A 72,089-nucleotide genomic window follows, 5' to 3' on the forward strand; every position below is an offset into this window, starting at 1 on the left:
TCGCGCGGTTCCAGACTGAAGGGCCTAGAACCGCTCGGTCACCGCGGCCGTCTTAATTCCTCTCTGTCTTCGAGTTCTATAGTTTTGACTTGGGCACGTATGACCTCAGTTGTCCTTGAGCACTAAAACAAAACCAAAAGAAAACGTACGATCGTGGAGTTTTTGCTTTTGAGTGTTAGTGTTCCGGTTGCTATGGTTTTACTTATCCATTGTCATTTCTCATGTGAAGATTACTGTCGCTATTGGAGTTTACATATCGTCATTTTGTCATTAGGAAGTAGTGAGAGGAGCTGTGGACGCTAGGAAATGAACTGCCAAGAGGAGGCAACAGAACATTCATGATATATTCTTCTGTTTGTGTTCGATAGAGGGGTGACGGCAGCGGAGGCTGCGAGAATCATTTGCGCCCAGTATGGGGATTATGACTTTGGACAGAGCATAACAACAAAATAGGTTTCTTATTTTAAGGAGGATCATTTTAACCTTAGTGATCCTCCACATTCAGGGAGACTTTCGGAACTTCATGAAGATCGTTTAAACGCATTAATCCACAATGATTCACTTCAGTTTACTCGATAACTGGCAAATATGATGAAATGTTGATCATTCGAACATCGTGCTACGTTTGAATGGAATTGGGAAGGTTCAAAAAGCGAGTGTTAGTGTACCGCATGCTCTAAGCCAAAATCAGAATAACCAACAGGTGACCATATGAGCATCTACGCTATAGTTTCAACGGTTTGGGTTTCAACAACTCCGACCATTCCCATTGTCTACCGTTACTGGTGACGAGAACTGGTGTCATTTTGTTAACACAAGTAAAAGAAGGAAGTGGTTAAGCTCAAACAAAGAAGTACTTCTGCACACAGAGACATGGGCACGTACACTAAAGATAAAGGTTAGTAACCGGTTGAACAGGGACGGTGTAGTGTACTACGAATAGCTTCCACGAGGTGCCGCCATCACTGGGGACAGCTGCTGTTGGCAACTGAGACGTCTTGTTGACGCGGCCTAAGAACAAAGACAAGGAAAACTGCGTGAAGTGATGGTGATTCTCGATAACGGCTGCCCGCATTCTGCTAGACTGACAAAAGTGCTACACAGGAATTGGGTTGGTAAGTCGTTCTGCAACCACTTAATTCACCTGAACGTGCACCCTCAGTATTCGCCCTTTGGCTCGCTATCGAACAGCCTTAAGGATGTAATTTTCTGCTGGGTTCCAGGGCACATAGGAATTCCTGGAAATGAACTTGCAGACGGGGTTGCCAAGGAGGCTTGCTCCATCTCACCTGTTCGCCGTTCCGTCCCCCTGCAGGCAGTAACATCATTTCTGACTCGGAAGATCATGCGTTGGTGGGAGGCTCAGTGGCTGGAAGTGAGGGATAATAAGTTGCGAGCGGTGAAGGATTCTGTCCGACCGTGGCTTACCTCCTTCCGACAACGACGAGCTGAGGAAGTAGCCCTTACACGGCTTCGAATAGGACATTGTCCATTGACATTTTCTGTTACGTCGTGAGGAGCCACCAACGTCTCAGACACGTGGGACACAGCCATCGATACGACATATTTTAACTGAGTGTTTTTTATATGCGGGTTTGAGGGAAGATTTAAGTTTCCTACCAGACCTGCCCTCTATTTTAATAATGAGGCGAGTGTGGCTAGAGTTTTACGTTTTTGTGTGCTGTCTGGACTTCTTCCCAAAATATTGGGATTAAGATCTTAATGTGCTGTAAAGTGGTTTGGTCACCCATTATTTGTAAGTGGTCACCCAGCGACAGTTAATTATTTTTACCGGTTATGCACTGGTATTTTATTTTTAATTTTATCTACCTGTTTTGATGTGCTGTGTCCAATCTTGAAATTCGAGCATTTACAATTCTCGCACAGATCGGCTCTGAATTGATCCTTGTTTAAAAGCTCTTGGCTGCACTCGTCAACATTTATTTTGGGAACTGGCGCTGATAACCTCGTTGTTGTGCGCCCTAAAACACTAATCATCATCATTATCGAACAGCCTTCAAGAAATTTCCTTTCCGGATGAAAATGGGCTGCGAACTTGGCCCGACGATTTGTTCTCCTCAAACCCCCACGATCTCTACAGTCCCTGATTCGTAAAGGTACCCCGCTTTGGCAGAATTTTCGACATAGTGAAGGAGCATATATTATAGATGACTAAAGTCTCTGTTAAGGGTGTCTGGTGTGTTTATTACACTTATGGGAAAACATTATGAACCTATGGACTAGCCTATATTTTGGCATTAGATTCATGGTAAATATATTATCAACAAGACAAAGAAGTATTCGCGTTTCACTACCTTCAAAATAGTACAAAAGTCTTTATTCGACTAGGACAGCTGGGCCATAAGAGACAATGGAGCATTAGTTACTTAATAGACGACATTATTCCAGCCGAGATTGTATATTTCCATAAAACCGTGTTTATACAAATCTGCCGTGGGTAGGAGATCTACTATACTCAGCTTTTTATGGTTCATACTTACGTTGTGACACTGCGTGTGGTTGGCGTTAATTGTGTATGCTGAATATTTGGTTGAGAGATTGTGGTTGACAAGTTCCCGTAATGTGGGTGAACCGGGTTATTCGCACTGGACGCCGGACAGAGCAGCCGGACAGTGGAAGCGAAGATTGGAGCACGCCTGGTGCCGGGCGATACGTAATATCGAGCCAGCTACCTAAAAATTCCAAGCTAGTTGACACTCAGGAGCTGTGCGCTACTTAGTGAGTAAGATGGCGAGTTGATCGACTGAATGTGTCAAATGAAAGTCTGACGTATTCACAATAAAATCTAAAACTGCATCCAGACACGCTAATAAAATCCAATCTATCTCACTAAAATTATTACTATACTAATAAAATTATTAATAACAAAATTAATAGCTTTTGAAACCAAAATTGTTTATATAGTCCGTAACTAATGATACAGACAGGCAACGCAAGCAGATGAGATGGCGTTATAAAACTCTTGATGCCAGATATGGAATGAAGCAATCCCTACCATAGGCTAAAAAATTGGCATTTATGTGACTTGTCGTTATGATGAGCTTTTTTTTGTTGGATTGTTTGTTTCCTTTCTATTATGGCATCTGTGTACTTCATAACCTTTTCCATTAATTTACAGAGAAATAGTGAATAATTTATTAGGTTTGCTAGTTCTGCATACAATATTTGTAGTTGAGCATTCATTGCACATTTTTTGGAATACAGAGACCGGATTTTTTGCTTTATCCTACTATTTTGGCTTTTCGGTTTGTTTGTTCTACAGCAGATGATATGTTCTTTACATTTACGATTACTTTATAGATTATACACACTTTTTTGAATTTTCTATTGAGTACTGTCTTTTGAAGATTAGTGCTTGTGTTCTGGAGATTCTTGAAAAGGCTACGAAGATAATAACCGGCTTGGCGTAGAAATGATCATTGTATACATGTTGCAGTTCTTGCTATTGGGTTGCTTTCCAAGAAAAAAATGAAAGACACCGTTTTGTAACTTTGTTTTCACCCAGATATCCTTCAGGATATTCTGTGTTATCTTCACTGGCTATATTTGTTTACTTTCTGCACATGAAATGTATTCACGGTTGCGAATACGAACAACCATTAGCCGTGTAATGGAATGAGGAGGATGAAAATTATTTGCGGACTGGAAATCGAACCCGGGTTTCCCACATTACTCAAGCATACATCTACGAAGGTACACTGCATCGTTCGTTTAACGACACAGACAGTGCTATATCGTGTTTACCTTTTTGTGCAAAATTTTTGTTGAATTTTAACCTCGAATGAAACTTTTGCTAAAAGGTATTTACAGTTGTAAAATGAGCGATTATGGTCAAACATTTCACATTAGTATGTCTGAAGGCTCCCGTTTTATAGAAAATTTTGAATTGAGGTAGATGTATAAATTTGTTTACATACCACATATGAGAAAACTGATTGCTTATGCAGTTGGCTTTAGATCTACTACACAATCTGCAGGCAGCAAAAGATTTATTTTTCAATTTATTACGTATTTCCGACTGAGAATGGCTATACATCGGGTTAGAGAGTTACTCACAGTATTTTGAACTAGTTGTATTTCTTTTCCTTCGTTGGTGTCGAGATAATGTTTATTTGTAGCGCTGTTGTTACGAATGCACTTTCTAAAATTTGCTCGCCAATCACAGAGAGTTCACAAAAAGTACTGAAACATGTCTGGATGAAAACGAAGCTACAAAACGGTGTCGTGCATAAGGTGAAATACCTCACCGATTTTTCTTGGCAAGCACTGAAATAAGAGGAACCGTTACATTCAAAAGGTGTCCATGTGGATTTAAAGTTGTGTAAATATTATGTCCTTTTTCATGAATGGTGGTCATGATGAACCATACAGGTATAAGGCTGATTAAAGCAGCGATAATATGGTCCACGTCTCAGATACGAAGACAAGCCAGAGATGGGCGTTTTTTCTGTCGGTGTGGCTTGGGGTTGGTTAGGTGCTCTGAAAGTACTGTGCGACCACACAGCAAATCACTTAGAAATATTTCAGCGTTCTCTAGTTTGGGACTTCGAACATTTTGGAATGTTGAATGCTGATGGTTTTAGCGTAAAAACCTGGCTATCGGTGAATGTACACATTATAACTGCCCTAAATTTTGCTGCTGTTGAACACTTATATACTCCTGTTTAACACTGAGAATTTTCACCACAGGTTCTTACTGATTCTGTTGCTCGGCTCCATGTATTTAAACACATGATAAGTGTTTGTGAATTCTCCGCTGGCACGACGAATTTATCATCCTCTGATTATTTCATTCTATATTGTATTGAGTTAATAATCAATGTGCGGTCACCACCCGAACATAGATTTACGTGATGTTCTTAGAATAAACATTTATTCAAGACTGACCTAGCTATTGTGGGCCACATTATTATCCTACGGGAATATTCATTATTGTTCTCCCTTCAAAGATCATTCATTATCCGTTTTCTATTTACTTAATTATTTTAGTATTGTCTTTGCTAATCAAAGTGCTTCGGAAACGATTCTTGCTTCTATAAACGCATAATAACAACAGTTTATGACTGAATCACTGTTGACAAAATAAGCCATGTTAACAAATCTAATTAAGAAATCTAACCACAACGATGGTTAGATACCAACTAACTGACACACACTAGAAAGAATTGCATTTTTGTTCATGCCAATACAGCAGTGAATTTGCAGCTCATTATCGATAGTCTAATATGATGTACTCTCAAACGCCCTGGTTGTTATCTGAGTATCACAAGCCATTCACGTAGGAACAATATATACTAGGAGCAATTGGAAAGTAGTGACGAAATAAAAAATTTTATGCGAAAATATATATTCCCGCTGGAAGTAACGTCTTCCCTCGAGACTTTAGAAAGGACTGTGAGATTTCTTTTACTGCTTGCTCATTGTATCGATTGAATAACGTCACAGATAAGCTACATGCCGCTCTCACTCTCTCGTCAACCACTGATTCCCATTCATGTCCTTCGAGTCTTATAACTACTGGCGGTTTTCTGAAAAGTTGTAAGTAATCGCTCGATCCCTGGTGTTCTCTAATTTTCTCTTAAGTCTTTTTACTTAAATCCTAATGCATATCTGTGTGAAGCGATCCGCTCGCCGTATTACGAACAACATCACAAGACTCAGTTGAATTTTCGTGCCAATACACAAATTTATAGTTCAGAATAGTGCCTTAGAGGTAGAATAATTATTTCCTGCTATAACTTTCCTGTAACTGAATTTTTTAGCAGAAAGTAACAGTTTAGACACCCATTTTCAGTTCAGAAATTTAGTACTAGGAGCCAGCTGATCTTTTGAATTTAGGCTCTAATGAGAATTCTACACAGCATATTTTATTTTTTGTTTATTCTCTCGTTAATATTTTGATTATATTCCAACTTTAGTAGTACTACATTCTGTTCATTTTCTATGTTTGCACTACCTCAATTGCTCCTCAACGCTTTTTACACTATTGACAATTAAAATTCCTACACCAAGAAGAAATACCGATGATAAACGGGTATTCATTGGACAAATATGTTATACTAGAACTGACATGTGATTACATTTTCACGCAATTTGGGTGCATACATCCTGATAAATCAGTACCCAGAACAACCACCTCTGGCCGTAATAACTGCCATGATACTCTTGGGCATTGAGTCAAACATAGGCGTGTACAGGTACAGCTGCCCATGCAGCTTCAAGACGATACCACTGTTCACCAAGAGTAGTAACTGGTGTATTGTGACGAGCCAGTTTCTGGGCCACCACTGACCAGACGTTTTCAATTGGTGAGAGATCTGGAGAATGTGATCGCCAGGGCAGCAGTCGAACATTTTCTGTATCCAGAAAGGCCCGTAGAGGACCTGCAACATGCGGTCGTGCATTATCCTCCTGAAATGTAGGGTCTCGCAGGGATCGAATGAAGGGTAGAGACACGGCTCTGAAATGTAACTTCCACTGTCCAATGTGCCGTCAATGTGAACAAGAGGTGACCGAGACGTGTAACCAATGGCACCCCATACCATCACGCTGGGTCATACGCCAGTATGGCGATGACGAATACAAGCTTCCAATGTGCGTTCACCACGATGTCGCCAAACAAGGATGCGACCATCTTGATGCTGTAAACAGAACCTGGATTCATCCGAAGAAATGACCTTTTGCCATTCGTGCACCCAGGTTCGTCGTTGAGTACACCATCGCGGGTGCTCCCGTCTGTGATATAGTGTCAAGGGTAACCGCAGCCATGGTCTCCGAGCTGATTGTTCATGCTGCTGCAAACTTCGTCGAACTTTTCGTGCTCATGGTTGTTGTCTTGCATTCTGTTGACTCTGAGATCGAGACGTGGCTGCACGATCTGTTACAGCCATGCGGATAAGATGCCTGTCATCTCGACTGCTAGTGATACGAGGCCGTTGGGATCCAGCACGGCGTTCCGTATTACCCTCCTGAACCAACCGATTCCACATTATGCTAACAATCACTGGATCTCGACCAACACGAGCAGCAATGTAGCGACACGATAAGCCGCAATCGCGATAGGCTACAATCCGACCATTATCAAAGTCGGAAACGTGATGATACGCATTTCTCCTCCCTACACGAGGTATCACAACAACGTTTTCACCAGGCAAGGCTGGTCAACTGGCGATTATTCTGTTCAAGAATTAGAGAGGCAGGAGGTACGCTTAGTAAGGACCGGGAGGTACGGAAATATTCCCGTTAGATCATATCATAGTCAGGAACAGGTTCAGAAATTAGTTATTCGATTGTAAAGAACCCAGGAATAAATATAGACTCAGGGCACAGTTTAATAATGATGAAGAATAGGCTAAAGCTTAGATGACCAATCAGTAAGAAACCGAAGAGCAAAGAATTGAGATATGAAAGTAGCAAGAAATCAAGATATTTTGATAACGAATAGCTCTGTAGGCAGTTCAGTCGAATAGGAACGCACATCTCAAGGAGGTTCACAGAAGCTAGAAAGAGGAACACTGGTAACAGGAAGGTGGCTTCGAGGAATTAACGGTCAACAGAACGAATATTTCAGTTGTTTGCTGAAAGAAGGGCGCAGATATATTTGAAGGGAAATTGAGGAATACAGAAGTACAACACACTTATGAATGAAACACATAGACGAAATTCCTGCAGCAGATATGCGAAGAAATCGAAAAGAAATGATTGTCGAGATGACTGACCCAGCATACAGAAAAGTCAAAAACGTCTTTGGTGATATTCGAAACAGTGGCGGTAGCATTGATAATGAATTGCGTATTTCGTTGTTAAATGCAGAGGATAAAGCCGATAGGCGGAAGCAGTTCATCGAAGGCATCTACGAGGAGGAGGACTTGTATGAATATGTGATAGAAGAAGAAACAGGTGCCGACACGATATAGATGGGGTATATAGTATTAGAACCAGAATGTTGAAGAGCTTTATTCTACTTAAGATCAAAGAAGGCAGAAGGGATGGTCAATATCCCACTGCAATTCCTGAAATAATTGGTGAATCGGTAACAAAACGTCTCTTCACTTTTGTGTGTAGACTGCATAAGACTCGAGAAACACCATCAAAACTTCTGAAAAAAATATCATTCGCGCAGTTCCCAAGAATGCAACGGATGACAATTGCGAGAATTATAGTCCAATTAGCTTAACATGTCATTCATCCAAATTGCTGACAAGAATGTAAAACGAAATTGAGGATCTGTCAGATGACGCACAGTTTGGCTTTAGGAGAGTTAACGGCACTACAGAAGTAGTTCAGACGCTGCGGTTGATATTGGAAGCAGGGAAGAAGGAAAATCAACACACATTCATGGGATTGGTCGAGCTGTAAATAGTGTTTGACAGTGACAAACATTGCAAGATGTTCTAAATTCTAAGACAAGTGACGGTAAGCTATAGGGATAGACGGCTAATGTCCAATGTGCTCAAGAACCAAGAGGGAACAATAACGCTGGAAGACCAAAAACGATGTAAAAGGCGAATGACAGGGATGTAGCCGGTTCAGTCTACACATGGAATAAATACTGACGGGAATAATAGTAAGGTTCAAGAATGGGACTAAAATTCAAAGTGAAAGTATATCTATGGTAACATACGCTGATGACAGTGTTATCCTTAGTGAACGTGAAGAAGAATTAAAGGATCTATTAATTGAAATGAGGAAGCTAATACAGAGTACTTACAGAGACTAATGATATGAAAGGTGGACGTAATCGACAGTAGCAGAAATGAGAACAGAGTGAAACTTATCATTAGAATTGGGCATCACGACGTAGACGAAGGTGACGAATTCAGGCGTTTAGGCAGAAAATTAACCCGTGACGGACGGATCAAGGAGGACATAAAAAGCAGATTAGCACTGATGAAAAGGGTATTCTTGGCTAAAAGTGGGCTACTAGTATCAAATATAGGCCTTACTTTGAGAAATAAATTTATGAGTCTGTACGTTTGGAGCATTGCATTGTGTGAAGTGAAACAAGAACTTTGGAGAAACCGCAACGGAGGAGAATAGAAAAATATGAGATGAAGAGCGTTGAAACTTACGTGGAGTGATAAAGAATGAGGAGCCGGCCTTGGTGGCCGCACGGTTCTAGGCGTTTCAGTCTGGAACCGCGCGACCGCTACGGTCGCAGGTTCGAATCCTGCCTCGGGCATGGATGTGCGTGATGTCCTTAGGTTAGTTAGGTTTAAGTAGTTCTAAGTTCTAGGGGACTGATGACCTCAGATGTTAAGTCCCATAGTGCTCAGAGCCATTTGAATCATTTGATAAGGAACGAGGAGCTTCTCCGAAGAGAGGGGGAGGGAAGAAAAATATGGAAAACACTGCCAATATGGATAGGATTATAAGAGATACGTTTCGATATCGGGGAATAACTTCTATGGTACTTGATGGAGCTGTAGGGGGTTAGAACTGTAGAGGAGGACAGATACAGGGATACATCCAGCAAATAAGTGAGGACGTAGTTGTAAGCGCAACTATGATATGGAAAGACTGGCAGAGAAGAGGAGTTCGCGGCGGGTGGTATCAACCCAGTCAGAAGACTGAGGTTTCAAAATATAAAAAAATATTGCAGGTTATAATGCCCGGAATTAGAAACAGAAAGTAGGGTGAAACCATAGACCTCCTGGGTCAGGAGCTGTAGAGGTAGAGCGCTTCAGAGAGAAATTGCAGAATGTCGTTCGCAATTTTCCTGATCATGCCAGGGAAAAGGATTCGTTTGACTATATTGTGAATCTGTTGTCCGACATTTACATCACGACAATAGTTGCACAGCCAGTACGTGAAGGTGTCCTAAACCTCCTAGCAACAACTTAGAGAATCAGTGTCCGGACAGATTGAGAGAAAGTAGAAGTTAGAGAATTGTGCTTCCTGGACAGGAAAATAATCCACGACGGACGGAGGGCATAAGAATCAGACTAGTATTGACCGAAAGGGCATTCCTGGCCGAAAGTCTGCTGGTATCAAACGCAGGTCTTAAAGATAATGTACGTCTGGGCCACAGCATTGAATGTCAGTGAGACATGAACTGTGGGGAAACCGTAACAGAAGAGAATAGATGCTTTTGAGATGTGGTGATACAGAGGTATGATGAAAGTTCGGTGGACTGACTAGGTACGAAATGAGGAGGTTCTTCGCACCATCGGAGAGGAACGGAATACGCGAGAACCATTATCAAGGCGAAGAGACAGGATAACAGGATATCTACTAAGACATCAGACAATAACCCTTGTGGAACTAGAGGTAGCTGTAGAGGGTATAAACGGTAGAGGAAGACAGAGGTTGGGTTACATCCAGGAGACGTATAAATTCTTTTAATTATGGATTACCTAGAGTAGGAATTACTTCAGTAAGCATTTGTCAGTCGTATGGAAGATTTCGTAGAGATCTTTCATAAAAATATCGTAGACCATCGTTAACATTTGAGGTTGCTTCTCCCTAGTCCGAAACTACACTCAAAAATTGAAGTAGGCCCCAACTTGAATGTTTCTTTGACCACCACACCGCTTCAGTGGCTTATTCCTATCATAGATAGTATGCATTTGGCTTTCTCCAACTTCTGAACTGGCTCAGCAAGGAAGCTACGATAGTACAAGGAGTTACAGTTTCACTTGAACTCCAAACCATGGTACAGCGAGGCATTTCTCACGTTATGTAGCTGGCGGACGTGCAAAACGTGGTACGTTACCGAAGGAAGTGCAAGACTGACTCACGACTGAACCGTATTCCATTGGATTTAAGGTGTGAGAGTTATAATTTCTTATTTCGATTTTGGCCATCCCTCGTCTCCCCACAGTCCACTCTACTCCTGTCTTTACTTTCCATCTTCGGTTTGAGAGAAAATCACTTCCCTCGACTTTTACCTTTTGGGTCCTTGCTGGTCGGGGAGACCCATAGCATATTCAGAACAATCGAATCTTAGTCTTGCACAGCGCTATCGCGACACTTTAAATCTGTTGACAATTCAAGTGCTTAAAAACAAACTTATTCAATAAAACAGAACAGAACAACTATAAGTCTATAATCGTAATTTTTTGGGAATGGTTCCTAAGTTCCAAAACGGGCAGTATGAATCAATATTCCATAGCTGATGGCCGTTGTCACGGGCACGCAGTAACACAGACAACCTAATTGTTACTTTTAGAGATTTAACGTGCAAAGCTTTGAGGTAGTATTCGAGATAAAAGTGGCCTCCATCTGACAGAAAATAACCGCGTTCGCTTCAACAGACACACATACTTTTTTTCTTTGGACGTTATTTGCATTTAGTATACGGCGAGTGAGCACAGAGTGCGGACTAGATAGCCGACGAACGGCAGTGTAATCCGCAGTACACGAGCTGTGCTCTCGCCAAGGCAATGACTGAAACATTTACATCGGGGATTTACTGTTCACGGTGAACGCAGCTATCGGCGAATCAACTGTGCGCCGTGTGCCTCTCCACAATACGGCACTGCGGCGCCCTCTTTGAAAAGCAGACTGAATAGCTGCCGTGGGGAATGCATTGGAAGTGCGTATGAGGTATTTGACACAACACACTTCAGCGGGAGAGTCAGATTTAGTGCCGCCGAAACAGTGAAACCACACATTTGGGGGCGAAAACGGGAGGTAGCCATGAAACTGCCGCCATTAGTACAGCAGATCGGATTTTATAAATAAACCAGACGCTGCGATTGCCGGTGGCTAAAGTGACCTGTTTTCCAGTTGAGCCAGTACAACGACGTGAGTGCACTATTGTCTCCGGCGATGTCTGTTGTACGGGGATTTGCTACGGGCTCCGTATATCAGGACATCACAACTCTTCGAAACAGCGGAAAGATACATGCGCAGAACGGAAAATCCGTAATTTCTGTGTGAATGAGATTCTGAATTTCGAATTTAAGGATAAGGAGTAAAGCACCGAGGTGAGGAACGTATAAAACTGACATTACTGTTTTTACTCAAACACCATTAACATATTACCTGAGTTTTCGCAATTTTTCAAGGTATACCCGGAGAATGAGGAGAATGATGGACGTCCAGCCGCTCCTATGAGAAGACAGGAAGTTATGAGTGGTAGTCTGCAGTGTGAAAATACGCACAGTATGTCCTGAACAAAACGTGGTACGCTATTTTATTTTACTTTTGAATGTTGTCTGTTTAAAGTTAGCCAGCTACTCGCACCTGTACACATTCTCGCTACATGTTGTCAGGACAATAGTTGCCAAGCTCACAGAATTCAACGTTGGGTATTTAACTACCGAATTGACGGTTTTTAGGGTACAGATGGTGCGCTAGTCACATTTAAGAAGAAAAAAATGACGCTCTCTCAATGTTACGAGAGTGAATCAAATGAAAACTTTAAATATTTTCTAAATATTACTTATTGTGCAGAAGTGGTACAAAGCTGTATCACATTTCAACATAAGTTCCTCCACACTCAATGCAAGTCTTTCAGTGCTTACAAAGTGCGTAAATTTCTTTAGAAAAGAATTCTTTTGGTAGTCCACGCTAACACTAATGCACCGTGTGGCGTACCTCTTCATCAGAACGGATCTTCTTTCCTTTCATTTCGCCTTTGAGTGGTCCAAACATCTGGAAATCACTTGAGGCAAGGTCTGGTGAGTATGATGGATGAACAAGCCACTCAAATGCAGGTCTGTGATTGTTGCAACTGTTGTAACGGCAGTGTGGGGCCTTGCGTTGTCATGTTGCAAAAGGACACCTGCACACAGCAATCCACGTCGCTTTGATTTGATTGGAGGCCGCAGATGATTTTTTAAGAGATCTGTGTAGGATGTACTGGTGACAGTGGTCCCTCTAGGCACGTAATGCTCCAAAATGACGCCTTTTTCGTCCTAAAAAGGAGTCAGCATAACCTTCTCTGCTGATGCTTCTGTTCGAAACTTTTTGGTTTTGGTGATGAGGAATGGTGCCATTCCTTGCTCGCTATCTTCGTTTCCGGTTGGTGGAAGTGAACCCAGGTTTCGTCCCCAGTAACGATTCTTCCAAGGATGCCATCAACTTCTCGTTCAAAGCGCCGAAGAAGTTCTTCACAAGCATCAACGCGTCGTTCTCTCATTTCAGGAGTCAGCTGCCGTGGCATCAATCTTGCAGACACTTTTTGAAACTGGAGCCCATCATGCACTATGTGGTGTGCTGACCCATGACTAATCTGTAAACATGCTGCAATGTCATTCAGTGTCACTCGTCGGTTTTCCCTCACTATGGCTTCCACTGCTGCAACGTCCTGTGGAGTCACAAGTCGGTGTGCCTGACCTGGACGAGGAGCATCTTCCACTGAAGTCACATCATTTGCAACCGTCCTACTCCATTCGTAAACTTACTGCTGTGACAAACATGCATCACCCTACTGAATATTCATTCGTCGATGAAGTTCAATAAGTTTCACACCTTCACTACGCAAACGCCGAATAACAGAACGCTGTTGTTCCATGGTGCAAGACGCAAGTGGGGCGACCATATTTATAATGACACTGCGGCGGTATGTGTGCATCTGCACTATGCTGCCACCTACAGGGTATTCTGCACACTGTTTGTAGCACGCTTACCAACTTACAGGATAACGGCGCGAAATTTAGATTTGTTATCACAAATTTAACGATTACATTTGACTGACCCTCGTATCTATTGGCAAAATGTTTCACTGGCGATAAAATTAATGAAAACGAATTCTAGAGGCCATAACGCTGTTTTGGGATTTCGTTTATGCTCGTAACAGTCATTCTACGAGCGGATAGGAGCCGCTTTGCGTGTGTTGCTATTTGGAGCTTGTAGTTCTGGAGAGATAAACCACATTCAACAATGTTATCCTTGTGTTCGGTAACGTACCCGAAGTGCTTCCCATCGTTCGTAGAAAGTTTTATTGTTTTCAGCATGTCAGTTCACAGGGTAGCTTACACCTCAGAAGACTTCAGATAGAGAATCGAGAAACGGTTGGATAGCAGTTGTCTTTTTCCATAACGGTGGGTACATACCTTATTTACGTTTATACGATACCCAAGCAATTTTCACGAAAAGCAGCCAGCCTAACTGGGAATGATTCACAAAGGTTGTGTTAAGCAGTGGCAGATACATGTAGCCATACTGCTTTAAGTCCGTCTCACTGCTCATTGAAAATGCGTTCTATATGACTCTGAGCACTATGGCACTTAACATCTGAGGTCATCAGTCCCCTAGAACGTAGAACTACTTAAACCTAACTAACCTAAGCACATCACACACATCCTTGCCCGAGGCAGGATTTGAACCTGCGACCGTAGCAGTCCCGCGGCTCCGGACTGCTGCGCCTAGAACCGTACGGCCAACGCGGCCGGCTGCGTTCTATATAAGTCATGCTCTGAACATGACTAAAAAGCAAAAACAGAGGGACTGAGAGAGAGAGAGAGAGACAGTGATAGAGAGAGGGAGACAGAGAAGGAGATGCTGATTTCTGTCACTGTTCATTCTGAAAGTAACCGTACAATGCACATGTGAGACTTTAAATTATAATCTCTTTTTCTTTAGTTGATATGCAAAACTAGAAATCCAGATTTATCTCTTTCTAATAAGTCCCATTAATAAAGCGAAGGCTATCCTTTAATGCTCTTGCTTTCCTTTATATTTTGTAGTATCGTGGCTGATATGTATCACGCTCAGCGCCAATATCTTTATTTATACATAGAAAGAAAATAATATACTTAGAAGATTCTGACCCTATTCAGCTTCCCCGTTAGCCAGCAAACAATATAATGCCATTTACGTGAATGAGTGAAGTCTGTTATTTTGGACCTGTCCGAAAGAACAGGCACCATGCGGAATCCATGGCTGTGAAACCTATTATGTAAATTGAAAGTAGTTTTAAGATGCTTGTAGTTTACATCATGAGCATCTCTACAATCAGTTTTCAACCAAAATACGAATTTGGTGTTGGAAAACAGTAATATTACAAAAGGATACTTCACCCTGAGCGAGTTAAACTGGTTGTGTAGGCGGTAGAAGTAACGAGCGCTGCGCGCGTTTGGTTATCCCTGCAGCGCTTCAGTGATATCGCATTTTATTTCTTGAAAAATAGTTGGTAAAAGGATATTTCGATCTTGTTGTTTCAACAGAAAAGTTGCATACAATACTCAAGGGCTGAGTCAACCATTTTGTATGTGGCAAACCGAAGAATTAGCACGATTATAACTGGCGTACGTATGCAACGCCGGAAATGCATATCCTCCTATTTCCATCTATTGTACTATAATTTGTTTTCCTTATTTTTGTTACCTGAATATATGATATTTCTGTGTCTTTACATATTGTAATTGTTTTACTATTTGTATATATATATTTATGCATTTATGTCGATGTATAATTGGTTTGTTTCGTAAATATTGTTTGTATTTTTACGCTGGGTCTTGCCTAGGGAAAACTGCTATCGAACGATTACATCGATAGGTCGTGTGAAGAATCAAAGTGTGTAGGATCTTTGGTAGTGTTAACTCTGCCGCGTGGAGCGCGGGCAGAGCTGTCGGGGTCTGGCTGGAGTAGCGAGTGGAGCAGGTGTGTTGTGTGACGCTCCCGCGAGTTGCCGCGCTTTCGAGGTTTGGCAGCATGTAATTGCGCTCGACTCGCGATAATAGTTTCTGACATGGTGTCGCGGACGGGAAGCATTAGCTGGCGCACATCAAGAGCCCGTTTCGCCTGGTGACCGTGTCGAGAAGAAGGCGCGCCAACATCCAGCTTCTGCAACAGCGACGGCCGACAATGAGTGACTGTCGCCACCTCCTCGATCGACGGCTTCAAACCTTCAATCAACCAACAAGGAAGACTAAAAGCCCGTAAAGTTTCAGAACTGTATGGCAGACCTCAGCTTTTCAAATTGTTCCATTTGCCTCGCAAAGTTACAGCAACTTAGCATGAACCTTTGTTGCTCATTGTCTCAATTGCATTGCCAAGCAGGGTCCCTTCCTTTTCCGAAATGAACCCGAGTGTCGTTGAAATTCAAACGCCAGCATAATTCCATTTCACTGCTTTAATTTCAAAGTTCACTTTAAGTATTTATAGCTGGCTACAATAGTTAGATTACACAAGCACAAATTAAGAGTGCGAGTTTTGTTACCGTATTTTAGCTTACCTGTGACTGCAGCTCAGCTTGGTACGTACTAAATTTTACTAATGTTAATTGTTCAGAATCGTTTAATTCAAGTTCAAAGTTAAATCTCTTGTTTCTAAATTGCGTAGATTCAAGTAGCTTTAGAAATGATTGTTGAGGTAGTCCAAGACTAACTGTATTTCGATGTGCTTCAGAAAGAAAGCTCACTATTAACTTCAGTCACTAAATTAACTTTCGATTTTCCGGTTTCATTAATTCTTTTGCTAAATTAAGTGTAGCGAAATTTATTACTTGTGACAAACTTTCAGTTTTTACACTACACGTGTCAACCTTCAGTTGCCACGCTTCTAGTGCTAATTATATGTGTAATTACCTTTCTTTTTCAGTTACTATAGTAATTGTCCTTAGGACTGGCGACCGTAATTTCCCCCAAATCTCAAATATCTAATTACCGCTAGTTGATTGTTAACGTAACGGCCGCACATTTACTTTCTTTATTAACTTTATCCCAATTTCAAAATTAATTTCCACCAGTTTCATTTGCATTTTTCCTTTCATTTAGATGTAACCCTTTCCTCCCTCTTTACCGACAGGTTAACTTCGGTGACGATTGCTTTTCCAAAATTCCCATTACGTACACGCGGTTTCATTTTTCACTGTCATTAAGGTCGATAAGTGAGGGGGAGGTTACACGTACCTCACTCGTATTTACGGTTCTTCGATGCACGTCTACGAGTGGTACGGTATTTATTATGTAAATTGAAGGTGGAGTGGGGAGAAAGGGAAGGAGAGACAAGGCACTAGTGATACCAGCTGCATCGTGACTGCATGTGCAATCAGCGGGGCCGAGTGAAAATGTTTTCCAGACCGACACTCGAATCCGGCATCTCCTGCTTTCTAGGGAACTGCGGTAATAACGGCGCCTCGCGGAGACTATCTTCATTGTAAATGCGAGGACTGTCTCGGCCTGCTCCCCAGGTGACCCACACCCCCACCTTGCGTCACCTGTCGGCAGAATCGATCCATGTCCTCCATGCTCGATAATTTTGGATTCCCGCTGGAGGATTTGACGTTGACGGTGGGGGGGATGGATCATCGTCCACTGTCGCAGTGTCAGAAATCCATGAAGCACCATGAAGAGATTTCGAATTTAATCCAGGAAATCGATCCGTAGTAACTAGGCACTGCCACATGTCCTTCACTTTCCCTGAAAATATGGGATCCCTGCTGTGTAGCAACAAGTAGCCATGACCTTTGCTACGGAGGTTGGGGGACCGTCGTTCACAAGACCACAGTACCACGATAGGATCAATTTTCGATATACTGTACACTGAAAATGCATGGGCTTAGCTGCTACACACCTGGACACGTACATATGTGAATACGAAAATAAAACGATCTGAATTAAGCTGTCCATCCGCAGAAGCCTTGGAAGGCCCTACGGTACCGACCGGCCGCCGTGTCATCCTCACCCACAGGCGTCAACGGATGCGGGTATGGAGGGGGATGTGGTCAGCACACCGCTCTCCTGGCCGTATGTCACTTTACGAGGCCGGAGTCGCTACTTCTCAATCAAGTAGCTCCCCACATTGAAGGGCCGAGTGCACCCCGCTTGCCAACAGCGCTCAGCAGACCGGATAGTCACCCATCCAAGTGCTAGCCCAGACCGATAGCGCTTAACTTTGGTGATCTAACAGGAGCCGGTGTTACCACTGCGGCAAGGCCGTTGGCCGTCAATTAAGCTAATTTTCATAAAATACGCATCTGAAACAATGTATGATGATAATCGTAATTTGTTCACATAATGACAGATTTTTTAAGGTTGCTTGATTTTAGGAAGGGGACCAAACAGCGAGGTCATTGGTCCCATCGGCTAAGGGAGGACGGGGAAGGAAGTCGGCCGTGCCCTTTCAAAGGAACCATCCCGGCATTTGCCTGAAGAGATTTAGGGAAATCGCGGATAACTAAAATCAGGATGGCCAGACGCGGCTTTAACCGTCGCCCTCCCGAATGCGAGTCCAGGGTGCTAACCGTTGTGCCACCTCGCTCGGTCAGATTTTTAAGGGGACCAGTTTCAGTGTACTGTTCATAATCTCATGTCACAATGGTACAGATAATTATAGCGTAGATAGACGAATTTAGAAGAGTCTCTTGCCTTAATGGACGTTTTTGCTCGTTGTTTTCTGATAACTGCGGTGCTATCACATTTCCCGCACCCATTAAACACCATTGCTACCCGAGCGGTTCTAAGCGCTTCAGTCTGGAACCGCCCGACCGCTACGGTCGCAGGTTCCAATCTTGCCTCGAGCATGGATGTGGGTGATGTCCTTAGGTTAGTTGGGTTTAAGTAGTCCCATAGAGCTCAGAGCCATTTGAACCATTATTACACTCTGATTTTTCACTTTTCTGATTGCACCCGCAAAATACCATCACTGACGCCAAAGCGAAGTCATCTTTCGCCGCTGCTCACTGCTATACTCCACTTATTCCTTAAGTTTCTCGACGCCATCGATGACTTGAGAAAATAAGCGAGGTAAATGACACACTTTTTTCATACCAGAGTTCCCTGCAATCGGTTCCTAATTGTCCTAGCAGACACATCCGATTCTTGGGTACTCACATAACCGATGTAGAGATTGTTGTATGTATGAGTTCACGTCGCCATGGTGATACATTGACTGGACAGATTAATCGGCAAGAGAACAGTATTCTTTTGTCTAAGAGCTATTTTCAACGCGTATTTATCAGATACTAATTTTTAGCTTCTCCAAATTAGAGATAAGCATTACAAGACAAATGAACGTTGTTCGTGTGATATGTTTATAGATCTGCCAAAGATTAGTGACCAGAGTGGACTCTTTCACATGGATGCACATACAATATTGTAGTGTAATGACGCAAAGAAAATGATAGTTTTAGTCACTTGGACGGAAAACTGTACAGATAAGCTTTGAATCTATCAGTGGGGAAGTGGATTTGTTGGTCATGTAATGAGGACGGCGTGGCCAGGAACGGTAAGGGAAGTAGGTTTATGTGCTAAGGTTCGAATAACGTATTAATGCCCCAACAATGCACAGTTAAATGCCATAATTATTTTACTTGATATTGCTAAAAATAATGTTTGAAAAACGGGCTTTGGAGAAACGAAATAACGTTTTCAATACGAAGCTACCGATGTGTGTGAGGGAACTTCAGAATCTGTATGTGATGTAATATAGGCCTGGAGACTATCGGGCATGTGCAATTAAGGTGAAAAGCATTCGGGAAATGAGAATTACCTGCCGGGCAACAGGAAGATGCAATTTGCATATTACTTGTAGAAATCGAAAGCAAATGAAAATAAAATGAAGCTCTGCGGAACGCCTTGTAAGGTTTGAGGTTATGGATGGACAAGTGAAGGTGTCTGCTGAATCCCAAGAGACAAGACGAGATTGAGGCTCAACCCTAATGGAAGTTTAGACGAAGAGCATTGTGGACATGTATTGCTGAAGACCACCACACATGGATAATTTAGTGGGCCTCTACCCAGTCCTGAATTTTAAGTAGGTTTAAATGATAACAATGATGATAACGATGACAGGTAAAAATTATATTCATTGTAAGACACAAATATTTTTACCAAAATTTCTTTAGTCTCGTCGTATATACTGACTTTTTCTAAAGCGATTCATTTATTTCTCACATTTGTGGACATCCCGCCACAAAACATTTTATGCTGTCGGGTACTGCTATGTACTTGAAAGTCTGTACTTGATTAGAAGAATGATGGAATGTCCATCTGTTATAGATAAATAATTTACGTATATTCGAAGATATGTCACCCTAATTCCGTGTTATTGCTAATCGCTTCTGCACATCAGAATTAAAAATATTGCATCCTGGCTAGTACGAAATGCCCTTAATTTAGCACTTGTCATACGATAAATACAAATTTAGGTTCTTTAGGAGGACTTAAATAAAGGTATAATTTTGCTAGTGACTAAATTATGAAATATGTATTGTTTCCTCGGATAGAGTAGCTGTTTTACGTGTTAGTGAAATTTCACGCCATATGTTACAGAAAAAAGTAGCAAAGAACTACGTTAACTGTATTTGTGGAATTGGCTGGAGCTGGCCCTTATTTCACGAAGCTGGAAGCGTCATAAATTTGAATGCGCTTCCCGTATTTAATTGGCAAATGTATTTTATAGAGAACGGCGCATGGTGCTACGCCGTTTGTCATTTGTTCTCACGGTTGCGCTATCTCAATTTTTATCTCTGTTTTGGAAACAATTATTACGAATTCCTAGTGAACTGTATATATAAATTTAAAATAATTTACAAGCAAAGGCGTCAACCCTAATAGAGCAAAATGATTTCCGCAATCGAGGGCAAAAGAGAGAAGGTACAGATGGGAAGGGTCCAGTGGGAGCCTCTACGAAAAGGGCCGAAGCACCTGCTGTCGAGATAGAAAATAAGTTGATATCATTATGGAGCCAGTATTAAAATAAGGGTTTGACAGCATTGGAAAATTTGTAATGAAACAAGAAAGCAGTGACACGTTATGTCCCTTGTAATTTGTCAAGTTTTTGAGGCAAACGGCAAGAAAATGACGATTTAATAAGGTAGATGCTGAAGTCATGGCTTCAGACTTTCTGAAGTATATAACCGGCAATGTCGCGTTAACAGCAAGGGCAGGCCACTGTGGAAACTGCCACACAGTCAGCTTCACAGTTCACACGTCCAGATTTATGGCTAGAACAACGTACAGAACGACTGTATAGATAATAATGAATCCAAAAAGACGACAGTTTGACTTTAGGAAGAGTAATGCGTTTCCAGCGTCACACTTGATAATTGAAACAAGATGTAAGATAAATGAAGACAGCTAAATGTGATGCAAAATATTTGAAATCCACTTAAAAATGGGTACCCTGTACGGAAGTAAAGCAGGCACAAGGCAGGGCGGCATTCTGTTTCCACTATTCTTCAATGAAATGTTGAAGGGGCAATAGTGAAATTAATTTAGATTCACGAACGAAATTGAAACTCTTCCAGAAGTTCTAGTTCTGCAAGGTCTGCAGGAAAGCTTCTGTGATGTCTGGAAGGTGGGAGACGAGATACTGGCGGAACTGGGGTCGTGAGTCGTGCTTGGGTAGCTGAGACGGTACAGCACTTGCCCGCCGTAGACCATGTCCCGAGTTCGAGTCTCGGTCCGGCACACAGTTTTAATCTACCAGGGAGTTGCATTACACACTGCTTCAGCCCTATGCTGGAGATCGAAGTCACGTGGTGATGTGCCAGTCACGTTATAAAGAGATGTTTTCAGCTTTACAGAACGTGATGTTCAAGCAACACTCGAACATCCTCTGTATCGAGTGTGTCGGAACAGCAAAGAAAAAATGCAGTCTTGCTTGTCTTTCTAGAATATATTTTTTACAGTAGCCTAGAAGATAGGGGCATGTCCACCGGGCTTAACAAGTCAGGAATGTCTTATGTTCAGATCACCGGATAAACGCAGGCGTGATCGTGTTGTGTGCCCAATGGTCCTCAGAGCGACCACACACGTAAGTGTCCTTCCTGATGCTGTAAACAGAACTAGGACGTCTGAAAGCAACCACATGCTGACAATGGTGTGTCCAGGACCGTTTTTCGGCACAGCACATTCGGCACCCATTTCTCTGCTGTCTTGCAAACGGATGTCGCAACAATAGTCGCTACGCTAACAGTCTGTAAAGCTGAAAACGCAGTCACATCCTATTTGTGGACTGTGTATTGCAGCAATGAAATTCATTTCTAGAACCAAGGTCCGTACAGTCCTGCACGGCTAAGTGGACATAATGTCTGCCCTTACAGTTTCTATATCCACGAGCCATACGAAATTCTGCAAGTAGTTATGTATGGCCATCCTGAACAAAATGACTTCTTATTAAAATGACAGCAGTGGAATACCGATCAACGTGACTAGCTATATCGCCTAACGATAAACGGCAGTCTCGATAGGACGTGACCATGCCACTGTCGAATTACGACATGTAATTTTATGCTTATATTGATATAGTGTCTGTTCTTTCGGACATGTCCGAAAGAACAGCCACCATATCCATATGAGTATATAGTTCTGGCAATACGGGCCATGACCTTCTTCTTCTGGGCGGATGCACACATATTCCCCGAATTCTTACGGGACTTGATAATATTGTCTTCCACGAGTAATGAGCATGTTGTGGTGGGACAGTAAGAACGTAGTGTGTGGATGTACAAGGTGAGAATGTGGATCTCGCGGGAGGCGTGCGCGAGATACTCCCTGCAGTTGCGCCTTGCTCTGTGCTCTCGGTGGCTCGAATGGATACAGCGTCTACCATGTAAGCAAGAGATCCCGGGTTCGAGTCCCGGTGGGTACACACACTTTTCACCTGTGCTCGTTGATATATATCAACGCCCGTCAGCAGCTGAAGGTATTAATAAATTTCTAATTTCGTTCTAGACGGTTGCAGGTCATTAATGGTGTCTGTTCTTTCGGAACAGAACTGAATATGTTTGTTTTGAAACTGAGTGTGAAAGCATTTGCAGAAAACCAAGCAGTATACTTTCAATACAGTTAGTTGCCATTTCCTCTGTTACTGTATGTAAGTTTGGAATGATTACTTTATCAATATCATCGGCAAAACCAACTACTTCTGCTTATTATATATTAGACACACGATCGCTTACATAGGTAAGAAACAATAGTGGACGTAAGACTGGTCCTTGTAGAAACTATTACATGATATCTCCCCAGTCAAAGGAATCCCCCCTGCCCCACAGCATACATCAGTTAAATTGTTAAGTACAACTCCAGCATTCTATACGTTAGAAATGATTTTACCTATTGGTTGGCTATACGATCAGTAATCCAGCAAACAGACGTAAGTTCATGTTGAATATAGCGATACCTGAGCCAGGACAACGTTCCATGAAACTGGATAACATCACTGTTGGTTTACATGAGTATGAACGATCACGCACAGATAGCGCGTATGATTAAGAATCATTTCTTAAATATAGCAGGGAATATAAGAGGGAAAACAGTTCACGAAGAAAATCGAAGCAATATGCTGAAAAAGCAGCTCTTATTAAATTCAGCCATTGGGACGTTTTACCCACTTATCCTTCTCAACTGTAGAAACTTAATATATTCCGTCAAAAATAATATCTTTCTGGATTTTATTCTGTTTCCTTCAGACATCTGAAGACTTGTACATCTGCAACATACTTAAGTGCTGTCTTGTCTGAAATATCAGTTACTCGGGAAACTTATCCAGAGAGATCGAAAACAGCAAATGTTAAACATACCAGTGTAAGACAGGTGACAGGAGCGATGTGAGTGACTACAGACCCGTTTCATTACTGCAGTTGTTTTCCAAAACTTTCAGAAGATGCGCACACTGTAATGGTATCTTATCTGAGAAACAATAATACCTTTACAGAATCGTAGTTTAGCTACCAAAAGAGTTGCTGAACTGAGAATGCCGCTTACCAATCTCTCATATTTTAGGAGACCTGTCTAAGATATTTAACTGTGTGAATCTCAACATCCATCTAGATAAAATGATGTTTAATGGGATTGATAGTACAGCCAACCAATGAACAAAATCACACCTAAGGAAAAGAATGCAGAGAGTTGTATGCAGCAATTTAACTAATGTATGCTGGGTGGATTCATTTGACTAGGGAGAAATCACGTATGAGTTTCTACAAGGATCAGTCTTCCGTTGAATATTGTTTCTCATCTATGTAAACGATCACCTGTCTAATATATAATAAGCTGAAGCAGTTCGTTTTGTCAATGATACTCATAACGTAATCATTCCTAACTTATATATAGTAACAGAGAAAATGGATACTAACCGTACTGAAAGTATACTGAGAGGTTTTCTGCATTTGCTCTGTTATCAAACATCTCTAAGATGTTCTGGCTCACATGCGGTTCCTCTTCGTCGAAATGTCTTGGCTGAAACACGTCTATGGGCTGAACCGCACGTGTCGCATTACACGCGATAAATTAGACACTTGCTACCCTTTGCTTAAATTGTTTGCCTGATGGCAAGTTTGTGGAATACAAAGATAATGTAACATATAATAACAGTAATAATAATATCGGAAACTGAATTAACGACCCATAAATGATGTAGGCAACACAGCTGCGATTTGGTTAGAATAATGATTATTCAGAAAGAAAACTATTAGCGAAAGTGGTCGTGTTTAGAATTACTGTAACACTCGAGTGCATAGCCATTTGACACAATTCATTCATTCACAATCTCATCGCGAATTACAAGTTCGATACTCCATCTCGTTAACTATGCGAAATGTTAGAATTCACACCAGTCACAGCTCAGAGACTAAATCCCGCGATACGACACAAGGCGAAATTTTCGAAGTCTGTTTTACTTCCTAGCTGCCTAGAGACCGACTTCCGCTTTCACGTCTCAATCCGAAATGTACCCTTTGGTGTGTCCAGCCGAAGAGTAATCTTTGCTGTTTAGACCAGCACTTCCTCCGCCCGTCTCCAAGCGCGTTTCCCTCGCACCCAACATCTTCGCCCAACTGACTAGTTCAGTTCCCTTTCCCGAATCAGTCCAACTGATTGGCTACAGCTTATTCTACATTACTTTACATTTTAACAAATTTAAATAATCAAAGCTTGACCACTTTGGAGTTCTAAATGAAGTAACAATAATATCCATTACATAATAAACGTTAAATTCTTTTACATAAAACCAATACAATTTCCTTCTTAACTTTGAATGTCACAGCCAGTAGCCTTGCTCCAATTTGCTTTCTGATATATAAATAAAGAACAAAAGTAACTATTATGCACTAACCCTTACAACAAATATTCTGTTACCTAATGATTCAATAAGGTGTCATACTGTCATGGTTCAAAGTGTTCTGCGTGGAGGAAATGATGATCTAATGCTTAACTGAAAATGCTGATTACCTAAATTTGCTATATGTTATAAGTAAATAAAGTTACAGAGTTGATATTTGCAACGTTTCTCATTTTAGTGATGCGCTTCTATATGAATTGTCAGCGGTTAAGATCGACCATAGCGTTCAGATTTTAGCCATCATGTCTTTGTTACGAAACTTAATTTCACTTTAACAGTAAATCCTGAACTATTATTGGCATGATCAATATTCAAGTTTTGTTGGGATCACCATGAAAATTTATGGGTGATGGCAGATTACAAATACTGTGACTTCATTCTCTGCACCACTACAGGATTAAATAGTTTCCCTTCATGGTAGATCTTAAGTCCGCCACATTTAACACTGCTACTTCTCCTCGGCCACAAAAGCCTTCTACTGGGTTTCCCTATGACGTAGGTTCTCCTCTGTCTCACTCGCACACTACAGCGCATAGGCCTCAATAGACAATAAACACCTTTGTGTTTCGCATATCGTGGTGAATCTGCGGCCTTTATGGCATCCAGTCCTGGACGACTGGGTTCGTTTCACAATTCCTGAAGGCAGACTCTTTCAGACATGTACGTAATGAGTGCAAAATTCTCGTTAACTCACAGCTCTCTCTCTCTCTCTCTCTCTCTCTCTCTCTCTCTCTCTCTCTCCGTTTCGAAACAAACGCCATTCAGTTCTGCGGATTTAGAGCTACTACACCAAAGGCGAAGGTAACACATGGCGTTGAAATAATTACTAGGGTTGAAAGATCAAAAATCTAATGTGTCGTTATCGTTATGAATTTAACCTGAGAAACAGCTTAGTTAAGGCACATTTGCAACTTAAATCTTTGCAAATCTTGGACAGAAACACACCAGCAATTTAAAATATCCCGCAAATTTTCATTTAGGAGTGTCGTATGGAATAACATTTCACGGTAGCGCACCTGTAGGGCTGAATGGTTTCATTGCTCAGATAAATGTTGTAAGAATAATACATGGTGCTCAACAAAGATCACATCCGCTTCAGGTGTTATTTGCTCTGACTACTGCTTCATCGTATAGTTACTCAATCATTACATATGTTGTGAGGACCCCACTACAGTAAAAAAGAACGATGATTCACATAGCTCTAATACCAGAAAAACTGACATTCTGTATGCCACATTAAGGTGTATTTGGCACAAAAAGAGATTCACAACGTTGCCTCGAAAAATTATGGTATCAAATCCAAACAGAAAGAAAACTTAAACTTGAAAAGTAATTAAACCGTTTCTCCTAGACAATTCCTTCGCTTCCGTAGAGGGGTTTTCTACTCACGTAAGATTTTTCCTTGCGTACTATGTAAAAAAATTGTAGATATGATGTACTTACTCACCTCTGCGTTTATAAAAAGATGACAGGAAGAAATTTTTAAATGATTAGTATGTAGCTGTCAGCAATCACATGGCAGCTAGGTTGTGTTTTTCTCACATTTAAATGAATGTTTTAGTTGCTACATCTACTGTAAACGTTAAAAGGTGTTAGAAAGAAATCTTCGCTTCCGAAAACCCACGAAGCTAAACGGTTATTGCTGTTCTACACCTGACAGACCCGATAGGTGATGTCAAGTGCCCATACGAAAATGGTTGAGCTGTGTGGCCTCTCGGACAGTAACTGAGTGTTTCTCGTCAGTGAATAAGTGTTATTAGTGTGCTGGTCCAGCTGAATAGGGTCTTTGGGTTTTATTTGTTTGACTCACAGGAACGACCTGGAAAATTTACCTGGATATTAGTACAACTACGAATTTCACCTTTAGACATATGCCGTGTCACACACGTACTTACGGAAAGGTGACAGTGGGTCTTATCCTTTACAGAAGCAAACATTATCGACACCTTAGCGGTCCACCGAACGTACATCTACTCCCTCCCGTGTCAAAACATAGACAGTAGAGGTACTAGCTACCATCAACTGTATGCTTAGAAGTACTAGCTACTATCAATAGTATGCTTAGATGTACTAGCTACTATCAATAGCATGCTTAGAAGTACTAGCTACTATCAATAGTATGCTGTCCGTCATCTAACTGACGGAAGCGCTGATTCATTCTACGTCAAACGAAATATCTGACTAATACTTCAAAATTGCGGCAACTCCTTTCTCATTATAGTCTCCATTCAGTGAGTCTACGATGACAGAGATGTAAAAAAGCAAGTGTCAATCGTGGAGGGCTTAAAATTCTGCGCCGAAAAACTAAAATTGTATCTTGAAAGGAGGGTATAAGATGAACATCAACAAAAGCAAAACAAGGATAATGGAATGTAGTCGAATTAAGTCGGGTGATGCTGAGGGATTTGGATTAGGAAATGAGATAATTAAAGTAGTAAAAGAGGTTTGCTATTTGGGGAGCAAAATAACTGATGATGGTCGAAGTAGAGAGGATATAAAATGTAGATTGGCAGTGGCAAGAAAAGCGTTTCTGAAGAAGAGAAATTTGTTAACATCGGGTATAGATTTAAGTGTCAGGAAGTCGTTTCTGAAAGTATTTGTATGGAGTGTAGCCAAGTATGGAAGTGAAACATGGACGATAAATAGTTTGGACAAGAAGAGAGTAGAAGCTTTGGAAATGTGGTGCTACAGAAGAATGCTGAAGATTAGATGGGTAGATCCCATAACTAATGAGGAAGTATTGAATAGGATTGGGGAGAAGAGGTTTTTGTGGCACAACGTGACAAGAAGGAGGGACCGGTTGGTAGGACATGTTCTGAGACATCAAGGAATCACGAAGTTAGCATTGTAGGGCAGTGTGGAGGGTAAAAATCGTAGAGGGAGACGAAGAGATGAGTACATTAAGCAGATTCAGAAGAATGTAGGTTGCAGTAGATACTGGGAGATGAAGAAGCTTGCACAGGATAGAGTAGCACGGAGAGCTGCATAAAACCAGTCTCAGGACTGAAGACCACAATAATATATGTACGAGTACAGGAATGACACCTTGACCAACAATCAGCGTGATGAAGCGACGAAAGCAGACCTCTCAGCCCCGAGTAAAATTCGATCCGCTGTCTAGTGTTGTAGGAGCAAGACAGCAGGTAGACACTTCATGGCAGGCTGCAGGGCTCGCCTCGATGATGCAGAAAGGTGCGCTTTGGCTTCTGAGTCTCTCGCTGCCTCGAGAAGCATCACCACTGTTGACGGCGGAAATGTCAGTCTCTGGCCGCACTCCGCACCTGCGATCGCACACCTACCTGCCAGAAGGCCGGGTTTCGGCCTTCGTGGTTACTTCCCGCCTTTCTACCAGCGAATCTGGTGGAATGGCGGTCGCCTGAGTGGCGTGAAGTCCCCATGAAGGACGGAGCACCGATTACTTTGTGGGCCACTGTGGCTACCGCCTCAGACCTGCCTCGAGGGTGTCCACTTGGATCTCCAAAGTTTAGCCTCTCATGCTGATTCCTGTAGAGGTGTGCTACGCTACTGTGACGTGGATATTTCAGTGAGTACCAGGTGACAGCACCGTTACTTGCAAACAAAGAATTCAAAGTTACAATTACAGTTTTGTAGCTATTCTTCATATAGAGTCAATTACTGATAGTGATAGGTTGATGGCGGTACATGAGAACAAGGGCTCTGGAGCCCATGCTACAGTTTATGCAACTCAAAATGATTTACACAGTAACTAGAAGGAGAAACCGACTCAGTTACTGATGATGATAAGTTGTGTGGCTGCACGAGAGCAAGGTCTTCACTAAAACATTTGAAACTTCTTCGTTTGTATCCACTGAAACAACTGAGTAGGTGACACTTCTCTGTATTTACTTAAACTGCTGAATGCTACTGAACCTGCTTTCTCATTACTTATTTCTATAACTCCAACACGGACCTACGGCACTTTCCCTGAGGAAGACAACTCAATCTTAACATATTCACTTATTACCCACAATACACAAGCGCAACTCAATCTGACTACTCTAAAATCACAACCTGACTTCAAATTATTACCAAAAAAAGAATGGCCCTAATTTGCAAGAAATCCTAACAATAACCCATACTTTTTCATAAGCCACTTACCTCACAGAAAATCTTCATAACACGAACTACAGCAATTACAGCAAGCAGCAACTACAGCCAGCTAAATAAAGAGATTCTAACTACTATAGGCTCTAATTACAAGCAGGCATACGGTTAGCAAAAGAAAGATTTTGTTGAAGATCAAACAATCAATTTATCATGTGTATCAAACAATGTATTTATCATGTGACATCCAGTTCCAAAAATTATATAATCGTCAATAATTCCACTATCCAATCATTAGCATATACATCGATTACATTATACAATGCATATCCTACCAACACTGAATCTGCATGAGGAACACACGTCTAAACCGTCCATTCACTAACTGCTAACCGCCAACTGCTAGTCAGTCCAACCACAGAGCCTCTTACCGAGGGCACAGAGAGCTGTCAGTGATATTAATGCAGTCTATAGCGCTGCCAACATACGAACAGGCTACGTACGAAGCCCCACAGCCCTCCTCAAAATATTTACAAATGGGTTTGGGCAGTGACTAAGACTACGTCGTTAAAATTTTTTATGTTAACAATATCAAATAGATCAGATGCAAACAAAGGTAAGTAGTATGCTGTTGGTGAATAAATTAAAAAATTCTTGTCGCAGTCGATAATGACAGTTCTAATTCAGCAGAAGAGAAGTCTACACCACTTTTATGCTACGCAGTAAAATAAAATGCACAAGTAAGTAGTGGACAACCATGCAGTCTTGAAGAAGTAGTGTTGTCCTCCTCACGGAAACACAGCGCTGACTCTTGGTATAATGATTGCAGTTGAGAAGATTGGTAATGGGCCACAACAGAGCAGACCCACAGCAGAGGCAGTCCAAGTCTTGAAGCGTTATTGTGGAATTGGTGGTTTGCCGTAGAGCATATGGCAGTATGCCATATGGCAGTAATGGGCCACCATATGTGCAGACCCACTGTAGTCATTTTACAGATGGCCAGCAGCCATCCGTTGGGACTGTGTGGGTCCACAATCACAACAGAATAGTCTTGAGGTTAATCTAGCAAATCCACTCACAATATATTTTTGCAATATATTTTTGCAATCTCCTTAGAACCAGCAATACTGTTAACCAGTCCCTTGCTGAATTATCAACACACGAAATGCTCTATCACAGTCATATAATCTCCGTGATTTTATACTTATAGTATGACCAACAGGCAAATGTGTGTAGTGAATCGAATTCCTACTATTTACCCAATTTGAAGAACTGGTATTTATACAATTACGATTTAACAATTACAGTTACAAACGTAAAGAAAACATCAGTACAGTAAAGAACATCATTATACAAATAACATTTGTAGTAATACAGGCTTTACAAAAAGAATAAAAACCATCACATATACTTGTATTACAGGGATTATGACATAAGTAAAAAAATTAAAAATGATAATATCAGTAGAAGCATAAGAGGATAAATAATGTTTAATGATCTTCCTAACATAAAGAACATGGTACAAACACTGAAATCAGATTTGAGGATAACGGTATTCTCCATGATAGTGAATGCAGCATAGTCTTAGAAGAAAAAAAATTCTACCAATTTTATCTTACCAGGTAAACACAGAGAGATAAGAAGAATACAGGCACACAAGACTACACATAAACATAGCGGAATAACACAAAAGGAAAGAACATGGTCTGTTTTCATGTGTAAATGTGTCAAAGAGTAAGTGTAACATTTGATACCGCAGTACTTGTGGCGAGCATGTTATACCACTGTTTCAACCAAAACTACTTCATTTCCAATCAAAAACTTTATTTAATTTTTGCAGACCTCTCTTACTTCAACAATTGTTTCAACAAAGAAATCTATCTAACTATATGTAAGCAAAACTACTTCATATCCTATTTCAAAGTAACTATTCCTCGTTATACAATACTTTTTTGCCAGACCTTTTTCTCATAGCTTCTCAATGCATTTCTTCCCATTTCATCATAACTCATTTTCTAGTGCAGCATACCCCCTCTTTAGCTAACTTAAACCTACTGAGCTTAGAATAAATTAGAGAATGAGGCAATGCACCAGCACAAAAAAAAATTAGCACAAACAACAACGACAAAAATGCAAACTGACGAAGGAAGCAGCAGAATATCTGCAAATGCAACATTACAACTAAAACTAGGCAATATGCAGCAAACAAGGAAAGTAAGTCAGTGGTAAAACTGGCTTATCACAGTAATAGAAAGCAAAATTCAGTAGGACATTGACTGAAAGATAGAAGCAGCTTATGCAGTGACTTATACCTGAATATCAGAAAGGACAAGCAGAAAAAATATTACAGAAAAGACAGCAATGCAGACAGAGTAAATATACATGATAGCTTACAATAGCATGTATTCATCTGTGATCTTTAAAACTATGCAAAGTGGCAGTACAAGGAGCATGGTCTATACTATCTCCCATGTGAAATGATGATTCTATGTCACATCTTAACACTAAAATGGTGCAACACAACAACTTATTCTACCAAAAAATTACCAAGTACTTGAAAAGAAAGTTATATATGCAGTTCCTTTTGCTAGTCCCTTCTCCTTGTTATTGTTCTTACTTTTCCAAGTCCTCCTTGTTTAAAAATGTCAGTAATAAAATTATTAGTTAATGGATCTTATTCAGTTACAAAAATTGTATAGTTGTTAATAATTCTACTGGCCAAACATTATCAACAACATCCATCTCATACCGTTAATTGCATATTTTCATATAAACATTTAATTTCACCTCACTTTACGCTGCGTGTCTTGGCAACAGAGAGTCTTCATTAAGAAAATCATATGCACACACATCCCTATTCACTCCATAACTCCTACTCCATCTAACCACAGAATCTCCTCCCGAGGGTGCAGAGTGCTGTCAGCGATACTACCACAGTCTATAGCGCTGCCAACATACGAACATTCTACTTACACATTATGCAACGAGAGAGGTTAAAGACATGAAAATGATTACTAATGTAACTACGAGAAAAACAGAGACATCGCCCTAAAAACGTGCACACACACACACACACACACACACACAGACACACAGACACAGACGAAAACTACAAAAATCACATACTTTGTCTAATTGAAAAGGTACAGTAAAAGGGGGAAGAAAGAGAAAGAAGTAAATGAATACAGCTGGGAGAGACTTTCTGACTCCAATCATGAAAATAATCAACCCAGATCGCGTTGCACGAGATCACACTATTCGCGTATCACTAGATCGTATTTTTTATTGTTGTTGAGTAAAAGAAAACTATCATGCTTCACATTTATAGCCATTATCACATTTAAGCCACTTCGGATCTGTTCGATATCTATGACCAAAATAACTGGTAATATGATGCATTCTGTTGGAAAATGAAATTAGGAAAATAATATTGAGTACCAAATCAGAACTACTTAACACTGCAGCAGCAAGAAATGGATGTGTTCACCAAAGAAATTCTGCCTCTGTCAAAAACTAGGATTGGAACTAAGGTTTTCTGAAAACTTGTTTGTGAAGTATGATTTTATCCTACAAGAACTGAGGATAGCTATAGCCTAACCATCGGCAAATATTGTTAAAATATACAACCACAGAAGCATTACCAGCAGAAAAGACATATTGAAGGGACATATGCTGAGGCTTAATTCCATTGCTAATAGGGCTATGTAGCGCAATAGCTCAAAGAAAACTACCTAGTACACATTATAAAGGAAACTTTATAATGAAACCTCTGCAGTGATGAATGTCAGTTGTCCTGGTCCATGGTTGACTTATAAACAAATTTAAAGATACATTAGTGTCCTAAGTCTCATTTATTACATTCAATACATTCAAATACTCCCATTGTTTAGTTTGATAATCAAAATGTAATTTTGCTGACATTTTCTCTATTTGATGCCATAAAGAAGTTACAGGAGCCTGCAGTTGATACGAAAAATTCGTGTAATGCGATCAAGTAATTTATTTCTCAAATCTTATATTGCAAATGTATTGCATGTCGCTTTTCAAATACACGTTACCAGTACTCCCACGTTTGTCTGAAAACAAAGTATCACAGATATCTCGAGAAGATTCCGAAGCTTTGTTGAACTGTTATAAAGAGATGAGCATCTTCCTTAAATCAGTTAGTGGCCCATAAAATACAGTGTTAAGACGGTTGAAAGATCACTGTATATGTATAGCATAATACAAGTATAGAAAACTGCTGGTAAAAGTAGGTTCAGGCAACTACTTCTTCTTCATAAGTCACTTGCTGATATGGAAGCAGCAGCTGATAGTGTGTAAAATATCAAGATATATATTTTTTGTACCATAGTTTCTGAAGATTAATACAATCTTTTTTTCCAATATCTTTATGTTATTTGTATATGATTCATTTCGATGAATGATAATTTACAGTTTTTCGCTATCATCACAAACCATAACATAGCCCTCCTTAAAACTGGTTTGTTCCAAATTATCACTGTGGATATAGTGCAAGAGTTAATGACAGTATATAAATTAGCTGAGGTAAGAACAATTCTCGAATTAAGCTTGTCTAGTATTAACTTCCAAATATGTAAATGTTAAAGAAACCTCTGAAGGGATGAATTTGAGCTGTCTTGGTCTATCGTTGATTTATAAACAAATTTATAGATACATTAATGTCCAAAGTCTCATTTATTACATTGAATTAAGTGAACCATCAAATATTTTCATTGGTCAGTTCGATAATCCAAATGTAATTTCGCTGACATATTCTCTATTTGATGCCATAAATAAGTTACAGGAGCCTACAGTTGTTGCGAAAAATCCGTATTTGCAAGGCAGAAAAAATTAAGGGATTTTAAAAAGAAAATAGCTAGTGTTCGTTTACTTTATGATAGAATGAAATACTCGCAAATATGTTACGTACATTGTGTTTTGCTCTCCAGTTATTCGTTATCGACAGGTCACGCAGAAACTGAACAAGTTCTTACCTTCAATATAGAGTTTCACTATTTAATTTAGTTAATTAACGTTTGTCACGGTAAGGCACATTAAGTTACCAGAAACAAAGCCTTCGCGCGCCTCGAAAAATTGAATTAATTGTTTCCCTGCCGGAGAAAACGACTTCGGAAAAGTACTGAATCACAGAATTATGGTCATGTTTTGCTTTGTGATTCACTCTGTGTCTGCGTTCATTAGTGGAAAACATTCTTTCCTCGAATGCCCACTCTTTTGATGTAGTACAGAGATTTTGTGTCAGCAGAGCGAACTTGTTTTACAAATAGCGAAAGATTTACGAACCGGCTTGCTCGAGGATAATGCAATTCCCCTATGCAGTTTGAAAGATTGGTGCAGCGAGTAAATTAGAAATACAGGACGAATGAAGTAAGATTCTTTCCTGCATGACGCGCTGCATCACGCTTGCAATGTTGCGTCTGCACAATATGATGAAATGCACATATTGTGCATCTGCTGTTTAAACATACAATAAATATTACAAAGCATAGGACTTGATGTCATAACTTCTGTTTCTTCTGAGAGTTTATCGTAACCGTCTGAGAGTAATTAATAGTGGTGCCGTTTTTGTTTTGATTTCAAAATTCTTTTCTAATCATGATCGGACTACAGATTTCAGTTGAACCACCACACGAGGCCGATAGCAAAACCACATAAACAGGTGTTGCAGCAGTCTCCAGCACAAATAGTGGTTTAACGAATATCTTTTATTTTCTAGAAGAATGTTCATGTCTGCTATGATTCAGTACTTTACATGGACTTGAATGTGTTTATAGTGTTGAGGCTTTGGTGTCCTATTACAATTTCTGCGACCAAACCTGACTCTACCACGAAGCAACTCTTCGTAGCCTCTGAAGATGTTCTGAAAATCCATAATTCATTTTCTTTAGTTCATGTTTAAAACCATTTTCCTCACGTCGACCTATATACTTCTTCATCGATCCATCATACAACCATCTAAATTCCTCTGTAGTATCATATTTTGAAAGCTTTTATTCTCTTCTCATCTCTACCACAAAAGCTCACGTTGCACTTCCGTACAAAGCTACATTGGGAACAAATAATTTCGGCATAGTCTTACCAATACGAGATGTATATTTGACATAAGCACACCCCTTACATTAGTAAAGGTTTATTGCCAGCAGGTATATACATTCCGTACACTGTTCAATTCTTCCAGCCTCAGCCATTTTTCTGCCCCAAAACGAAGCATATATGCTACATTCAGGTCTCCTGTCCTAATGTAATACCCTGAGCCTCACCTCAGTTAATTCGATTTCACTATTTTACCCTAGTACCTCTTTTAATGGCTTTTCATATCATAAGCCGTTTCCAAAACTGAAACAATTCTGATCAGAACATCTTCCAGTGCGTTTTCTTCTCTTACAGAACTTTCAACACCACCGAAAAAACTGGCTCATTGTATTTCATTCCCAATTTATATTCCCTTCCCAAATTTTTCCTTAATTTCCTTTACATATTTCTCTACACACCGTACACATTATATTACATGAGGGTATGCTAAAATCATGCGTCGTTCCCTACTCAATTAGTGTCTACATTTCATGAGTTATTGCTCTTAGAAGTGAATTCTAGTTTCTGGGTTCAATGCCAGAAATTTATCACTGATCGGTTCAGAAATATAAGTAGTTTACTGTAGTCAAAAAGTCTGAACAGTTTTTTCTAAATTAGCAAATGCTATAAATAATTTTTCTTGTTTCAATCTGTCATATTATAAGTAGTGAAGCTATACTCTCCACATTTCAGCACAGTACACAATCTGTACCCGTGTCTACTCACCAGATTACCTACTTATTGAGTGTAATTAATATGTATATAGGTATTTGACAATCTACCCGTTTGTTAAGCGTCGCCTGTTTTAAGTGTGAATTAAATAATTTAGCATTGGGCGACATATCTCAAGAACTGTGCGTCCCACCAGAAAACAGTTCGGCAGTGGCTACAAGGTGGCGTCATATACATTGTATAACATGGCGGCTTCGTCGATTAAACTAAAGGCACCGTTCATCATCAAAATATCCACGGGTATGCTGCCGGTCTATAGTGTCCAACGGGCACAATTTGGAACAACATTCTCGGAACGACATCTCTTTAGAAAGGCAAGAGTACTTAGCAAACGACATCTACGGTGGCGCAACTTTTCAAATTTCTTCATGCTGCGATACATCTCCTCCCCGTAAAGGTGTATGATGTGATTCTTGAGTGATATTTTGATTATCAAATACGCCGGGAGAAACTCAAGAATCACATAAAGGCACCGTTATTTGTTTTATTTGCAATTTCCTGATTACAGCTACACAACCGTGTTCCACAAAATTTTTTAATAACTTCTAATAAAACCTTATCTTTCGGTATTACAAAAGGGACACAAAACGGAAGCGATAGTACGAATTCTCATATCGAATTCAAGTGGAAGGTTATGTCGGCTGTACCAACACAACCCAGGAGAGTGGGTTGACCTTATATAAATACTAGGACCGAATAGGTCGTTGTCGACTGTTAAATTTACTGAGTTTGTTTTTATTCAGTGTTCTGGAAGAATACAATGGTGTTGGTGGATTTTAATTAAAAACCTTCCTGTCGTAAGTCCTAGTGGTAAAGAATAAACTACTGTGTTTATTTTTAATATTTGCTATAGAAGATCATCATCGAGCAGATTTTCATTAATCCCAGCAGCAGGTTTTGTGTAAGTGAGTTATTTGTGTAACGTAACGATATCGCAAGTAATGAAATGGAGTATTCTCTTCAAGACCAAATTGAAACTACTAGTTTGTGATTAATAAAGACTAGAGTTACAAATATTTTCACCTCTAATGCTGAGCGTTTCCTAGCGGAAATATCGTTTCATATTCCGTTTGAACAATTCGCAATAGTTTACAATCCTGGAAGTACACAACCAGAGAAAAGAACACGTGGACGGTCTGCAACTGGCGAAAATATCCGGATTGCGGACTTAGCTGCTGTTGCTAAAACTCTCGCAAAAGTACGGATATAATGTAGTTACAATAATCACTATTGAGTATTAAGATATTCATGAGGATTTATGTTTCTTCAGTGGACTTATATTATGAGAGAAGTCGATATTAGATAATTAACATCTAATGCACCAGATTTCACAGTACCTCTTAAAGTACCATGTGGGACGTTTTTGACCCACAGTAGAAAACCACCGTTTTACTGGTCTGTGGGTGATGTGTCGGGTGCCGCCATGTTAACAGTACATTCAGGAATACTCTAAAGTGTAACCAAAAGATAATTTCGTCCCTAAAATAATTACTTAACTGTCAAAAATAAATTTTGAGAAATAAACGTACTTTGATTTAAATTTTAAGGAAGAAATTCCTCAGTCTTTCATCAGACATGATTAAAACAAGTAAGTAAAGTGATGTTACACGTTTTTCCTTGTAAAAAGATTGAAACAGAGTCAAAGCATATCATTTATATGAGTACTAACAGTATTTTTACTTTTACATACGGTTAAGGCAAGTACCGAATATTTGTAAAAGATTCTAAAATGCAGCATGTGACTGCAACACTACGCCTTTTCTTGCTTATCCCAGTGAAGGATAAAAACCGTAAGAAAAGAGACAATTTCACCCTATAATTATAAATATTTTGAAACATTTAGGAACAAAGGAGCAGAGCTGTTAGAAAAGTTTTAGCTTTGCGGCTTTTGCACGTGAAACATATGTGTGATGTTTTATTTTCTTTTTGTTCTTTGCAGGTAACCTGAATTTCACAACAGTATTTCGAAATTGGCCAGCACTGATACCGAATGTGGCCAAAGCGGGCTGGTTCCCCTTACTCCACCCCAGTTCCACTATGTCGGCGATAGCTGCGCAAACACTGTCTACACGTATGCGTAGGCCGGGGGGGGGGGGGGGAGGGGGGGCGGTTGAGTAGTGGTTAGCACACTGGACTCCCATTCGGGAGGACGACGGTTTAAACTTGTCTCCGGCCATCCTGATTTACGGTTTCCGTGATTTCCCTGAATCGATTCAGGCAAATGCCGTGATGGTGCCTTTGAAAGGACACGGCGAATTTCCTTCCGAATCATTCCCTAATCCGAGCTTGTGCTATGTATCTAATGAACTCGTTGTGAACAACACATTAAACACTAATCTACTCCACGTTTACGTACACCGAAACTACTCTACCACGCAAACATTTGGGGTTACACTCGTCTGGTGTGAGACGTTCCCGGAAGGGGTCCACTAGGGGGCGAACCGCACAATATCCCAGGATTCGGTGGGGGCAGCGGTGGGGTGGGTGGACTGCTGTAGATTGTTGTGGGGTTGTGAAATACTGAGGCCTACGACAGGACGAAGCCTCTCCGTCATTTCTAGGTCCATGGTTTCATATACAATTCACAGTACACACCCATTGCACCACGACCACGTCCGCCACAACTGAACCAATCGCCACGCCGTCGCCATCTTGCGAGTCGTCCACAACACCTGAATTGTTTCCCTTTCCAGCCGCAAACTGAACAGTAAATGTATGTCAAAATTATTCGTAACTGGTGAGAGATAGGCAAAAGAACGGCCCCGCTGAAATTTTACTTACGTGCTTACGCCAGATGGTCGGTGATACAGCGGTTCAGTTTTTAATGTACATTTTTTATTATAGTTCAATTCTTTTATCTTGGCAGTTCGCGCATGACCGCCCAACGCTGGAGATTGCTGTGTTGCCATTGGCACGCGCCAAGAGAAGCAGCGCCATAGTATAGTATAGTTCGCAAACTTATGTTTAGGGGGGAGAGCGCAGTTTATGGAGTAAAGCCACCACGGCCGCATTAACCCTTTCGCTGCTACAGAGACGTGCTCCCCGCATTCAGCGCTGTGCGCGATTTTGTCATCACTGCACTGCTCGCCTGTGCAGACACATGGTGTTCCGACTGCTTTGACACACTTATCATTCGATTTCACAAAATCTATTTGGCCCAAAAATTACATTTTTACACATCTTCTTGACTGATAACCCCCCCCCCCCCAAAATGACTTAATTTTGTTTGGATGTTAAACGCAGTTATTGTGCAGCATTAGATGTAGTAAACCATTGAAGGAAATTTTGAAGAGTTTGCAGTATGGTCGATTTTAGTTGCCACTAGAAATTTCCTAAAAGTACGTTCAAACGAATAAAATTCATTAAATAATACACTCCGATATTGTTTTTAAATAAAGAAAATTTCATGCTTCAAACAAGGTTTGAACTCAGAACTCTTCGCCTTGCAGCCAGACGCTTTAATCATTACACTAACACATCTCGCGGGTCAATTGACCTCCTGGAGGACTTTATAACGTCACGCAAAATACCGACAAACACTGTTGATATGACTATGAATTATTCACATTTCGTAGAAGTACAATAGGAAATAAACAATTACCGCTGTTCTTTATTGCGAAAAAGCGGTTAGTGAGAATGATACAAACACCTATCCTTGCTATCGCATGAATTAGGAGGCTTATTGCTTGTTTGGTTTAATTAATTAATAGAATATGAAGCAACTGGTATAAAGAATGCTGTTTCCAAACTTTCTATAAAACAGACTTCGCTATCATGACATTGCTTTTGTTCAACTACTTTATTTATGACTGAACGTTTCTGAAACAAAAGACACTCGTCGGTGCTCTGCACTACAGTCGAGCTCTGGCAACGTCGTTCTCTGTTCATTGGCCGACTGTGTTTTGTGACGTCAGATGCGCAGAACTAACCTAAACTCTGTCACCGTCGTAAATGACGCGCACTTTAGTGACTTGAAAGCTTCGTCTGGCAGTTGATCAATAACTTCTCCACCCAACTGTGCTCGTGCTCATCGAAGGTCCCCCCATCAATTGCGAGTATGGTTGACTCATCGTCGAGAGGGACAACCACACCCTCCGGTAGAAACCGTAAATGCGGCACCTAAAGAACAGAAGAAAGAAAGCCGTACAGTGTGCAATGTGTGAGTGCCGTTTTAAATTCTTGGATAGAATTTTCCTTGCGTACGCTGTACAAGACGTAGGTCATCGTCCGTTGGATCAGATCGACTTGCTGTTCATTTGATGCGGCCGAATGACTTGAGTCAGCAATTTTCACCAGAACGAAATGGTCGTCGTCTTCCGCGCTCGTCTCACTACCCGATTCGTCACTCGAGTGCGTCGGTGAAACGCTCTCCAAACAGCTGAGAATCTCGGCCCCCATAAAGCCCCGTACTCTTGCCATCTTTGCTTCAGTTTCGCGAACACGAGACAGACGGCAAGCCTGAGAGCTTGACGCAGCATCCCACGCGACAAGCCCTGAAGATGTGTTATATCACTGCAGCTTGCGATTCCCTACGAAATGGCAACATACAGAAGACGAAGTGACGCGGGAAACCATAGAGTAACATACAAAGAAGGACAATCCCCTCTACACCCCTTCGTTGCCGCCGGACAGCCTCAGATCTCTCTGATTGACCACAACAGAGATATATACACAGGAAACTTGCGTGAGGCCGACCCGCCTGACATATGCTGCAGTCTAATGGAAGTATGAACAGAGCCCCGGACAGTTGTGAAAGAAGGGGGAGAGCACCCGCGGGGATTTCTCTCTGTTTATGTTACTCTGTGACTTCCCCGTGTCACTTTGTCGTTCAGCATGTCAGCAGTCCGTTGTTGTTGTTGTGGTCTTCAGTCCTGAGACTGGTTTGATGCAGCTCTCCATGCCACTCTATCCTGTGCAAGCTTCTTCATCTCCCAGTACTTACTTCAACCCACATCCTTCTGAATCTGCTTAGTGTATTCATCTCTTGGGCTCCCTCTAAGATTTTTACCCTCCACGCTACCCTCCAATGCTAAATTTGTGATCCCTTGATGCCTCAAAACATGTCCTACCAACCGATCCCTTCTTCTAGTCAAGTTGTGCCACAAACTTCTCTTCTCCCCAATCCTATTCAATACCTCCTCCTTAGTTATGTGATCTACCCACCTTATCTTCAGCATTCTTCTGTAGCACCGCATTTCGAAAGCTTCTATTCTCTTCTTGTCCAAACTGGTTATCGTCCATATTTCACTTCCATACATGGCTACACTTCATACAAATACTTTCAGAAACGGCGTCCTGACACTTATCTATTCTCGATGTTAACAAATTTCTCTTCTTCAGAAACGATTTCCTTGCCATTGCCAGTCTACATTTTATATCCTCTCTACTTCGACCATCTTCAGTTATTTTACTCCCTAAATAGCAAAACTCCTTTACTACTTTAAGTGTTTCATTTCCTAATCTAATCCCCTCGGCATCACCCTATTTAATTTGACTACATTCCATTATCCTCGTTTTGCTTTTGTTGATGTTCATCTTATATCCTCCTTTCAAGACACTGTCCATTCCGTTCAACTGCTCTTCCAAGTCCTTGTCATCGGTGAACCTGAAAGTCTTTACTTCTTCTCCATGAATTTTAATACCTACTCCGAATTTTTCTTTTGTTTCCTTTACTGCTTGCTCAATATACAGATTGAATAACATCTGGGAGAGGCTACAACCCTGTCTCACTCCTTTCCCAACCACTGCTTCCCTTTCATGCCCCTCGACTCTTATAACTGCCATCTGGTTCTGTACAAATTGTAAATAGCCTTTCGCTCCCTGTATTTTACCCCTGCCACCTTCAGAATTTGAAAGAGAGTATTGCAGTTAACGTTGTCAAAAGCTTTCTCTAAGTCTACAAATGCTAGAAACATAGGTTTGCCTTTTCTTAATCTTTCTTCTAAGATAAGTCGTAAGGTTAGTATTGCCTCACGTGTTCCAACATTTCTACGGAATCCAAACTGATCTTCCCCGAGGTCCGTTTCTACCAGTTTTTCCATTCGTCTGTAAAGAATTCGCGTCAGTATTTTGCAGCTGCGACTTATTAAACTGATAGTTCGGTAATTTTCACATCTGTCAACACCTGCTTTCTTTGGGATTGGAATTATTATATTCTTCTTGAAGTCTGTGGGTGTTTCGCCTGTCTCATACATCTTGCTCACCAGATGGTAGAGTTTTGTCATGACTGGCTCTCCCAAGACCATCAGTAGTTCTAATGGAATGTTGTCTACTCGCGGGGCCTTGTTTCGACACAGGTCTTACAGTGCTCTGTCAAACTCTTCACGCAGTCCGTAGGGAACTCAAATGGCGCGCTGATATAAAGCTTCGTCCGACCTTCGAATTCTTAGTATTCACGTAATTTTTGTCCTAAACTGTCGTAATACACTCCAACATCACGTGAATAACGTATAGAAACTATTTAGAGTCCGAGAACTGGTATTATTGTTGTGTAATTGCGTTGAACTTCGTATAGGTCAAAAATGAACCATGTAGTACTTCAGGTATGACAAGTAAATTGTTCGTATTCCTATGTGGGATAGGTAGATGAAATTTTGATCAGCTGTAAAACCCCATGAATGGATAAAAGTTACGGCACTGTTAGGTCCTGTGATTATTATGGGGTGTGGGGAGGGGAGGAGGCCCGACGACATCGTGGGCCAAATGGCTCTGATCACTATGGGACTTAATATCTGAAGTCATCAGTCCTCTAGAATTTAGTACTACCTAAATCTAACTAACCTAAGGACATCACACACATCCATGCCCGAAGAAGGATTCGAACCTGTGACCGTAGCAGTGACGCGGTTCCGGACTACAGTGCCTAGAACCGCTCAGCCACCGCAGTCTGCTGTTAATTCTGTAATGTCTGTTGTGACATAAGGGGTAAACATGTTCTTTCTTCTTGTTATGAGGGGATTTTGGACGGACAGATGTCTATAAACAGTTTGGAGGACGAATTACGGTTATCAGATCTCGATGTTGAATGTAGTGACATAATTTTGTCCAAAGCCCGTTGACTGTCGAGCACATTACTCATGATAAACGCTAGAGTTGTAAGACCGCAAATTTTAGTAGTTAGTGAACCTTACCTCACCCAGTTTCTTTATTTATGGGTTCCTAGAAGAGAAAGTGTAGTAAGAAATAATCAAAACTATATCGATTTTGAGGATCATCATGTTCTTCAAATATTGGAATAATTATTTTTTCGACCAGTTATTACAAGTCTATTAAAATTAGAGAGAAAATAAATAAAACTGATTTGGCGTGAAATTACGCACTACAGACAAAGCACACATACTATGGGATACATATGGGACAGAGAAGCAAGCCTTCCTCTTTTCATAGAACCATCCTGCCATTTGTCCTCAGCGGAAGAATCAAGAAAAACGTTAATGATAATGTTGTGTTGGCTGATAAGCCAACACCGTGTTACTAGAGGACGCCGAAATGCACGCGTTTTAGCTCACGCAGGCTGGCGTGAGGAGGGAAGGACTATGCTGACGTGAGGTCTGGAACATGGTAAGGAATTACAGTTCAGAAAGCGGACGTAATTAGTTTCATACTTAACTTTAATCCATTAATGATGAACGTCGCTCTTGACGGTACATGATTCACTGTGTTATCAGTTCAGAATACATACTTGTCGAATATGGCGCCTTGCTAGGTCGTAGCAAAAAATGGTTCAAATGGCTGTGAGCACTATGGGACTCAACTGCTGAGGTCATTAGTCCCCTAGAACTTAGAACTAGTTAAACCTAACTAACCTAAGGACATCACAAACATCCATGCCCGAGGCAGGATTCGAACCTGCGACCGTAGCGGTCTTGCGGTTCCAGGCTGCAGCGCCTTTAACCGCACGGCCACTTCGGCCGGCGAGGTCGTAGCAAATGACGTAGCTGAAGGCTATGTTAAACTATCGTCTCTGCAAATCAGAGCGTATGTAGGCAGTGAACCATCGCTAGCCAAGTCGGCTGTACAACTGGGGCGAGTGCTAGAAAGTCTCTCTAGACCTGCCGTGTGGCGGCGCTCGGTGTGCAATCACTGATAGTGGCGACACGTGGGTCCGACGAATACTACCGGACCGCGGCTGATTTAAAGGCTACCAACTAAAAAGTGTGGTGTCTGGCGGTGACACCACAGATAATTTTAGCTGGTCGCTGTGGCCGAGCGGTTCTACGCGCTTCATTCTGGAACCGCGCGATCGCTACGGTCGCAGGTTCGAATCCTGCCTCGGGCATGGATTTGCGTGATGTTCTTAGGTTAGTTAGGTTTAAGTAGTTCTAAGTTCTAGGGAGTGATGACCTCAGATGTTAAGTCCCATAGTGCTCAGAGCCATTTGAACCATTTTGATAATTGTTAAACAGGTATTTAAATATTGTTTCTTGTAAATTCGGTGCCTTAATATCTATGCCATCTCATGGACATACTTCTGATCTCAATATCTGAACAAATAGTTGCTGGGCCTAAGCGGAGGTGATTCTTTCACGCCACTGTTATATTCCGCTTTCCATTCCGTGGCCAAGTACGGACATTTCTCAATGTAACAGTAGAGCTCTGCAATAAAACACCCAAAATTATCCACCTTTCATTGTTTGGATTAAGATCGTCATATGAAATACGTCTCTTTTTCAACTAAGTCATTTCTGAATTATACAAGGCATGAAGAACAATAAATGTTTTGTAGTTTTCAGGTTCATGCTACGTGATAATCATTCCACGTTGAAAGACTTTTCTCTCAGTAGATGGCCTAGTTCCCAATAATGAAATCGCAGTAGGAGAGGGACTTATAGTGAGAAGTTGTGACCTGTTTACTTACCGAGATGATTAAATTTCTTCGCGCGCTTAACTTGTCGTAACTGCAGAAAGATACTTTCGCAACTGCCCATTTCGCTTTGTTAAAAATGGTATGTAGATTTCTGTCGGATAGGCAGCCTATACTCAAACGTCAAAGTTGATCTTTTGCTTATTACATGACACTGAAATTATTCTTTAAATTTATGGCTGTCGTGGTAGCTTTGCGAGAAAAAAATCTTCTGTACTCATTATAGCAGAGATTTGCAGCCATGAAGGCTAAAGCTGCTTGTTTAATGATGAACAGCACTCACCGATACGAGGGTTGTCCAGAATGTAAGTTCCGATCGGTCGCGAAATGGAAATCTCAGGGAAAAACAGAAACGTTTTATTTGCAACAGTTAAGTACACCTTCCACCTACTTCTCTACATAGTCGCCGCTCCAACTTCGAGTGTTGTCGTAGTGTTGTATCAACTTTCCAATATCCTCGTCATAGAAAGCAGCCGCCTGTGCTTTCGGCCAGTTATCTGCACTGACAGCTCGTTATCTGTCCAAAAATTTTCTCTTTATAGCAAGCGGTTCTTGCGGGCAGACATGAGAGTCAGGGGGAGCCAATTACGGACTGTATTGTGGGTGGTCAAACACTTCTCATCGGAAACGTGCCAGGAGCATCTTCATTGCCCCTGCAGTGTGTGGCCAAGAATGGGCATGAAGAAGGAACTGCTTGACAGTTGTGTTATGTGGGATGCATGACAGCGACGAAATCTCTAACCACGTCCTCATACTTGGCGGGAGACGCTATTCCCTACGCATCTTTACGTGCTCACCGTTCACTCAGAACTGGAAAGAGCGACGCGCATACTAGAGACACTGTCTAACGGATCTCTACAATGCTTAACCGTATTTTCCCCGTGGTTTCCATTTCGTGACCGATTGAAACTTACGTTCTGGACAACCCTCGTATTTGACAAGGTTGTTTTGTAGCTTCTGAACGCTTCAGCCACACTGCACGCTGGCCATATAATTGTTGAGTCATTTGATTATTTTCTTTTCCGTAAAATTCCAAATTTTTCTCTTCGTTTCTGTAAATACGGGATCAAGACAACGAAAATAGCTATAGAATATTTCGGATTACACTTTTGGTGTTTCTTTTGAATGACGCAGTTAATGAACGATTCTAAATACGTCTGTTTATAGGCGGCGATGTTGTCTATAGTGACAAAGTGACAAATTCTGGAGAGATAAAAATAATATCGTTCATGAGGCATTCCGGAGCATAATATTCATTCAACCTTAAATGTTCTCCGCAAGTACGCATAAAGATGCAAAAGGCTTATTGATAGGCTAAATAACGTCTTTGAAATAGATTGACTGATTTTTGTGCGTGTGCTAGACACTGTGAGACAACAGTCTCAGAAACAGAATGGTCAAAGCAATGTCTCTGAGCACATGGGACTTAACTTCTGAGGTCATCAGTCACCTAGAACCTGGAACTACTTAAGCCTAACTAACCTAAGGACTTCACACAGATAAATGACCGAGGCAGGATTCGAACCTGTTACCGTAGCGGTCGCTCGGTTCCAGAATGTAGCGCCTAGAACCCATCAGGCACTCCGGCGGGCCAGAAACAGAACGTGACAACTAACGTTTGCTACCACACTGGATAAAAGTGTAAATTTCACACTTGTGTAAAGACTGAATTACTAGCATTATGAGAAATAGAACTGATAATATACGTTCACATATTACCTATACAAGAAATGTTACGTATCGACCGAAACGAAAACACGTTACGGTTATACACCACCCGGTGTCATCTAATTAAGTAACTGAAGCTACTGTGGCCAGCCGAAAATTAAACTGGAGATGAAATACTACGCCCAAGTACGGTGATGCTTGAGAAGTCAGAGCGAGAATGAAAGGTGGTAAGATATTATTAGATGATGAACAGAGAAGGAAGCTTGTGATTACCCATATCGGCATAAGTTTAAGTTAGTAAAGATAAATTGCAAACCTGACTTTTTCCATTTAAAACTGACCTGGTTCCTTAAAAGTTTCCGTTCTTATTTTTGATATTACCACTGTCATGATCTTTTCCACCTTTCCTTGCTGTAGGAAACCACTCATCTTACACAGCACATGTGGCCCTCAGGAGGATCGTCACTAGCAAAATGAAAGATAGTTTTCTATAGTCCTACACTTTTATGATATTCAGTCCACTTAGCTCCCACCGCTCCAGGACTGACATAAACATTTAATTCTCCACAATCCTTGCAGGTAGTTCTTTCTCTCTTGTAAAGACTTTATTTTGTCTTTTCAGTTTTAAATACAGGGTGATAAACTTTCAAAACGCTGTAGAAATAACCGAATATTATTGGTAAAGGGGCAAACCGTATGGCAGAAGAAAAACATTTGTGTAAAAATTGATCAATAGCTGGCGCTGTATGTGTCAGAATACGTAAATGAAAACACTTGTCATGCGCACGACCCATTGATGTTGGCCGGCCGAGGTGGTCTCGCGGTTCTCGGCGCCCAGTCCGGAGCCGCGCTACTGCTACGGTCGCAGGTTCGAATCCTGCCTCGGGCATGGGTGTGTGTGATGTCCTTAGGTTAGTAAGGTTTAAGTAGTTCTAAGTTCTAGGGGACTGATGACCACAAATGTTAAGTGCCATAGTGCTCAGAGCCATTTTGAACCCATTGATGTTGGTATAAACACGCCAGGTACACGACTTTTCCTCCTTTCGCTTCTGCGACGTTCGCCATGACTGTCTCAACGGAGGAACGCGCTGGACTACATGATCCGGAAATTCGAAAAGGCGGGTTCTTTTGGTGTCTAACCTGGTAGAGGGAGGAAACGAATTGATTCAACGTCAGTGAAAGCAGTGGCCACAACAATGCCAGAGGCCACTAGTGGTGGTGAACAATGTGTAGTGCACGGAGAATTGCCCGAACATTGGACATACCCGTGAGCACGGTGCGTAAAATCCTACGAAACATCCTTCCTTGCTATCCATTCCAAATTGCCCGTGTCACGAGTTGCTTCATGTTGACCTGCCAGCAAGAACGACCTTTGCTTTAGAAATTCTTGCTCGCATGAAAGTGGACAATGTTTGTCCGTGGAAGATATGGCGAACGGACGAAGACCACTTCCATCTGACACGATATGTTAATACACAGAACTGTCGAATACGGGCAACGGAAAAGCCACACGCAAATCAACCAGTACCACTTCATCCTAAAAAGATCTATGTATGGTGTAGGTTTACGGCAGTATTCATCATAGGGCCCTACATATTTTTTCTGAGAGACAGTTGCTTCCAACCTTGTTACCTGTAACCCGTCACTGGTAAGCGCTGTAATTGTCTTTTGCGCAACCATGTCATTCTAGGTCTCCAACACCGTGGATGTGTGGATGGATTTATTTTTATGCAATACGGAGTACCCCCGCACACGAGAAATCCAGTTAAGAAGCTGCTGAAGCACCATTTCGGAAATGCTAGAACTGTCAGCCGCCATTTCCCTACAGCCTGGCCTTTCCGATCGCTGATCTTAATGGTTGTTACTTCTGGCTATGGAAGATGTGGAGTTCACTGTTCCGATTGCAAACTTAGCTGCATTGATGGCACGCACTGCGCAACACATTCTGAAAGTGAAGCCGATCAGATGTGGAACATGCTGTTTGTCGATTTCAGTTTGTTGCAGAAACGGGTGGACAGCTTACTGAAGATATTTGGCTCCAGCAACACGGATATTAAGAACCCGATTTGATTTTCATTAATGCTATCTGTGCGGTTTTTGGCCTCAGGACAATGAAAAGGGGATGTGATTCAAGCTTTTTATGCGGGTTTTCGCCTCAGGACAACTGAAAACCAATTTTTCCAATCCGATGCGATCTTGCTTTGGTGGATAGGCTTACATAACTAATAGTATCACACCTGTACACCCATGCACACTGAGTAGTACAGTTTGTTTAACGTCAAGCGTACACCTTAGGCATTGCTATTTGTTTTTTTTCTTATTTGTAGTCGACCACTATTAAATTATGATGATTACAGCGCCAGCTATTGCTAAATTCTGTAACTATTTGTGTTTCTTCTCCCATAAGTTTTCCTCCTTCTCCGATAATATTCCGTTTCAGTTCTACGTCACTCTGACCAGTGGTGTTATTTCTACAGCGGTATGAAAGTTTAACTTTAGTTATAATGACCCTGTTAATTATTTCTAGTGTTCTTTGTCGAAACAGCGGCAAAAGTTCATCAAATATTACAGAATTTTGCATTATTTATTGTTAATCACTGAAGATTATTGCGCTGTATAGCATATGAAAGGTGACAGTTTACGAAACAATCCGTGTGTTTTTGTTCTGTGGAATATTGCTGTAGAAGCATCTGGTAGTATTTTTCATCACCGTGAGATAATGTATATTGAAAAAAATGGTTGACATTATAAAAGAAGTATGCGATTTTGCTTAGAGAAGGAAATTTTTGGTTATTTATAACTTAATGGGAGATTACCGAGAAAGAATTAAAGTCAATAACCATTCATTTCTAAATGATAAAACTATAGTTTGGTTTACTGCTGTCCAAGTTTCAATCAGTTAACTTCATTACCTCCTTCACTATCTTGATTTGGATCTTAGGAACTAATTGAAACCTTATATTTGACTTTACATCTTAGGAGTTAACTGAAACCTTATATTTAACTGGAAATAACTAAAGTTTCGCTGTCCATAAACATTAGACATGGTTAACATATCTTTAAAAGGACTTAATTTTTGTACTGAATTCTCAAATATATTGGGTTGACTGTTGAAAGGGATATAAATGGAATATGTACTGAGTTTTAAAGTGCGCAGGATTCACGGAATTTTGTGACTTATTTACGAAAACGGCAGATAGTTGACAAATCGTCCTCGAATCCAGCTCGTCTGGCGGAGGACTTGCCAAGTTAAAAGACTAGTGAATATTAAGTACGATGTACGCTGAATGACTTTTAACAAGCAATTTATGGAGATGGCTGACAATCCAGCAGGATTGCATCCGACATGAGTTTGAAGTGTAACACGAATATACAAACACCCCTCCGCAGAAATATGTCGCAATCTCTATATGACTTCCTACATATATACCGTGCAACAACAATGATATACACGTGATGAATTAGAACAGAGGTAGGTATGTCAAGTCTAAAGTGTGTGAAAATTTGGCCCCGCACACCTTGACTACCGAACAAAAACAACAGCACGAGGACGTCTGTTTGCGTATCGTACAAACTGAGCCGAACAAGCTGTCCGCGTGGTGCATAAAATTGCGGGAATTCAGCCGTAATCAAACTTCGTCACCTACTAATATTTTGGGTAAAAAAACTATTCAGTTATCTTCGGAGAGAGCTCTAATAGTAACGGTATGTAGTGTTAGGGCAGCCCGTTGCGTGAGTGTGCACGGGAAATCACAGTGGAAGCATTACCAGGCAGGCTGCTGAGGTATATGCTACGGTTATACCCTTTCGTGAAAAATATTGTGTCACAATTTCTGGTAGTTCTGGTCTGCAAGGGTACAGGAACGTTCTGTTCGACTGCTCACTAAACCATCACCGAATTATACAGGGTTATTACAAATGATTGAAGCGATTTCACAGCTCTACAATAACTTTATTATTGGAGATATTTTCACAATGCCTTGCACACACATACAAAAACTCAAAAAGTCTTTTTAGGCATTCACAAATGTTCGATATGTGCCCCTTTAGTGATTCGGCAGACATCAAGCCGATAATCAAGTTCCTCCCACACTCGGCGCAGCATGTCCCAATCGTTGATGCGAACTCGCAGTTCTGGCACGTTTCTTGGTAGAGGAGGTTTAAACACTAAAATGTTTCACATAACCGCACAGAAAGAAATCGCATGGGGTTAAGTCGGGAGAGCGTGGAGGCCATGACATGAATTGCTGATCATGATCTCCACCACGACCGATCCATCGGTTTTCCAATCTCCTGTTTAAGAAATGCCGAACATCATGATGGAAGTGCGGTGGAGCACCGTCCTGTTGAAAGATGAAAATAGCTCCCTGTTTGCTTTATTCGTCGACTTCCGCGGGCTACGCGTGAAACTTGGCCGTATGCGATCAACCGTTTCTTCGTTCACTGCAGGCCGACCTGTTGATTTTCCCTTACAGAGGCACTCAGAAGCTTTAAACTGCGCATACCATCGCCAAATGGAGTTAGCAGTTGGTAGATCTTTGTTGAACTTCGTCCTGAACTGTCGTTGCACTGTTATCACTGACTGATGTGAGTGCATTTCAAGCACGACATACGCTTTCTCGGCTCCTGTCACCATTTTGTCTCACTGCGCTCTCGAGCGCTCTGGCGGCAGAAACCTGAAGTGCGGCTTCAGCCGAACAAAACTTAATGAGTTTTTCTACGTATCTGTAGTGTGTCGTGACCATATGTCAATGAATGGAGCTACAGTGAATTTATGAAATCGCTTCAATCATTTGTAATAGCCCTGTATATTCTGTCAAAAACAAAAGCCAGTATCAGAATTCATTAAATGATTCATCTAAGTTTTTGGTTTCCCTGATAGCCGAATCCAGGTAGGATGAACTGACGCTATAATATGGTCGTTCTCTTTGTCCAAAGCGTATCTTGGGGGAATGCTGTGCTGGGGCGCGGCAGGTTTATCGCGATGTAACGGCTTGGTATGTCGCTCGCAAAGTTCATTTACTGTACGTAAAGTATGCTGACATTAGCCAGACCATGATGCCTGGGAACCTTACGCGCATCTGCCTTCCGTGAGATCAAATCACTTTTGACAAAGGCAAGGAGCGTGTCTGTCATTGGCGATGACAGAAAAATATTCTTGACTATATGTTTAGAGAAAATACAATCTACTTTGGAAGAGGGATTCCTCTCAGATGGTAGGAAGGCGATGTACTTGAAACATTCCTCTTCATCTTCGTGACATGTGACACTCACTTTCGGCTTGAACTGCTAAGTATTGTCGATCTTCTCTGTAGGCTATCCATTACACTCCAGAACTTTTTTAGGTGTTCGAGTTCTTCCTGCAGATGGTCAGTATAGTCAATCACGTGTGTATTCACGAAATGTTTGCTCTCCACATGGTGACGACAGCTGTCCGCTTGCCGGTCCAGATCCCTACAAGTCGGCTCACGGCAGACACCATTTCCCAGGTAACCGTTGGTTTCACCGTTAAACAATGTATCCCAGGAAGCGACGCACCGTAATTTTGCAGTATCTGAAAAAGACAACAGGATTACAACTTGCTGATTCCTACGGTGCCACTTCAAAACCCTCCTTAAAATTGTTTGCCATCAAGGGGGCAAGGGACTTCCCATGGTAACACCGTTAATTTGTTGTTAAATATTATTATTATTATTAAATAACAGTTAAGTTGAAGAGAGAATTTACACTAACGTGGTGGTAATCTACAGTGTATGACAAAGAAAAAATCGAAGCACCACGAAGGAATTACCAGGATGGGACGAAAATGTGAAGCGCATGTACAGACGAACAAAAGATTACAGTGGCAAAAATATGTATGATTTATTCAAGAGAGATTTCCACCTTGAGCAAGTTAATAACGAGTTGATCCTCTTGTGAACAATTAAACGGCTTGGCACTGGTTGACAGAATTGCTGGAAGTCTACCTGAGGGACATCGTGCCAATTTCTGTCCAACTGGCGTGTTAGATCGTCAAAGTCCCGACATGGTTGGAGAGCCCTCTGCTTAATGCTCCGAATGTTCTCAGTTCGGGGGGGGGGGGGGCGGTTGGGGGGGGGGGGTAGATTCGGCGACCTTGCTGGCTAAGGTAGGATTTGGCAAACACGAAGACAAGCACTCTCGCCGAGTGCGGGCGGGAGTTATCATGTTGAAAAGTAAGCCTAGGATGGGTTAGCATGAAAGGCAATATCGTCGACGTGTGCTGTAAGGATGGCGCGGATGACAGCGAAAGGAACCCTTCTGTGAAATGAAATGGCACTACAGACGTACACTCCTGGATGCCGGACCATATGGGGGGCAACAGTCAGGTTGCTGTCAGACATTGTCTCCAGTGATGAGTCCTGTTTCGAACTGAGCCCAGATGACCAGCGTCATGTAGACGTCACGTGATAATACCACAGTGGTTTTACTTGTATCGACAGGAGGAACTCCCTTTTCCGCATTCTCACAAATTCTTTGTAATGACAGCCACTCTGCTCCGGTCATGTTATTTCGTCGTGGGCGATACTTTGGCAATTTCCAGACAAACTTCCTACATTGTTTCATCCGCAGAAGCTTTGGACAGGGGACACACAATTTCTTAACTACCGAGACCTGGTAGTGGTACAGTTTATGGAGTGGCACAAATTTTAACCCTTTCCCAAGGACAGTCCATTTAGATTCCTCAATTTCTTTGTCCACCAATGGTGAATCATTGGGGTTGTATGGTTGCAGTCCACACAATTTTGTTTCCTGTCATAGTGTCTAGAGGTGCTTTGGACGTTCTCAGCGATGTTCCTTTTTCCGTTGACTCTTGCTTGCTGACGCGAGATCGAAATAAAATACCGTGAAAAAAATGGCGTGGCAGAATTTTACACATGATCGGCAGAGATAATCCATCTCTTACCTACAGAACGGCCATCTGTCGATTGTGTAGAGATACTGTCCACATATAGCTAAGTTTAATGGCTTCTCTTTTCTCTGAAAATTGGCCTCGTGTTATATACTACGATGATTTCTTTGTATAGCCGTCATTGGAAATCAAATGTTGGTTTCGGAAAACTTAATTTCACTGTTTCCTAATCATGCTCTGCTCTAGTCTGTTTCTTCTACTTTCCCTAGTCGACAAGACATGTGGGTACGTTTGTGCTTTTTTGTATTTTTCCAATGTAGACCTAACCACAAGCAGGCGGAATTTTGTACATCATGTAAGCCGACAAAGGATGGGGAATTATTCTGGTGACGATACTGACCACAAACGGGGAAACCAACTCACGTCAGCGTCATTCACAAAGAGAAGGTTATCATTAACTGGGGTCTTTAAGCAAGTTTCTTGGAAATGGTGAAGGTGTTCGCCTTTCCGCATGCTACCATCTTAGTAGTCTGTGGAAAGAGGTTTAGGGCTGCCGAAAATACGAGTCTGTGACAAAATGCTGAACGCCCACGACTCGTCACAGAATTTTAAAGTCAGAGGCTTCCCTTATCTCTAAAACAGAGTGTGCAGGGACATGTGGCAGGTCTGGCTACAGACGAAGGCCGATGGAGTTAATACTGTTCTGAGTGGGACACACGTCTGGGTATCCATGATACGTGTCGTAGTCCGCAGCTCGTGGTCGTGTGGTAGCGTTCTCGCTTGCAACGCACGGGTTCCCGGGTTCGATTCCCGGCGGGGTCAGGGATTTTCTCTGCCTCGTGATGACTGGGTGTTGTGTGATGTCCTTAGGTTAGTTAGGTTTAAGTAGTTCTAAGTTCTAGGGGACTGATGACCATAGATGTTAAGTCACATAGTGCTGAGAGCCATACGTGTGGTAGTAATCGAAGGCACCATGACAGCGGTGTACGAAGTGAATATTGCAGTGGACCACCTGTAACCCATTATGTTTTACGTGTTCCAGAACGGCAGTGGCATCTTCCCTCAGGGTAACGGTAAGTGTAGCTCGAATCTTGCTATAGTTGTTCTAGGAGCGTGATAGTGAACGCATAATCTGTACCCGACGGACCGAGAAGGCATCAGGTGCCAGATTATTTACAATATTCTCATGACACGAGTGGACATCTGGTGCCACCTACCCCAGTAACACATGCCACTTAAAATTGCTGCTGTACTGGGTTCCGGAGTTAGGCCAAAAGATTATTAACTAGGTGATCGTAATTCTTTTGATAATCAGCGTACCATGTGACGCTTTGCAAAATCCAGGAGTGACTGCTCGACATTCTCGTAAGTATTCAAATTTCTCTGCGTATCCACGAACGTTTATGGCAGCCACGAGGCCCATCATTTTGACTACGATATTGAGGACGTTGCTCATTGTAAATGCGATAACCATTAACGCCATTTGTTATCGTACCGATATATCACAGACAACTGTGCCGTTACGCAGCATTACGTCGACAGATTCAGATTTGTGTGTTGGTTTATCGATGAATAGACCTACATTGACATTAATCTTGCTATTTTTCTATTTTTAGTGGTAGCCCCTCAGTGGGTTGCTTCTTTATGAGCCATGACTCCTCGTTAATGTCGTTGTAGCTGACTTTATATCCGTCATATCTCGGTACTAAGGATTTATGTAGCTGTGTCCTGGAATATAAAACTCTTAGCTGTCCCAACTCAGAGGGGCATGCTATTCGCAACGATCTCACAACATGCCGCTGAATGAATAACGCGAATAAAATGACATTGTGACTGAAAGCACTAAAAACTGCTTGGCATATGAACGAAACGTGTCTTTTCGCTATTGCGGCCCCTGATGGTAATTTTAAGTAATTTTTATGATGCTGCACCTTTAGTTCGAATTTTTTCCATTAAGTAGTTGAACGAATTGAAGAACATTCAGGGACGTTGATATTCATTTACAGTTCATTTCCATAATTCGCATGATGGGAAAAGTCATGTTACGGTTTAGGACATTATTCTTCCACACTCTGCAACAAGTGATTTCACTCTCGCTCCTTACTCTTCTTGTTTAATTGCCCAATTCTCTCGCTAGCTTTTAAAATTTTTATTGCACGTTCCTTATATCTATAGTACGACCGATTTTCATTTCTTACTTACACGTTCCATACTTCAATTGTACGGTACACCACAGTAAGCCGGAACAATCTAATTTATTAATTTGTGTAAGATATAAATACGGTTACATGAAAGCTGTTCGCAGCTGATTTCACACGTAGGCAATGCATTAGCACTAAGTAAACCAAAATGTTGAAGAAAAATAACACTGTTTTGATGAAATATAAAGATCTGTTCAAGAACGAATTTATGAAGTTTACTTTCCAGTCAAGTTTCGATATGTATAATCCGCTTGAAAGCAGTGAAATGACGTTTCGTTCCCATATCTAGGCTAAAGCCCATTTTAATTCTAAGTGTTGTAGCTCCTTTTTCCTTCTAGAGTTGTACTTATGAAGTTATCATTCATTATGAAATCTAATGGATCAATCACAAAACAAGTGGTAGTACAGGAAAAAGGAAACAAATACTGTGGTGCTGTAATTAAAATAGCTATCCCCATACAAGACGATGACGGATAATCACCGCATTATATTATTATGACGCGGTTTGTTTGAATGAAAATATTCATTCCTGACGATGAGTTACCTCAAAATTTAATTCGCCAGGATTTTAATAGTTAAGATATAAGGTAATTTTGAGATGTAGTACTATTCTTCTGCTCTTTTCAATCACAGCAATACGGGAGCATTGTCCATCATGCACATTATTTAAAAGTTTGGTTGTCCACGTATTTAATTCTGTAGTAAGAAGAATAAGTGATCATCTTCTTGGTTATATCATGTTACATATTTACTGATAAAATTTTTAGTTTCGAGTGAAGTACTACTTGAATTTCGTGTAAAATTTGTTTCTAGTAACTTTAGTAAATGAAACTGATATACGGGAATGAGAGAACAGGTCATACACCATAGTCGCAGACTCGAAAGTGTGTGCACGTGAGAGAGTTCGTGTGGATGCACAGAATACCGGGTCGGAATCGTGTCGGAATAAAAACTAACGTATGCCAAGCTCTGCCTAAATCTCGAATTCAGAATGTGGTATGGACTGAACCTTGTATGAGTGTTGTGGAAGAAAGTATCAAATTGATTTAAATAGTGTGAGCGTCATGAAATACCACAGAGTACATTGACAATATAGCAGCTGAGTCAATGAAGACCAAACAAGACGTAATAGGGAGAAATCGAGCACACGCAAAATTTTGTAGAGTGATAGGAGGTAGCGCCATGAGCAAAATATTAAAAATCCCAGCTGGTGGAGTGTGAGCATATGGGTGGTAGCGTGTTAAAGTTCATTTTTTAATTTTTTTTAATAACTCGAAAACAGCGGATTGAATCAAAATTGTTTCTCAGTACAAATTTAAGCTCCATCACATTTGCTACTGAAACTGTCCTATTCACTTTCTTTTTCAAGAGTAGTAGTCTGCGTGTTGCAGAAGAAAGAACAATTAAAGATTATTTTAAATAATTCTTTAATTATATAAAACTAATGTTTATTGTTAAGTTGATTAAGAACATATTTTAAACACGTGTTTTACGCTAAGTGTAGTAGAGCGATATCAAGGGATAAGCTGTGTTCTGAGGGTCTGATAGGGTGTGGGATAGAAACCTCAAGGAAGATATGTCACCGGATTGTGGTCATACGCTTCCTTTTCTCAGAGTACTACAGGCTGAACGGAGGACAAGCCAATCCCCACAATATCCACCCCATTATGTCGCCAGAAGCAACTAAAGGGATTTTCAGAAAGTTGTACCAACTCTCCGCTGTCCGCTGTGAGTCCCACGAATCACAGGCTACGCCGTGCATCTAGATATCCAGGGTTTGGCCATTTTCCACAGAGTGAGTTGACACTACGTGAAATCCAGACATGTGTTACTAATAAGACTAAAGCAAGAAAGGCATACTGATAAAATGTATGTAAGTCTCCGCAAAATTTCGTGCACTGAGAAGGGTGAAATTATTTTCAGTCATTCGGTACGACAGCTGTAGCATTCTTCCGGCAAAGAAATGAGAGATATCGAATTCATCAACCGAGAGTTGGATATCGGGTGGTGCAAATGATGAATATGCCCTCCCATCATCTGAAAGTGCCTGGTGGCTTAAATAGGCTGCTTCTGCGGTAGAAATAGGTTACCTACGTTTTAGGGAACTTTAGATTCTTCAGCATAAGTCAGTTATGCAACACGGCACATCTATCACGGTACAGCCAACCTCGCCCCCCCCCCCCCCCCAAGCCTGCGGCTAGCTGATATTCGCAGCTGCTTGCCACGTATGAACACCGTGCGACCGTAACTACACTACTGGCCATTAAAATTGCTACACCAAGAAGAAATGCAGGTAATAAACGGGTGTTCATTGGACCAATGTATTATACTAGAACTTACATGCCATTACATTTTCGCCGGCCGAAATGGCCGTGCGGTTAGAAGCGCTGCAGTCTGGAACCGCGAGGCCGCTACGGTCGCAGGTTCGAATCCTGCCTCGGGCATGGATGTGTGTGATGTCCTTAGGTTAGTTAGGTTTAACTAGTTCTAAGTTATAGGGGACTAATGACCTCAGCAGTTAAGTCCCATAGTGCTCAGAGCCATTTGAACCATTTTGAACCATTACATTTTCACGCAATTTGGGTGCATAGATTCTGAGAAATCAGTACACAGAACAACCACCTCTGGCCGTAATAACGGCCTTGATACGCCTGGGCATTGAGTCAAACACAGCGTGGATGGCGTGTACAGGTACAGCTGCCCATGCAGCTTCAACACGATATCACAGTTCATCAAAGAGTAGTGATTGGCGTATTGTGACGAGCCAGTTGCACGGCCACCACTGACTAGACGTTTCCAATTGGTGAGAGATCTGGAGAATGTGCTGACCAGGGCAGCATTCTAACATTATCTGTATGCAGAAAGGCCCGTACTGTACCTGCAACATGCGGTCGTGCATTATCCTGCTGAAATGTAGGGTTCCACAGGGATCGAATGAAGGGTAGAGCCACGGGTCGTAACACATCTGGAAAGTAACGTCCACTGTTCAAAGTGCCGTCAATGCGAACAAGAGGTGACCGAGACGTGTAACCAATGGCACCCCATACCATCACGCCGGGTGATACGCTAGTATGGCGATGACGAATACACGTTTCCAATGGGCGTGCGCCGCGATGTCGCCAACCACGGATGCGGCCATCATGATGCTGTAAACAGAACCTGGATTCATCCGAAAAAATGACGTTTTGCCATTCGTGCACCCAGGTTCGTCGTTGTGCACACCATCCCAGGCGATCCTGTCTGTGATGCAGCGTCAAGGGTAACCGCAGCCACGGTCCCGGAGCTGATAATCCATGCTGCTGCAAACGTCGTCGAACTCTGCGTGCAGATGCCTGATATCTCGACTGCTAGTGATACGAGGTCTTTGGGATCCAGCACGGCGTTCTATATTGCCCTTCTAAACACACTAATTCCATATTCTGCTAACAGTAATTGGATCTCGACCAACGCGAGCAGTAATGTCGCGATACGATAAACCGCAATCGCGATAGGCTACAATCCGACCTTTATCAAAGTCGGAAACGTGATGGTACGCATTTATCCTCCTTACACGAGGCAACACAACAACGTTACACCAGGCAACGCCGGTCAGCTGCTGTTTCTGTATGAGAAATCGGTTGGAAATTTTCCTCACGTCAGCACGTTGTCGCCACCGGCACCAACCTTGTGTGAATGCTCTGTAAAGCGAATCGTTTGCATATCACGGCATCTTCTTCCTGTCGGTTAAATTTCGCGTCTGTAGCACGTCATCTTCGTGGTGTAGCGATTTTAATGGTCAGTAGTGTAACATCTAGGCCACCGTAACTGCTGGTTGCGCGAAGTGGAGCAGGCTTTCTTGGTGTACGGGCAGCGCATTGTGGGAGCGAGAGGGAGGGGTCAAAGGGTCCGTTGTGTCCCGAGCGCCAGTTGCAGACGACCCCCAAATCGTCTCCAAGACGAACAAGGTTTTCCGGGATATATATTATTATAAAATTCTTTATGTTATAAAACTATATCTATTTCTGGAGAGGGGGCGGGGCGGGTGTGACAATAAAGTGCAGTGTCGTACCCTGGACGCCGGAAGTGAGGTGGGGGCGCCAATAAAGTGTCGTGTCCCGGGAGCCAGTTGTCTTAGCTGCGCCACAGGGCCACCGACTTGAAAACATCGCTTCGGAGATGGAGGTTGGGCGGAGACAGCCTGGGAGTAGTGGCGATGTGCATCTCATCGGCGGTGCCGTGTGCCGCTTGAAAGTATCTTGCGTTACTACCGTTAAAAAAAATAAATAAAAAAATAAAAACAAACATTGAGATTGCTCGTGAGGTCGAATGTGCCTAGCTAATGAAGAACTGCCCTATAGGGAGGCGGGCAGTGATTGTCAAGTTAAAACTGATGTGCGGCGATAGTTTGAGCCAGTGCCAGTATAAGCTGCGAGTAGTCGTGTCTCAAGATCGTTTGTGGGTAACAGCCGTAAGCTCCACCTCGTTCCTTGCTAGCACCATTAAGTGGATCCGAATCCGGAGCAGTTCTTATGTAGAGGTTAAAAATTTAGACTCGTCCATATTAACTGGTGTTACGTCACCCTTACCGGTACGTATCTTGTGGCCTGGAGTACTGGTTGTGACTAAAGTTGGAGCGGAATTTTTTCTTTCAACAGCCTTTTAGAAAATAAATATTTCTTTGAAAACCTGTGCGTGTCTCTCAACCTAGCACTACTGCTACCCAAAGACCAATTACGCTATGCATTGACAGCAGGCCATGGTTCAGGCTTGGTGGTAGACGTGTCTAGTCCACTAAAATTAATTATGGAGTATGCATATAAGTACATATTACAGTAACCTTTTGGAAAAAGTTACTATCGTGGTGCATTTCCTCTTGTAGACACTGCCAGTATTTCTGTATGTTCTAGGATGGCAGAGAAGGAGACATCCGGTGTCATCCAGTTCCTCAAGCACGAGCTTCGTTATGAAGTTGAGGCAGAGCATGAGAAACGACTGGCATCGTGGCGGAGTTGAGGCGACGGCTGTGGGAGGCAGTGGCTTGTGCAGTTACGGCGCCCACCCTGTGGGCGGACGATGTGGGTAGCGTCGCCTCCAGTAATGTCTGTGCAGCAACTGAACTTACAACCTCAGTGAAGGAGAGGCACACAGCAATCAGTTGCAACCCCATTAGTTTTTAAATCTCTTGCAAGTCTAGATTTCTGCCTATACATCTCTAAAGTCATATAGTGACATGTACTGCCGCGAATTTGCTGAATTGTAACTCAAATGCGCTGAAGATGGCTACTTACAGCTGAAATATACATTTCAAAGAGTAATAAAAACAAATGGGATTGTGACTGATGTTGTGTGCCTCGCCTTCGTCATAGTATACAATAGCTGTGCACAATCGTTGTTTATCGAATTAAAGTTGGGTACATCTTTAGTGTCATTCAAGCGCACAACTACGTAGAATTGGGCCGTATGCTGCCCATACGCGAACGGAATCCAAGATATGCGTAGCGCCGAAGGCACTAGGTCAGTTTCCTAACAGTTACAAGGGCAAATTGATGGCATAATGAATAAGATACAGCAACTGAGCGCGAAGATGGCGGAATCGCGTTGCGATGAGTTGGAAAGTCAAATAAAAGTTTGGTTACAACTAGTGCAAGGGGTGAACAATGTCATTAAAAGGACTGGTATTGAAGGAATACCCTCGTCGGCGAAAGTGAATGCTAGTAAATGTGTAAAGGAACGGAGGTTGCTCTGACATGTTTGCATAACTTCTGCATTCCCTTAAGGGCCTGTTGCGAGAAGTGGCAGTATTGTCACTCGTCTCTGTCCATAAGGTAGATCGAAAGCTAGATCTTTTTCCAGAATTACAGAATCAGGGTAATATGTAGAATTTGGACAACGAGTAATATTACCAGTTGATGAACACATTGACGTTGTGATCGGCTTCAGCAGTTAATGAGGCAGGTCATGCTAAATCGACTTCCATTTGTTGATCTTAGGCACTCGGTTCGTAGGATGTCGATATGTGGTCGTGCACGCCACCATTTAACCGAGAAGAAGTACACTCCTGGAAATTGAAATAAGAACACCGTGAATTCATTGTCCCAGGAAGGGGAAACTTTATTGACACATTCCTGGGGTCAGATACATCACATGATCACACTGACAGAACCACAGGCACATAGACACAGGCAACAGAGCATGCACAATGTCGGCACTAGTACAGTGTATATCCACCTTTCGCAGCAATGCAGGCTGCTATTCTCCCATGGAGACGTTCGTAGAGATGCTGGATGTAGTCCTGTGGAACGGCTTGCCATGCCATTTCCACCTGGCGCCTCAGTTGGACCAGCGTTCGTGCTGGACGTGCAGACCGCGTGAGACGACGCTTCATCCAGTCCCAAACATGCTCAATGGGGGACAGATCCGGAGATCTTGCTGGCCAGGGTAGGATCCTACGGTCTTGGCGTGCATCCGTGCGTCGCTGCGGTCCGGTCCCAGGTCGACGGGCACGTGCACCTTCCGCCGACCACTGGCGACAACATAGATGTACTGTGGAGACCTCACGCCCCACGTGTTGAGCAATTCGGCGGTACGTCCACCCGGCCTCCCGCATGCCCTCTATACGCCCTCGCTCAAAGTCCGTCAACTGCACATACGGTTCACGTCCACGCTGTCGCGGCATGCTACCAGTGTTAAAGACTGCGATGGAGCTCCGTATGCCACGGCAAACTGGCTGACACTGACGGCGGCGGTGCACAAATGCTTCGCAGCTAGCGCCATTCGACGGCCAACACCGCGGTTCCTGGCGTGTCCGCTGTGCCGTGCGTGTGATCATTGCTTGTACAGCCCTCTCGCAGTGTCCGGAGCAAGTATGGTGGGTCTGACACACCGGTGTCAATGTGTTCTTTTTTCCATTTCCAGGAGTGTATTTTAGTGCACAGGATGAGAAGAAATTGTTAGAAAATTATGTGAATAGGGTACGGATCTCCGTACGAATCACATATTTTTAATTTATTGTGATTAACATCTTGGAAGCGTTGCACAACAGTGATCGATTTATGATTATCTTCTTACTATTGCAAGCAATTATGAAGAATGTTTCGGTATTTTGTCAGCCCACAAACTAATGTTTGTATGATATTTTCAGCTCCCACCCCTCTTCCGGACTCCAGCGTCTAAGCGCAGGCTGTTCCAACCGAGCTCCAGGGAGCTCATTAACTGCTTAAGCGGCAGCTCGGAGCCCGCGTGGAGGGGGAAAGCGAACTCACTGCCCCCTGGCCGCATGCAGCCGCAACTGACGCAATAATCCGTGTCCAGTGACAGCTATGACTAGCCGCGGGAGCCATGTACCTCTATTGGAGGAAACCTTTCTATTCATTGAGAGGCATGGTCGTCCGCAGTGTCTTGTATGTCATAAAGTATTTAATTCTGCGAAGAGGTACAATATACAATGACATTATACACGTCTTCACGCAGCGCACGACGATCATGTAGAAGGCGTTGCACGCAGAGAACTGGTAGCCAGGCATAAGAACGACATACCAGGAGACATAAGTTTAAAAACGGTTTCGTAATACGGAGGGTATCAAAACATGCAACATAGTTCGTGTTCTGTAAATCGTTTATAATTTTCAGGTGAACGAGAGCGGAGATAACACTACTGACTCTGCAATTCGAGCAAGCTACAGGGTCGCTCACATCATTGCGACGAGTGGCAAGCCGTTTTCGGTGGGACCACTCGTAAAATCGTGCATGGCGGCAGTTGCAGAATGTTTGTTTCCAAGGGTGGTGCAGGCAATTGAAGGGGTTTGCCTGTCGAAGCAAACAATGTCTCGTCGAATCCTGGGCATGGCAGCGGATTTAGAGACACAGCTCAGGAAAAAGGCGGAGAGCTTTGTTGCAATTTCGCTAGCGCTTGACGAAAGCACCGACATATCGGACTGTGCTCAGCTTGCAGTCTTTGTGCGTGGTGTCGACATGGAGCTGCAAGTAACTGAAGAACTCTTGAATGTGGTACCACTCGATTACACCACAAAACGACGTGACATTTTTGAAGCTGTTTGTTAATCAGTGGACAATTTGAATTTGCCGCAGGATAAGCTCCATTCTGTAGCGACAGACGGTGCACAACAAATGATCAGGCGTCACCAAGGTTTTGCTTCTCGTTAGAAAAATAAACTCAGGGACGAATTCGAGAAAGATAAATTGACTCTTCATTGTTTTATTCACCAAGAGGCACTGTCTGCTGAAACAGTAGAGCTAGGTGGCGTAATGCAAGATGTCGTGAAGTGTGTGAATTTTGTGCGGCGTCACGGTATGAGTCATCGCCAATTCAAAGGATTCCTGAAAGATATGGAAGCGGAGTACAGTTCGTTGGCTGAGTCGGGGAAAAGTTCTTGATGTTTTATTAGCCATTCGTGAGGAAATACCGCTTTTTCTCAAAATGAAAGGGGAAGAAATGCGTTGTCTGAAAGATATAAAATGGATATCAGACCTGGCGTTCCTAGCTGTCATAACTATGCATCTGAATAATTTAAATCTGTCATTGCAGGGCAAAGGGCAGCTAATCGTTGACATGCACGACCACATCAAAGCGTTCATAGAAAAGTGGCGTTTATTTGAGAGCAGATAAGTTATGGACATTTAACGTTCTTCAATCGTCTTGCTTCTTTAAAACTACCTGAAGGTACTATTTTCGGCGATTACCAAGCAAAGTGAAAGCAGCTGATCACGTCGTTTGAAACACGATTCCGAGACCTCACTAGTTTGGAAATGTTCAGCACTCCTTTTTCAATTTCCCCCGATGACTTGTCATCGTCACTTCAATTGGGGATTATTGATTTGCAAAATTCTACTTTGTTGAAAGAGAGGTACTACAACACGTTGCCGGCCGAAGTGGCCGTGCGGTTAAAGGCGTTGCAGTCTGGAACCGCAAGACCGCTACGGTCGCAGGTTCGAATCCTGCCTCGGGCATGGATGTTTGTGATGTCCTTAGGTTAGTTAGGTTTAACTAGTTCTAAGTTCTAGGGGACTAATGACCTCAGCAGTTGAGTCCCATAGTGCTCAGAGCCATTTGAAAACTACAACACGTTGGATTTGTCACGATAGTATCGTTCATTACAGCAAAAGACATTTCCCAAGCTTCAGAACAATGCCGGTCAGATCATGTGGACATTTGGATCTACGTGTTGTTGTGAGCAGCTTTTCTCAGCAATGAAAAGAGTAAAAAGTAAGGAACGATCGTTTCTTTAGGATGCAACAATGAAGGCGATCCCCCGCATTAACGCTGCGAACACTTTGACGCCTGATATTTTTGATCTTGTAACGAAAAGAAAATGTCAAGCTACAGAGGCCCAATAAATTTAGTACGCAATTTCTTGTAAAACAGTTGTTTCTTATTTATTTCCTGAACATGGTATTTCATGGTGTAGCGTGACACGACGTCTTAGCAGCTAAGAGTATGAGGCTGTCGATCTTGTAAGACGCAGGTGGCACAACGAAACGCTCACCTTGCCGCCTGCCTCAGCCAGCCGTGCCACGTGCCAGCGTGCCAGCGTGCCGCCCCCCTTAAATGGTCACAGCGAGCGACTCGGCGCTCTGGAGCAGGGAGCGCTTCGCGGCTCACAACGGAGCCGACGAGCTGAAACAGCCTGCTCTAAGGGGAGTGAGGAGAGGGAAAGTGTGTGAAGGTACAACCCGCATGCGCGTCACAAGTTTTGAGCAGGTGGAGAGAGAGAGAGTGATCACTTATGTAGAAGTTAGAAACGCTGACTGTTCCCGATTACATACCAAAGAATGGGGTGGCTACTCGGACAGAAAAGAATAGCACCGTAGGGCAAGCTGGACCAACGCTAGGTGTTACTGGTGCCAGCAGAATAGTCATGTAGCCAAGCACTGCCCTTATCCTTGGACTAACTGTGACATTTGATATAAGGCCAGAGACTCAAATGTGTTGCAATGTGTGCGAAATCTTATGGAACTGCTAAGGTTATCAGTCCCTAAGCTTACACACTATTTAACCTAAATTATCCTAAGGACAAACACACACACCCTTGCCGAGGGAAGACTGGAACCTCCGCCCGGATCAGCCGCAGAGTCCGTGACTGCAATGCCCTAGACTGCTCGGCTAATCCCGTGCGGCTAAGGCCAGAGACTCAGTGGCACTGTGTTAAAGGCGAATCATAATGACATCCGGCTCAAACGTACCATATGAGTTCACGATTTCTGAAAAGGGCCTGTGTGCACCCTTTTAGAATTGGGAAGTTCGTGTAGTCTGATTAGTGGGGCTTATAAATAGCTCTAATATGGGGATTACAAACATCGAGTGCAGATCCCCAATTCTGGGCAAATGATGTAACTGGGGTGAGTTTTCGATTAAGATACATTTCCAAAATTTCATGTAGAAATGAAGGGAGAATATAGTGTCATACTTGGACTCTATACGTGGTGTTCGCTATTTTTATCATGTGGTCTTAATTCAAGACTGGTGATGACTCAGATTTCACCTTGTATTTGATGTGGGACTCCTTAACTATGTGTTTTGCTGGTACCGACTCAGAAGGTATCAAGGATCCATGGCCATAAACTCTGCAACATTGGACCCTTGAACTTCCAGGCATCTTGAACGCGGACAAACTCAGCAGCTTAGGATATTATGTAAGTAGTTTCGTGAAGGGTTTTTCAGACCGTTTGGGAGAGGTGTGTGGTGAAGAGTAAGACATTCAATTTATGGATAACATTATTGCCAGGTGTTCTCTGTATAGACTGTCATACCCACCCCCTCCTGAAGATGAAACAGCTTAGGATTGCTACTGATAGGATGTTAGTGTAAGGCATAGCTAAGAAAGAAACAGCCAAAGTTTACTGGAATGGGGGATTTCTTTCATTGGTTCATGCCGAATTTCGCCCAGTTGGAGGCGCAACTTAATGACTTGAGGAGGAAATGGAAGAAGTTCGAGTGGGTCATTTCTCAAAATGCTGCCTCTTAGGGACAACTTTAGTGGGTGCACACGTCTAGGCTATGCCAGATTTCAACTATGATAACATAGTATAAACCAGTGCACCGATGACTGGTGCAGTTGTGTAGAATGTTGGAGGGAGACGTACAGTTACATATGCTTAAAGAGCACGGCTGCTCTTGAACTGAGGTATACGAACTCGATGCTTTGGCTATGTTACCTTCCACTCAAAAATTCTGTTTGTGCTTAGAGCACTGTCTCTTTCAGCTGGAGACTTATAGCCAGGCCGTCAGCTGGGTGCCGGCTTGGCCACAGCGCACTGGTCATATAGCGTTATGTTCTGTCTTGCTATTGGTCTTTATTTTTACAGGAAAGCGCATTTGTGAAAGCGAGAATGTTGTAGCCGAACGGCTCAGGTGGATGTTTGAAAAATTGGTAGACGCCATTGCAGGTTAGCAAGAGTATGTGGTTGCCATGCTTTCCGAATGCCCACTGATGGTCAAATCGTAGGGAAGCAACAGGATGCCGATTCCATCCTTTGTCAGTTGAAGGAACGGATGCTAAAATGGGTAGCATGTAGCTCCTACTATTTAAGAGACAATCTCTCATGTTGTTTGATCAGGGAATGCCGTGCAAATCACGTGACATTACCTAAGGATTTAGTCGTTCTCGCTTTTTATGTACCATGTGATAATAGCAGGGGGGGGGGGGGGGGAGGGGGAGCTTCTTGGTACCTTTAAAACCAGAAAGAAACTAAGAGAACACATCACGTTGGACGGCATGCGCAATGGTATATAGGGCAAGGTGGCAGATGTGAATGTTGTGGCATGAGCAAACCTACTACATGGCCTCGCCAAGGGTTTTTAGCGTCGGATGTTGCTACCCAGCGTACGGAGAGGTCGTATATCGATTAATTGGATTCATTCCCATGACCAAGAAATGCCAACTGGTATGTGTGAGTACGCGTTGTCCATTTTATACAGTTTAGTTGGTTGAGTCCAACACGGGGACGACGTCACAAATTACCACCAGGGTCCTTCCCGACAATCTTTGATACATTCCAGCCCGGTAGGGTACTCATCACTGAAGATGCGCTGAATATCACCTCTGTGAACTTTAGAAAGTTTTGTTTTGAGGCAGGCATCTGTTATACCACTCGCACTTCGTATTATCCGAATCTATCGTTTCCAGAGATAGTTAATCGCTACCATGGAAGGGGTTAATTAGTTATTCTTTTATGGGACAGAGTTAATCGCTACCATGGAAGGGGTTAATTAGTTATTGTTTTATGGTAATGTAGAGATGTATTTACTGGTATTCTGTCTGTGGTATTGTGAGCTCGTATGTAACTTCGTAAGTAATCTTGTGATTCTTCAAAAAGAATCAGCAATGCAAAAGTTAATGAGAAATGCAAAATTAAACGCCTTCTGCAAACCAAAGAGAGAGCCACAAAACTCCTGTACTAGTAAATTTCATTACTGCAAGGAACGTTGTCCATTATAGTTCTGTTATTGAGAAACGTGGTAAAGCAAAATTATGTATGTGAAACTTCAAATAAAGAGACGAATGCTGACTGATGGGATAACAATACAGTAACTATATTAACAAAGCTTTACGTCATTAAGCCAAAATATTTTAACACTTGAAATACTAATGATTCACACTACATTAATAGTTGAAAAACCTGAATAAATTCTCTTTACTCTCTTACAAACACATATGCTATCCAAATTCAGTAAACCACACATTGTCTCATTATCATAGAAACCCCTTATTCTAGATCCCCGAGGAAATAAATTGCTGCGCATGAGTGTGTCAACAAATGATCCATGAGAGTAGCTTTCCTACAACTGATAAGTTAGTGTAAATAAACATCATCAGGAAAAAATCACTTAAGCGCCCATGAGTTACTCAAGGAGACTGCGATGGTGGAATCATACGAGGGCAGTTCAATAAGTAATGCAACACATTTTTTTTCTCAAACAGGGGTTGTTTTATTCAGCATTGAAATACACCAGGTTATTCCCCAATCTTTTAGCTACACATCACTATTTTTCAACGTAATCTCCATTCAATGCTACGGTCTTACGCCACCTTGAAATGAGGGCCTGTATGCCTGCACGGTACCATTCCACTGGTCGATGTTGGAGCCAACGTCTTACTGCATCAATAACTTCTTCATCATCCGCGTAGTACCTCCCACGGATTGCGTCCTTCATTGGGCCAAACATATCGAAATCCGACGGTGCGAGATCGGTGCTGTAAGGTGCATGAGGAAGAACAGACCACTGAAGTTTTGTGAGCTCCTCTCGGGTGCGAAGACTTGTGTGAGGTCTTGCGTTGTCATGAAGAAGGAGAAGTTCGTTCAGATTTTTGTGCCTACGAACACGCTGAAGTCGTTTCTTCAATTTCTGAAGAGTAGCACAATACACTTCAGAGTTGATCGTTTGACCATGAGGAAGGACATCGAACAGAATAACCCCTTCAGCGTCCCAGAAGACTGTAACCATGACTTTACCGGCTGAGGGTATGGCTTTAAACTTTTTCTTGGTAGGGGAGTGGGTGTGGCGCCACTCCATTGATTGCCGTTTTGTTTCAGGTTCGAAGTGATGAACCCATGTTTCATCGCCTGTAACAATCTTGGACAAGAAATTGTCACCCTCAGCCACATGACGAGCAAGCAATTCCGCACAGATGGTTCTCCTTTGCTCTTTATGGTGTTTGGTTAGACAACGAGGGACCCAGCGAGAACAAACCTTTGAATATCCGAACTGGTGAACAACTGTGACAGCACTACCAACAGAGATGTCAAGTTGAGCACAGAGTTGTTTGATGGTGATCCGTCGATCATCTCGAACGAGTGTGTTCGCACGCCCCGCCATTGCAGGAGTCACAGCTGTGCACGGCCGGCCCGCACGCGGGAGATCAGACAGTCTTGCTTGACCTTGCGGCAATGATGACACACGCTTTGCCCAACGACTCACCGTGCTTTTGTCCACTGCCATATCACCGTAGACATTCTGCAAGCGCCTATGAATATCTGAGATGCCCTGCTTTTCCGCCAAAAGAAACTCGATCACTGCCCGTTTTTTGCAACGCACATCCGTTACAGACGCCATTTTAACCGCTCCGTAAAGCGCTGCCACCTGTCGGAAGTCAATGAAACTACACGAGACGAAGCGGGAATGTTTGAAAATATTCCACAAGAAATTTCCTGTTTTTTCAACCAAAATTGGCCGAGAAAAAAAAATGTGTTGCATTACTTATTGAACTGCCCTCGTTTTTGCTGCGAAGAAACGTTAAATGAACAAAACATATATTGAGTTGTCAAAATCATCGGTCATATGTACTAAATGCTTAGGTTTTTTTTGACACAGAAAACTGTACTTTTGGTATTATTTTGGTTGTCACACAGAAAATAAAGGCTTCAATAGAATCTGAGTAGTAACGGGCCACATTGCGCTGTCAGACACCGTCAGCAGAACCTTTGTTTGTGAGTGGGTGCGATCTTGGGAAGAGAGGTAGAGCGGAGGAATCGAGTTATATCCTGCGATGGAGTAAGATGTGTGTGTATTTTTCAATTATGGAGAAATATTTTGTAAATTCATTCAGAGGACTTCAAAAAGTACTGCAATAACGCATTTGCCGAGACATGGATGTGTAGTAATTACTTTGATCAAGGATTCAAAGTTACAGATTTTTATGATAACGTAACAATGTGTGATTTACTGATTTTCTTTCCAAGGTGGATAGCGGACATGTTTGTGAGAAAGTAAAGAGAAATTTTTCTGGTTTTTCCTCCATTAAAGCGAAGTGAATTTTTAATAACTCAAGTGTTAAAATACTTCATGTTAGTGATGTAAGGTTTTGTTAACGCAATTATTTTACTGTTTTTGTATCAGTCAGCATTCGTCTCATTATTTAAAGTACCACATATATAATTTTGGTTTCCCGAGTTCGTCAGTGACAGAACTTTAATTGACAATGTTCATTGGGGTTGTGAGACTTATTAGCATAGAAGTTTAGTGGATGTCTCTATAGTTTACAGCACACATTGCACGTTGTGTTGCTAGTAGTTAGATTTTTTTAAAAATTAGCATACTAGCAGCAGCTACAATATTTCGGAGGCAGCAGCAGCACAGCATTTATGCAGTGCGCAAACATGTATGCCATTAATAATTTATGTCTAATACAATTAACATTTCAACAGTGACATACATTTCGGATTGGGCATTTTTGGTAGTTCTTTATATTTCACATTTTTCTCGGCGTCAGATCGCTTGTATTACTGCTAACAGAACAGCTTTCTTAAATTTAACATAACAGACTGCACTCTTCCTATGAGCGTCGCAGTATACAGTTTAATATTGCATTTCTAATTGACTAATGCATTGCTGATCACTTTAGAAGAAGTAGGAGATTACTTAGGAACTTAAATACGAGTTTAACTGTTCCTCCATCATGAGTTCAACTTCACATTACCACAAGACAAAATGCCTACGACCATAACTATAGATTCTCATGCGGGTCGTACACGGTGTGTTTCGTCATTGTCGTGATTGGAGAAAGCCTCCAACACAGCAGTGCACGAATCCCATAAGCAAGCCTCGATCGGCCTCACGCTCTTCTATAAGCTCAACACAACCCTCTGAAATACGTGGTCGAGGAATGATCTGCTACGTGAACGGATCACCGCTGTACAAATTAGGGATGATCGTAAAACTTTGAAGCTCTCCCATGAAAGGATAGCGTAAAGGTACAACACACGTCCCCGTTGAACCTTACTACGCTTGGGGAACTGTGTTTGGGGTAAGAACTTTGCCATGGCTGGGGTAAGAACTTTGCCGTGGCTAGTAGGGGAGCAGATACGGTCATGGAAGGAATGTTACCTAGGTTCACGGGTCCAGTGGAAATTTTGTCCTTCTTGATGCCTCTAACTTTACCAAGTGAATATTAAGAGTTTGCCACTTCTACTTCAAACGTTTCCAAAATGGGTAGGTGGTCTGGAATAATTAGTTGATATGATACTACATTCCCTGTTTTGTTCAGAAGTGCGATGCAAAGTTCCTTCTGAAGAACATGCTATATCATATTTATATGCCGACACTAGCAAGTGCCTTTCAGTTAAAATTCACACCACTAAGGGTACATACAGAATGAATATAATAGTGCAGGCTGTAGACACATGGTTGATGACATAAGGAAGTGTTGATCTGGCTATGAGCCGTGCTATGGTAGCCTAATGGTAAGGTTGTAACCTCCCCCTCACTTATCGACCTTAATGACAGTGAAAAATTAAACTGCGTCTACCTAATGGAAATTTGGGAAAAGCAATCGTCACCGAAGTTAATCTGTCGGTAAAGAGGGAGGAAAGGGTTACATCTAAATGAAAGGAAAAATGCAAATGAAACTGGTGGAAATTAATTTTGAAATGGGGTAAAGTTAATAAAGAAAGTAAATGTGCGGCCGTTACGTTAACAATTAACTAGCGGTAGTTAGATATTTGAGATTTGGGGGAAATTACTGTCGCCAGTCCTAAGGACAATTACTATAGTAACTGAAATAAGAAAGATTATTACACATATAATTAGCACTAGAAACGTGGCAACTGAAGGTTGACACGAGTAGTGTGAAAACTGAAAGTTTGTCAGAAGTAATAAATTTCGCTACACTCTGACTTAATT

The sequence above is a fragment of the Schistocerca piceifrons genome, chromosome 5 (genome assembly GCF_021461385.2).
Source record: "Schistocerca piceifrons isolate TAMUIC-IGC-003096 chromosome 5, iqSchPice1.1, whole genome shotgun sequence".
Classification (NCBI taxonomy): domain Eukaryota; kingdom Metazoa; phylum Arthropoda; class Insecta; order Orthoptera; family Acrididae; genus Schistocerca; species Schistocerca piceifrons.